Source organism: Brugia malayi (genome assembly GCF_000002995.4).
Source record: "Brugia malayi strain FR3 genome assembly, contig: Bm_v4_Chr2_contig_001, whole genome shotgun sequence".
In the NCBI taxonomy this organism is placed as follows: domain Eukaryota; kingdom Metazoa; phylum Nematoda; class Chromadorea; order Rhabditida; family Onchocercidae; genus Brugia; species Brugia malayi.
This window is the reverse complement of record NW_025062476.1, coordinates 4164257-4230477: the sequence shown is the minus strand read 5'-3', so window position 1 is coordinate 4230477 and position 66221 is coordinate 4164257. Positions and strand designations below refer to the sequence as shown.

Sequence of the window (66221 nt, the reverse complement as noted above, 5' to 3'; positions counted from 1 at the left end):
GTTCTCATCTAAATTAAATTTGAAGTAGGAAAAATTTCAAAAACCAAAAATCATTTGAACTAATGATCCATATGTTTATTTGATTGTTCAAATGGTTCATTTATTCACATATTTTGTTAAATTAGTTTTCAATTACGAATCTATTTATTTTAAACTGACTGAATTTTTAATTGCACAAATTAATAACTGACTGATAATTCATGTCGTAACATAAATTTTTGTCGAAATAACCAGGAAGTTACTAAATACTATCATCATGTTTTATTTGCAAAGCTGTACAAATTTTTCTACAAGTTAGCATTATTGAAATTATGGTGGCAAAATTTTAATTATATTGAAAAAAAGAAAATGTGATATGAAATTCACACAAAAAAATGTGATACTAAATTGATACCAAATTCATACAAAAATTGAAACCAAATTCATAAAAAAATGTGATACCAAGCATTTTAAATCAAATGAAATAAACTTTGAGCAGCTGCATGATTCATAAATAAGTTCATTTTATTTTTGGTCATTTCGTTTATTGACCATCTCTCGAAATTCATGTCTATTTGTTTAATTTAGCATATAGGTACGATGCAGTTGTCATAATAATAGCAGCAGAAGAAATAATGTCGAGAAAGTCAAACATTACAGTCAATCAATCACTCAGATCATTCATTCAATAATAATGAATTAGTAAAAGAGGAAGGAAGGAGGTGGAGACTTCTCGATTTTCTCGATTAAATTTTGTCGAATGATCGATCCTACGATCTCTTCAATCAACATTACCTGAGTTATAAAGTTTGCATCACAAACAAGGTGACGCTTTCACATCTTTTAGTAAACTGTGTATCACAATTCATCAACATCACTCTGAAATTTGATTTTAATCTCACTCTTTTCTCGACTGTTCCTACTATTACTATCACATTGCTTTTTGTTTTTGTTTAATTAATTTCTTCCCCTTAATATTATATCCATTTCTAAAGCTATCCTTATGTATCAATACAAAAATTTCAATAAAAGCAGACAGCATTTTAGACTTCAAACCATTAATTTTTATTTTTGCAGGAAATTTACGAAATTTCATAGACAGTTTCACAGATTATTAATATTGCAAAAAATGTCTTTCCCACACTCACGAGCACATTCTGAACTCTTTTCGGCATCTCAGTACGATGGACCAATCATTAAGCGATCACGCATACAACTTAATTACTTTATCATTCCAACTTTTATATTATCAATTGTTGGCTTGGCATGTTTATGGACATTATGGTACTACATGAGGTAATTTTCTATAATTTTTATCAATCATTTTTTATAATCATAAAAATGAGTATGCCTTTGTTACCTGTTGTATTAATATGTATATTTTTTATTATTTTTGAAAATAGCTCAATTAATGTAAACATCTCTTATCATTTGCGCATTTTCACTACATAACGACAATTCAGTCAAAAAAAAAAAAAGTATTATTTATGATAGAATTTAGTAATAATTAATTTTACTCTTAGAGAATTTCAGTTTTACGACAGTTTTCCCCTATCATCATCGAGTATTCCAGTGTCGTGACATCCTTTTATACAGACCAAATTTTCATTCAGAGGATTTCAATCTGTATGTGTCATATGCGCTCCTTCATGCATTTGGTTTTACATTACCTCCACTTGTTGTATGTTTTGCATTTCAACTTTATATCATTTTATTTATTTTTTCCTAACAGTGGCGCAATTGTTAGCTTAGTAAACACTTACCAGTCAATCACCTTGTTAACTAAATTCTAGATGAACTATTTACTTCTTCACCTCATGTATGTAAATTGTTTTGTTATTCTTGGATCGTTATCATTTTTTAATGATTTAGGCCACAAATCAATTGCTGATTTTTTTGAGTTACTTTTGGCTTGCTATTTTTATTTTACTCTTATCTAAGTTTATATTTTTTTGTATTATAGATATTCATCGGTGAAATAATGTTTTGGCTATTCTCCACTAAACCAAGAAAGACAGTTTACGCTAGTTGTGGCGAATGTAAAATCCATTTATTAACTCGACGTCTTACACGATTTATTGGTCAGTTCATCGCAATAATTCAAATTAACTTTATAAACAAGCTTTTTATTAACTTAATAAAGTTAGAAAAAATTTCTGTGAAATTTCATTACTCTAACTGTTACTGAATTAGAACAATGAAAGATGCTGTAAGATATGATAAAAAGCATTGGCAACTTATTGCAAGAATTTCTTTAAATCAGTCATGATTATTACATTTAAAAATCAATAAAAATTAGAATTTGAAGATTGTTTCAATCATAGATTTATTTTATAATTATTTTGAATTCTAAACATGTCCAAAAAATTAATTATAAATCCAATTCGTATTAATTTTTTTTAATATTATAACATTTTTTTTTTTTTTAATTCTAAACATGTCCATTTTTTATAATTATTTTTAATTCTAAACATGTCCAAAAATCGTAATTATAGAATAACCAATTCGTATTAAAAATTTGAAACTTACAAACATTTGAAAAATTAGCTTTATATTGAAATAATTTGATTGTTGAATTGAAAAGAAGGACTATAATTTGAAATTTTTTGATGACCTTACTTGCAGGTGTGTTCATGTTTGGTGCACTTATAACACAAATATTTGTTTATACGATCAAATTTATGACTGGTTATCAACGGCCATATTTTTTGTCTCTTTGTAGACCAAACATAAGGTTTTCTCAATTGTCGCATTTTCTTCAGATGTAGACTATTTCCTTGCTTTAGTTTGTTTACCTTTGTGAAAGTTTGTGTTTAAGAGGAAAACGAATATATAAAGTCCTTCAGTAATGGAATCTCTTGTAAACATTTCGTTATTCAATCAGAATGGAATTTTTATAATATTATTTTTAAGTGATTATTGCTATAGAATGAAATCTGTAATATTAAGATAGCTACTTCATAATCTTTTTAACATTTAATGAATATAAAATCAAAAGATTTGTCAGAAGAAATAATTAAATCAACTTTCTTAGCTAATAAAAGAAAAAAAAGAATAGAATATATCTGAATATAAACTTTAATGTTATCTAAAAGGCTTTATTTTATCACTTATGATAAAAAGAATGCTTCACATCTCAAATTTTAATGATATACTTTTCTTTGAGTTAAACTAATGCGAGAAGTAAAGTCGCTAAATCCTATAAAATTAAAATTACCGCATGTTTACCGAAATAATCCTTAAGATAGGTTATAAATATTTAAAAAAAAAAAGCAAGACGAGAAACTATTGATCAATAAATATAGAATTCTTATCAGTTTTGTAATACTTATTCCTTAAAATCTAAAACTGCTTTATCTATATAACTTCAAAATACTTTTTTTTTTTCTTTTCTAACTTGTTAGTTTTTATTAAACTTTTTATTGAACAATTTTAGCTTTTATTCACTTTTTTTTTTTTTCAATACAAAAACGCCAGATGAAATTACAGTGCATGTACTGGACCGCTTGAGCAATCACCATCACCATCTCCCTTCTTAGCATGCTTATACCGGAATTCTAACGATTTGCGTTACGCTTCACTTTCCTTTCCGTCACTCCATGCGGCATTCTCATCCTTTTCATGTACATTTGCTTCGGTAAGTCTACTACTACTAATTCCTTTCAGTGCAAAAAAGAAACAAACATTTTAAAATTCAACTATTAACATTAATACATAGTGAAAAAAGTCTCATATATAGTAGAAATCTCGAGTACTACTCTCGAATACTACTGTCATCTGGTCATGACATTTGCTTGTACAGTTGTTTTTTTTTTTTTCATAATTCTATACAAGCAAGCGCTTACATTATTAAAGTAATTGAATTTAAAAATTGAATTTGAGTATTTTCGCTCAATTATCTTTGTTAAATCCAATTAGTTTAATAATGAAAATAAGAAATGTAATATTAAAAGAGAAGAGAAGAGAGGAATAAAGTTAAATTTACAGTGTTATATTTATTGTATGATCAATCTACGTAGTGCACCTTTATTGCGACCATTTCTGATATTTGGTTTCATGGGTCTTACGCTAATTGATTCATTTTCACGAATCAATGGTTATAAGAATCATTGGAGAGATATTTGGGTCGGATGGTTGATCGGTTTTTTTATTGCTTTTTTCCTGGTAACTATTGAATTGACTCGTTTAAAATAAATTAAAAATTTTTCACCCTAACAAAATATTGAAATTTCATTTAAATTTCTTACAGATCATTTTTCATGTTACGACAAAATATTTTAATAGTTTTATTTGTAAAAATACAATTTCACGCAGTAAATTATTCATTCTTCAACACTTTTAAAATTTGTTTATTAAAGAAGGATTAGAATGAAGTTAATAGCAATATATTATTGTATCATTTTCAGTGTCATTCTGTTCTATGTTTCCAAGAACATTATTATTATGTAGTAGAAAAACCGATGACACTGGAGGAGCGCATTAGTCCATTCTTCCAATGGTTCAGGTTACCACGTATAAGAGCGCCTTCTTTAAAGGAGGAATACACGTAAGTTTGATATCATTTCTTACAGAATAATATAGAAAAAAAAACATTTACTTGTTTATTTCAAAAAAAAAAAAACTCAAAAATCTATTTCAAAATCAATTATTTAGCACTATTGATTATCACAATGCAATTATCTTTAAGTAATAGAGAAAATAATAGAAGGAAATAATTTTAAATTAATTTTCAATGACAGGGTCTACGAAGAGGACATTCCACAACCAACAGTTTCAACAAATACTGCAGCACGTCATCGACGAAGTCATGATCGTACTTATGAAATTACAACAACAACTGAAAGTTTTCATCGTACTGTTTCTCCATCACAACAACAACAACAAAATGGTTACGGTGGTTATTGAATTTTCTGAAGTCCATTGAAAAGACCATTGTACATTTTTTTGTATCACTATAAAATATTGCTCAATTTTTGTGAACAGAAAAGAAAGGTTAAGCAGATTTTTCATTCAGAAATTCTACTACATTTTTGAGATTAAGATAGTTAATTAGAAGTGAATTTCATGTTATCATACTTTATAGAAATTTATAAAACATTTAAAGATTTTTTTAAATAGTGGCAGATCAGTGATATTCATTTGAAATAAAACAAAATGACTCAACCAGTAAGTAAAAAAAAAAAGTGAAGTATTTTATAAAGTATGATAACATGAATAGAAATGTATAGATAGATAATTTTATCACTGTAACTCGTAGTGATTAAATGATCACCTGGAATAATCATAGAATACAAAATTTTCTCGACATTTACCACCCTAGTGCAAATGATGATAATATCAGCATTGATATCACTATTTTAAGATGAAATAAATTTTTTTTATAGCACTTTGATCACAATTATTAAGAGCGATCATTATATAATTCATTTTTATTTCTTCATAAATGAAAAGATAAAAGTGACCTAACAGAACTGAACTAATTATTGTGAATAAAAATTAGAAAATATTGAAAGATATACCGTTGTTGTTAGCTAAGTTTGTAGATTTGTAGATTATGCCATAAATCTAACTAACAGATAACTTAGAAATTTTCTCTAATAATCTTAATGAAATTCCTTACTTTAACAATATAAGTAGCTATGAGACTTTTAAAATGATGCTATCAGTGTTATAAATATTAATTTTCAACAGATAACATCTCATGCAACAATATTCGAAATGATTTAGCTGAGATAATTACATGTGAGTGTAAAATTATTCACATAATAAATAGATGCTAAAAAAAAAATAAGAAAATAAACGCAAAATTGCAACTCGAAACATACTAAGAGCATTTCTTTTAAATGTAGTTATCTGAATAAAGATGACAACATCTTTACCTGCAATTATTAGAAATTTAGCATTTGTCACTTTTTGTTGTCACCTGTTTATGATAAAATCAAGTATCTTTACAGTAATATTTGTTCATGAAAATAACAAAATTAAATAATATATCAGTATCTTTTAATAATATATATTCCTATAAAAATATAATCAAGTTGACTAAAAAGATCTTTAATCCAAAAAAGTTTTCAATCAAAAAAAAGGAAAGAAAAAATTATTTTTTTTTGATTTGGTGAAAATATTGTTCATTAATATGTTTCATTTTATCATCCTAATATTAAAAAGATACCGCAAGCTAACTTTTTTTAATATATGCAACAAAAATATAATCGTTATTATTAAATTAGCATCTTTAGGGATTATTTTTTACCTGAATTACCTATACTTTAGGCCATAATTAGTCGAATTGCTATCTTTAAGTGCCAGTGAAACATGGCTTATCCTAAGCAATTATAATAATATATGTTAAATTTCACATGCATATTTTTATAAAGGTAATCCGTTTGAAAAATGAAAACTTTCTGAGACATTGTATTCTTTTTTTTTTCACTACATTATTTTTTGAAAACAAATAATTCTTTAAACAAATATTCAGAATAAATTTGGACCCAAAAGTAAACAATGATATTTGCATCACAATTATAAAAGTTCGATGCTTATCTTACTAAGCAAGATAAAGAAAAAGTGCTTTCTGCAACTCTTGAAATAGCTATTTAAAAAGATTTCAAGTAAATAGGAATGATATTATCATTTCTTTCAATTGTATTTTCCAAATATAATTTTGATAACAATAAATGTATTCACTCACAATATAAGGCGAATAAATCTTTTGAAAAGATAATCAGTGTTTTTCTCAAATTTGTAAACTAAAATAACAAAAAAAAAAGAAGGAAAAAAAGCAAACAAACCTATGAATAATTTGTTGGAAAAATTTGTGACTAAATGGAAAAAATCCTCGAGCAAATGCATGTCGTATACGACTACTCATAGAACAAAAAAGACCAAATGTAACGCAAGAATTGAGCAATGAAAGGATGTCAAATAAATCTCCCAGTAATTCAGATCCTGCGAAACTTGCATACTGCATCGATGATAAAACCAAAATAATACCTTGTGGTACTTCCACAATCACAAAATTTACCATAATTATCTAAAAAAAAAAAGTATTCCTTCAATTGATAATCTTTAATTAACGATAATTCATTTAATTGCTTAGCTACTTTCATCTAATTTTTCAATATTCCTCTGGTCTTCTCTTCTTTAGCTAAAAGATATTTGCGACAATCTCAAAAATTATTCAACATAAAGAATTGCGCATTTCGTAGAGAATTCATTTGAAAAGCCAAATTAATCAGTCTAGATCGTCATCAGTATGTCTCCCTCATTTGCTTTTTACTTTTTTATTTTTTAATAATTTTGATACTGTATTTCGAATGATCGATTGATATGAATTTATAAATATTGAAAAAAATTGGTTAGCTTTTCACAAATTTCATCTTTTAACCAAATTCAATTTCTTTATTATTTCTTATTTGTTCCACCTAGTCATCGTCGCCAGACACTTTCACACTTTCTTTTTTGAAAAAAAAAAAATGCTTATTCTTCTTTACCTACAAATAGCAAAACTTCATTTTGAAAATTGAGAAATTTCATGGATGTAATGAATTCAGTCATCAATTCTGGATAACTACTTATTATTTTTATTTTTCAAATATTTTTAGCTGTTTAGATTTGTAAAATATGAAGTACTAGAAAATTTTTCATGAAATTTCCACAAATTTTGAATCGCAACATTACTGTGCTTAAACAAAATTTAGAACTTTTCATTAAAAAAAAAAGAAAAAGTGGCATAATTTATTTCTTTTAAATTTAAAATGTAAGTTTGGATATTTTACACATAATAATAATATAAAGATTTTTGCATACCATAATGATATATGTTATACATCGACGTCTTTTTTCACGTATCGGTGATGTAAACCTGATTGATAATAACTGGATCTGACGTAATTTTTGCACCAATAGCACAGTCATTACAATCATGACAATACATGGGATAAATTTGCATATAATGCCTAGAAGCCAGAAGTTTATTCGTCCAAGAGCAGTACTACTGGCCAAATTAGTGAAGCTAATCTCATGTACCGAAAGATTGCTCTTAGACGAAGACTGCACTGAACATTTCCAATGCGATGCCACCTTACGAACTTCGGAATTGAAAAAAAATGGAATACACAGCAAAACAGCACCGATGTTAATTAGCATTATGATACGTAAACATTTCTGCAAATTTCTTCTTATTTTTCAAAAAATTATTTGTCACTCTTTTAAGCTAAAAATGCTTCCTCCCCCCTCCCCTGCCTCCAAAAAAAGGATTACTCTTTATTTATGAAAGAAAAGAAGCAATGCTTTTAATGTTGATTCTCGAGAATAGATCCTGTTTAAAAATAAAATTTCCAAAAATTCTTTTGAGAAACTAACAGTGTAACTAAACCAAAGTTTAGTGATTTTTGTTTTGAAGAGTTGATTCAATGATATAAAACGAATAACTGATAATGTAATGATATGAAAAACACCGCTCATATAAACCACTACCGATGCATTCACCGATACCTAAAATTGTTAATGGAAAGACATTAAGAAATTTATATCAAATTTCTCAATTTCAAATCTTTGCACTTATCACCAGGAAGAAAATACGTTTCTAAAGGCTGTAATTATTATCAGATTTTATAAATTTTTCAGGAAATTTTGTAAATAGTTTTGTAATATGATAACGTCATATAACACTATATACTACTTTCAAGCTTGATTTGAACTTCAATTGCACTTAAAAGATATTCTAAAAAGCGAATTCTTTAAAAAAAAAAGCATTTCCTTTTTCATGAAATATATCCAATTCAATAACCCAAATTTAAATTTGGTTCAGTTCATTTAATTTCTCAATTTGTTATGATTATTTTGCATAATATGAAGTTGTTTATTTAGTATCATTCGAATACTAAATGAAATTTGATGCTAAATTTCTACTTGAAATTTATTAGATCAACTTTTTTGGTTTGAAAAAAATTCTCTTCATTCCTGGCTCATTGACGATGAAGCAAAAAAATTTTTTGAATTTAATTTTTAAAATTTCCTTGCATCAACCAACATAAAAAAAAAAAAACATACCAACAACGTAGAAACCCATGCATAAGACCAAAGTTGTGATATGCAACATACATCACTAAGATATTTGAATAAACTGGAGTAGAAGAAATTCGCACATAATGCAACTTGAGTACTTAAAAAAAGAAAATCTTAAATCTAAATTCAAAATCAAAAATCAAAATATAAAATTAATTTTTTTCAGCTACAATAAAACTTTGCTTAAGCTTTTTCTATCTTTTAAAGGTGGAAAAAAATATTTTTCAACAAATAACAATTGTCTTTAAAAAATTATAGTTCATATAGTCAGATTTCAAAACTTTCATAAAACCAACATTACTTGAATATTATAAAACTTATAGAATAAGTACTTCAATTCTAACTTATATCCATTAATTTACAGGGTTAATTAAAATTTGAAAACATACTGATATTATACAAATAACTATATATAGACAGAAACTTCTAATATTAAAAATTTGGATGAAATCTTAAAAAGTGACATAATGTTAAATAGTAATGTGAGAAATGTGTTTCCATCAATTTTATTTGTCGGAAATAATCAATTTATATATTAAAAGTAATCATTAATTAGTGATTTATCAGTTAAAAGTTTTCATTTTCAATTATAGAAATGTGAATAATCATATTGGAAGTAACTGTTTGCTTCCAAATTCTAAAATATTTCAATAACTCAAAGTTTATTCAAAAAAAAAAAAAAAAAAATGAGGTAATTAATAAATTATAATAAGGAAGTATATAAATAAGATTGTAAGAGATAATAGGTCAATTATATTTTATTATTTTTAATCTAAAAAAAAAGATTTTATTCTAATTCTATTAAAAAAATCAAAATTTAAATGCAAAATTTAAAAAAAGAAATAAAGCAACTAGGTAGAATATTAATTTAAAATAATAATTAAACATTAATTTGTAATATTAATTTGCAATTTAGTTGTGATTAAAATAATAATATATTATTTATTTACATTCTGTTAAAGAAGAATTCATATTTTCATTTCAACTATAAAAGAATTTAATTTATCACAAGGATAAATGCATTCCAGAAAGACAGAGTGTAAATTATTTTCACTCATAGATCATATCTGATTGATAAAAATTTTTTTGCACAATTTTTTGATTTTTCTAACTGTACAATCTTTTGACATAATCATTTCAATGTGATTATATGACCTTTCTAAAGCAGTCTTTCAAGAATAAATGAGGTCATTTAATGCACTTTATTTATTAGTTAAATAATTGATAGATTGAAAAGAATGTTGAATATTGTTTTTTTTTTTTTACTGTATGTATAAAGCTGAGCTAAAACTCAAAACTTTTTGTTAGGTTTGATAATTGGAATGGTTGAAAAAAGATTTAAAAAATTTCCATCTTAGTCTTCTAAAATAAGACTTCATCTTTGATAAGTCTATGTTACATTTTAGTTTACTTACTCCTAATTATCAAGGGGAATTAAAATTCCATGTTATTAAATTTCTTATATTAGTAAATTTATGTTGATATTAATTAATGAACAATAAAAATACTATTCATATGATTAATAAAGCAATCATTAACAAATCTAACTTATACTTCGAATTTTAATTCATGAAGTTTTTCAGTACTTTTCATTGATATTATGTATTTCTTTTATGTATACCAAAGGGAAAATAGGAATTTTTTTTTTTTTTAAGTCAATTTTAGAAAAACAAAATTTTCTGTTTCACTGCATTCTTTCTATTTCCTTTCTTTTCGTTTCCTTTATGGATAAAGTTGACAATCTAATTAAAAATTAATCCTTCAAGTCACCTAAGTATAAAAAAAAAGAAAAAAAAATACTGAAAATAAGCTAAAATAAAATGATCGGTGTTAACATCAGTGGTATCTGAAATCAAACGATTATTTAACCTAAAACTACTTTTCATAAAAGGTTTCTTGTTTTTTTTTATTTTTTCTTTTTTAAAAATGAAAATATTAAGGAAACCAAACCAAGACATGCTAATCATGAATAAATTATTTGGATTAATCATTGAATAAAGTATATATATTGAAATGACATGTCCAGTAATGCCTGCAGTACAAAGTACCAAAATAATTGCTGTTTTAATGTGTACTGCTAATAATACTTCATCTTCTTCGGATGACATTTGATAAAATAAAGAGCGTAAGCGTAGTCAAATAACCAATCAAAGTTCTAAAACAAAAAAGAAAATAGTAGACTAAAAAAAAAAAAAAAAAAAAAAAAAAAAACAAAACAATTAATGTAATTTAAAGTTTTATTTTAAATTAAGAATTACCATAATAAAAAAGGATTAAAATGATCTTCTAAAGATGTAACATTAAAATTATTCGATGGATTAATAATGATTGTTTCAATTTTATAAATAACTAATAAAACTGAACAAAAATTTAAAGTAAAAGGTGAAATATTTATAGAGAGAGGGAGAGAGAGACAGAGAGAGAAAAAAAGTGCAATCGAGAAATAAAATATTTACTTAAGCCATAATATTTATTATACAATGTCTTCGAAGCAATGGAGTTAAATCTAACTTTGAGTATTAAAGCTCCAAAATTATAAATATCTTTTATACATTTTAAATATTTTATCCAAAGAAATAGACTATGAAGCAGTGCATCAAAGAACAAATCTTTAAATCGAATTACAGCCAAAAAATCATATGATGAGAGGAAAAGGTTCTAGTAATGACGAAAAAAGGGAAAAGTGAAGAGAAATAAAGTTTCAAATTAGATAAGAAAACAAAATTTTAAAAAAATTCGAGAATATAATCGAAGTTTGAAAGAACTGATGAAATTACAAAGTTTTGGATATAAACTTTATTTCGAAACTTATACAAAGTAATTCAAATAATGCAAATAATTCAATTCAAAGCAAAATCAGTTTCATTCCGAATAACTCGACGCATAAAAATTACACATTTCCAGAAAGGCTTCTCATGAAATGATCCGGTCGAGCTGAGCAATATAATCCAGAATGTCATACATAGATAAGATGAAAAAAATAAAATGCTCATCGAAAAGAATTTGTTACCCAATTTCATCCAATCAGAAATATCGAATAATCAAAAAAAAAAAAAATGAAAAAATAAATTTTGTGAAATATTAACAACTGAATCGAAAATTATTAATAAAGTTATCTTTACCTCAAGTACCGATTGCATTCATTCAGATATTTGCTAAAATCAATCATTCTAATATGATTTTATTAGAAAAATTTCAAATTATTTTGAAAAAATCTCCCCCAAAAATTAAAATATTTAAAAAATCCACATAAATTTTCTGAAAAAATTTATTAAAATGTATTGGAGTCATCTATAAAGTTATATCTTATTGAAGCACATAATGGGATGACAAATACGAGTAAAATCAACAAAAGCGAGCAAAATAATTGGTGAAATTAGTAGTAGTAAAGTTAACCTAAAATTAATCAACAATTTTATTAACTAGATCAAACAGAAAATTAAAACTAATCCGAATATCAAATAGAAAATTAAAACTAATCCAAATTTATATTTTAAACAAAAGAATCTTGCATAAATTTTACAAATTCAGAATTTATTCTGTTTTGGAAAAGAGAAAAGCAGCAAATTACAATTTACCTAACAAATAGAAACTATCTAAAAATTTTTTTTATCAACCAAAAATTTTGCAGCACATTTGAATTATTCAGGAATAGCAAAGGTTTGAAATAAATTAGCTAATTAGAATTGCAAGACTAAACAAGAATGAATGGAATGAAAAAATGAGGTGAATGGGTTAATGGTCATTATCTAGGCTTTCTTCATTTCTACACTATCTATCATATAAGCATGTTTATTTGTCAATATTATCCTTCAGGCGTTATAAAATTAAATAAAAATGTTAAGCTTCAATCTATCCAATTCTGTTTGCTCCATGTTTATGTGATGACTTTTTCTTCATTCAACTGGAAACAAAACCATTGCTGAAAATAGAGTTTCTTTTTTTTTTTTTTTTAAATAATTTTTCAACGATCATCTGCATTCTTCACAAATAATCACTCTATAAATTCTCGAATTCTTATCCGATAAAAATAAAATTGCTGGCTTTATCATATGTTCGAATAATTCCTTCAACAATGAAATAAATAATTGGTAAACCTTTCAGAAATGACTCTTCATCACTCTTACTTTGGCTATGAGATAATACAAATTTGTTCCATAACAAATAATCGTAAAGTGAGAGAACAATAAGTGAGAGAAGACAAAAATCAAAAACAAAAAAGTAGTTTATGTCCTCAGAATGATTTATTTTTAATGAGTAAAAAAGAAGCAAATAAGTGAATGACACTACTACTACTACCATCATTATGTGACTGAAAGTATTTCTTGGCTAATAGCTTCTAATTTTTTGAGGTTTCTCATAGATTCTTCTTCTCATAGATTACTATTTGTATGTAAGTTCTTATCAGTAATCAAAACACTGCATTGATAACTCATCCATCTTATCTCCAGTTTTAATGATCTATCTGTCATTGTTTTTGTTAATATCTGCACAAAATTATGGATGTTTAGGATGACGAAGTTTCATTGGAAATAATTTAAAAATGTTTGTTTTAATCGTAGCAAAACAGTGCTTTCTAGGATAAAAAAAAAGAGAAAATAAAAAATAAAATTTTTTCATTTTTCATATACTTTTAAAATGTTTTATTTAACTTAGTTCATCGTTTCTCTAAATTAAAAAAATTTCGTTGAAATATAAACAGAAGGAATTTTATTGTTTGAAATTTAATTAAGAAATTAAATTTTCACATAAAGATGTGCTAATTTAAAACCTCTTAAAAAATTTGAACTTACAGATCATAGTCTCGAATTATATAGTTCTTAAAGCAAATTTGACTTGAGAAGGAATCAATTTTTTCAAGCATAAAAATAAATGTGTCTGAAGCTATTGCTTTGGGAGAAATTCATAAAGCACTACTTTCTTTTTAATTTAATCCAAACATGAACGCAAATCCAAGTCTCAAAAAAAAAGGATTATAATTTTTTTTCTTCCACATAGCACAAAATTTTTCAATTTGATTTTTTTTTTTTTTTTAAAGTATTCATTATCCAAGTCAGAAAAAAGTATATCAATTTCACTTGCGAGAATAGTCTTCGAGAAGTTCATTAATGCTCACTTGGATATGGAATCGTAGTGGTTGCTATGGTGTCACTGCTATTTTGAGAAAAATTAAAGTAAATTGGAGAGAATGATCAGAATGGATTAGCAAAAAAGTAACAATAGTTTTAATTTCATTTGAAAAAAACAGAAAAAAAAAAAGTAAATTTTTCTATTTCATAAATCAACTTTTGCTTTGCATATTCAACAATCAGATTTAAATATTCTTTTAAAAATATCGTATAATTAAATCGCAAATCTATGTTACATCTTTTAAAGTTAATGAATTGATGATTTTTGATTTTTCCTTTAGTTTTTTTTTTTTTTTTTTTTTTTTATTTGCTATCGCTTCTTTACTTAATTCTTCGTCAAACAAATGTTTTGGAATAAATATTCGAAATAGATCACTCACACAAATTGAAAAAAAGCAAAAAAAAAAAAAAAATGAAGGAAAGTGGTTAATATTAATAAACTATTACAGATTAACATATGAATCTATTTGTTCCAAGTCTAAAAAATCTTTAAAAAATGTTAGAAGAATTAATGAAAGAATAAAGTAATTCATTTCCATTGCACAAAAAGACTTATTCCCATACTGCAAATGAAATAATTCAACTGGTAGTGCAGAATGATTTTAAATTTCAGCTATTAAAATAGAATTCTTGAATGGCAAATTCTGCTTTATTAAAATTATCTAGCATCACTATCGCATAACTAAGATTAGTTGTTAGCATACCATATTTCCAGTATGCTTTTTTCGTCTAAGTTAACCAAACAGCAGCAGAATTTCAGACAATGTTAATTTGATAGGTTTTTTTTTTTTAAAAATGAAAAAAATTTAAAAATAAATAGCTATTGTCAATTTAATTTTATATTGAAATCAATTTTATAAATTAAATTAAGATTGGTTCATTATGAAAATCTTACAATTAGCATCATTTTTTTTTGTAATTTGAAAAGCGAAATAAATTTTATTCAGTTAAAACTGTATTCTTCCAGCTTAAAAATTTAAATCCCTCAAAAAAAAAAGTTGTTTTTTACATGCCACTTTCATTAACAAAAAAGAAAGTATAAATTGCATTACATCTGCTTGCTTTCATGATACTTTACAAAAAAAAAAAAACTTTGTAAATACAAATTAATAACATTATACAAAAAATTTCATTTGCATGTCATGTATTAATGAAAATTTTCAAAAATATTGCATTTAAGGTGGATAGAAAATGAAACAAAATTAAAATAATTAATGATTTATGATACTAAATTTTGAATATTCCATAAGCAAAGTATATGGGAGGAATTGTATGCTATCATTTATAATTTTATTATATTATTAGAATACAAAATTGAAATTTCATTATGAATGCTAAACCATAAATGTACACAATTGATTTATATATCAGTTTTTGAATAAATTTTATAACATTTATATCATTATTCCAAAACATTTGTTTGATGAAGAATTAAGTAAAGAAGCGATAGCAATTAAAAAAAAAAAAAAAACTAAAGGAAAAATCAAAAATCATCAATTCATTAACTTATACCACTAATAAATTAATGTAATAAATATAAATTATTGAAATTAGTTATTATCCTGTTCGATAAACGATAATATAATATTAAATATAAATAATGATAAAATTCGAATATAACGATAAAATAAAATTTCACTAAATGAAAAATTTTATTTAAAATTCACATTGAGAACAATTTGATCGATGAAGAAAAAAATGAAATTGAGGATCAGATTTAATTAACAGTAATACCATTTAAACTTCATAAAGTTGTTTGATGTTTGATTGCTACATATTTTGAAATATTTTAATGATAAATAAAATTTATTGTAGAAGCAAAAAAATCAATTAAATTTTGTAATCGAATTATTCGACAGACATAATAATAATTTTTCTATTTTTTTTACACATTATGCATTAACACTAAAAACTGCTAAAAATATTTTTTTTATTATAGCAATTTTTTATATTATATTGCATTTATAATAATAATATAATTTTATGAAATTTGAACAAAAAATCATTAATTGAAATGATCATGGCAATAAATGGGTTGAAATTGGATAATTTAAGAAATTTTAGAAAATAATTCGAGGAATTCTAATAAGAGAAACTACGATAAACTGTCATTAATTGATTCATAATCTTAAAATTTGTTCTTTCACTCAAATATACAAACTTTCATAAATCTGTTGCCTATGAATCTGTTGTAAATCAATGCCCAAATGTACAAAGTACATAGAAATTTTGGTCTAAAAGGCCTAAAATCAGAAATTATTTTAAAGGGTCACATGAACCAGTGTTATCACAATTTTAGAAGCCCAAATATAATATCGATAGTGAAATTAATTGAAAACAGTAGAATATAATGAGATGTTGCAGCATCGAAAGATTATTATAAAAGGACTGAATAGCGATTAATATTATTGGCCTTAAGGCTTACTTGAAATTTGCTGGAGGAGATATTGAGGCCACTGTTTGCAAAGAAGTGGCCATTAATGGATGAACTTATTGAGTAATTATGGTTAGATGTCACTTACTCATAAGCTAATGACCCATGGTTAACTTACCATCAATTTTTGGCAGATTGACTGGTCTGATCAAAATTATAATAATTGGAAATTATAAATTAGAACGAGAAAGAGAGCTGACTGAAAGAACGACAAAAGATTAACTGTAAGTTTAATTTGCGATTAAAACTGAGAATAAAAATGTTGAATTTAGTAAATTATTGTAATTTATTCAACCGAGCGATATTATAATTATCAATTGGTTGTGCAAAAATTGATAAACAAACGAATTGATTGTATTATAATTTGCATTTTATTAGAAACAAATAAGGCTTTCAATGCTTTTTCTTATTGAATGAAAATGTGTCAGAAAGGCTGGTATCAATTATAAATTTTAATATTTTTGCTTCACTTCAACACACACACTTGATCAAGGCATTACTCAATATTTCAAAATATTAATGGTCCAAAAGTTTGATGAGAGATCATCTATGATTATTTTATTTATACTTTATTTTCAAATTATTGCATTTTGAAAGAATGTTTTGCTATCACTGCAATGATACATAATTTCAATTAGTTGTAATCAGATTAAATCTTCCACAGAACTTAAAATGCAAAAAAGTAATAAGCGTTCTTATTTTGACCTTATTAAAGTAAAATCTAAAAATTACTCAATTTCTTATAAAAAGTTACAATGAGAAGTTCATTTGTTTTAGCTAAATAAATGAGTAAACGATTACTTTTGCATTACAGTGCAGTGTTTCACACAACAAGAGAATTGAATTTAAACTTCAATTGAAATTAATTAAATGAAAACAAATGAATGTTGGATTTTTAAAAATTCCTAAAGCACTATTTTCCTCCAAATAAGCGTCACTGATCAGATTTCAAAAATTAGTCAGATTCCTGCAAATTAACAAGTATTTTTGATTCTCGAAGATCCAAAACCAGTTTTTTCTATCCATTTCTCGGATTTTCGATGAATCGTTGATCTTCTATCACTCCATCCAATCTTTCTTTCCTTTCTTTTCCCTCATAACATGAAAAGGTTTGATAAATGCATCAGTAATCGCTTGTTTCTTTGTTTTATGAATTCCGGAAAAATCATATTAGACATCCTTGTTTTCAATATAAATAAAAGTTTTCTCAACCAAAAATCACTCTATTTATTTTGTAATTAAAACCTTTTCTCATAGGGCTATAAATAAACAGAAGGTCGCAACGATGTTATAACTTTTCAGAAAGATTTTTTTTTAAATTTACAAACTTGTCATTTACAATTTTCCCAAAAAAGCTGTAATTTCTTTTGGAGAATGATCTCTGGAAGTAAACTAAATACCTCATTTCAGATTATCGGTACCAATGCATCTTATTAGTTCTTTCCTATTGGTTATCTGTGCTGTTTTCATGATCCAAGTGAGTTCCTTGATGGATTGTTCTAAATTAGACGGAAATGACTTATGGCGACAGCACCACTTTTGTTTTCAGGCTTGTCCATCACAACAAGGAACACAAGGGCCAGACGGAAATGATGGCGAAAAAGGAGATAAGGGAGATCCAGGAGATCAAGGACCTAGAGGGAGGACAGGAGAGATGGGTGATCCAGGACCTCCAGGACCAATTGGTGTTCCAGGACCACGAGGACGGATGGGGCCGCAAGGTGAACAAGGAGAACGAGGATCAGTTGGACCAACTGGAGCACCAGCGCCAGGACGATAAAAGCATGTGTCCTTCTCGTTATGTCACCAAAATGAAATCTAACTGATTTTATGATTGAATGAAAAAAGAAATAAAATAATTCTCTTCCTTCACTGAGCAAAATTGCTTGTTTTATCTATTAAATAGCAGTCTTCGCCTTGAGATATTATTCAATTTTAAGTTAAAAATTCTCATTAATTTCCTAATTTCCGTTCTCAGATTGATAAAAAGCTGAATGAAGCTGAATGATATATTTACATCCCTGCATCAAATGTCAATCATGGGTAATTAGAGGTAGAAATTAATAAAATAAAAGGTGAAACATGGAATACTGAAATAAAATGAAAGGATCAGTTTGAAGTGAAACAAAGATATTAAAAGTTCATATTTGATTACTATCCTTCCGACATATTTTCTTCATTTATCTATCCAATAAGAAAAGCATTGAAGGCTTTATTTATTATTAATAAAATGCAGATTATAATACAATTAATTCGTTTGCTTACTTATTGAAATATGATTATAATATCAAATTATAATAACAAATTTACAATCGCAAAAACAGTCAAATTCAATTTATCATTAATTCATATAAGCTAAATCTTGCTTACCGCTTTATTTAGCTTGAGATATTATAAATTTCGGATGAAAATCGACAAAAGTAAAATGAATAATTTAAAATTTTGACAGAAATTGTCAAAAATATACATAAAAGATGGCTTTACAGATGATAGTTATCAAAAAAAAGTTTTGGTGAGAATGATTCGTGCGTCATTTCTTTGGTAGTGAAGCAAACAAGCAGTAAATTTTAATAAAGTTCTTTAATAATTTCAAATCTAATACATTCTTATGTCTTATCTTTATTGCTTAATTAATGCTTTAACTCTGAATGTTTATCAAGCAAAACAATTAGTGTAAAAGCAAAACAATTAGTGTAAAAGTTCAAAATTTTCAAAATTTGAATTTCAATTTAAATTTCAGATGAATAACAGAATATTCTATTTTTGAGTAAATTCCAATGAAAAAAAACTTTGCAAAATGATCTTTTCGTTTGAAATTCTGTTCAGAAACGACCAACATATCAGGTTTATGGATTTGGTGAGATGATGCGAAGAATACAAGCAAAATTTGCTGTTGCAAGCATGAAGTGCTCAAATTAGAAACGAAGGAGGACCAATTGACAATTTCCGTCCCTGAAAAATTTTTTTTTACCTTATTAAAGTGTTCTGCAGATGTTGTACTGATATCAGTCAGCACCATATTACTAAGATTGATTTCATTACCCACTATAATTTATCCTTTCAGTAAGATCACACTTTCTTCTTATTGACAACGAGTAATTTGATTTTTCACTATTATAGTCCCTTATACTACAATATCATTAATAAAGTTAAATTGATACAAGTAACAGATCAAAGTTATACAATTCGGAAAAGTCCTGAAATTCCTGAAGAACATCTACCTAATCTATAAATAACCAGTGTGAATCATAAAGTGAGTTTCCAAGTTATTCCGAAATCTCCGTTGATTTCCTATCATCCGATCTAATCTTCTTTCCGTTTCTTTTTTCCTTATCACATGAAAGGTTTCATTTAACTTTCATAAATGCGTCAATAATCATTTTGCCACATTTGATATGATCATTTCAGAGAGAAATGTTTCTTTGTTTTATGGATTCCGGAAAGATTCCTATCAGACATCCTTCTTCCCCGTATAAAAGAAGATTTCTCTTCGAATTTCGCTTCATTAAATTTCAATTAAATTTATAAAAACTTTTCCTGCATTGTAATTGTTCACATAGATTTGCCATATTCTAATTATTTGTTAAATAATTAAATCATTTAAATAAGTTAAAAATTCCCTCCATATATGATTTTTTTTTTTTTTTTTGAAGAATAATTTTCTGAAAGAATTAAAAATTGACAAATTGAAAAAAAAAAAAAAAAAAGAAATTTTCAGATTGTCAACACCAATGCATCTTTTCACTTCTTTATTACTGATTTTCTGCGCTATTTTCATGATTCAAGTAAGTTTTGTAATGGATTGTTCTTGAATTAGAAGCGCAATGATTTAATGTGACCCGCAAAAATAAAATTTTATTTTCAGGCTTGTCCACCTAAGGGAGAGAGAGGAGTTGCAGGAGAGAAGGGACCCCCAGGAGTGAAAGGAGTGAGAGGGCCTCAAGGAGAAATGGGACCACCTGGAAGAGAAGGCGATGTAGGATTGCCAGGTATGCCTGGACCGAGAGGACCGATGGGACCGCAGGGTGAGCGAGGAGTTGAAGGAGATCCAGGACCACCAGGGAGAGCTGCTGCTGGACGATGAAAGCACGAGACAATGGATTTTATTGGTGATAATAAAACAATTACTCAGTGTATCTTTTCTCGTATTTTTGGTTGTTTTTCCTTGCACAATCGTATCGTAAATATATTCCTCTGCCGTAGACCTTTTATCACATTCTATGCCTTAGTGGAATTTGTTTAAGAACAATGAAATCTAAAATTTGAATTTCATTAATATACCATTATAAATATCACCAAAAGTCGCATAGCGTTGCATTTTGTTCGACATAATCATTTCATAATGAATAGTAAATAATAAATAATGATGAATCCATTCTAACCATCTTTTCCGTATAAATGCGTGTAACAATTGATGTTCCGAATGATTTTATGTTGCAAAATTATGCAAGCAAAGTTGTTTTGCAGTTATCAACGCATTAAGTGTTTTGCTCTTCCTTTCCTCTCAATGCAGAAATAATATCGGCAAGTATTCAAAGTGATCTAGAATTGATTCAAGGTCGGACGTAGCTCAGAAATGACCACAGGATAACAATTCAGAAACCCCAAATATGATATCGATGATGAAATTAATTGAAAATAATGCAATAATACCTAAAACTTAAAAATTAAACAAATTAATGTTGCAGCATCAAAAGGTTATTGCAGAAGGGCTGAACAGCAATTGATATTATTAGCCTTAAGGCTTTAAGTGAAGAAGTTTGTTGAGGAGCAATTGAGATTATAGTTCAAGTCGAAAATGAATGCTGAATAAAGAAGGAAGGAAGTTTGTTAAAACTATAATAATTTTGACGATAATAATTCAACATGATATGAACTATGTAAGAGTGAAATATTGAATAGTTGTTTGGTTGTTTACAAGAATGATAAGACTATTGATTCTTTTATGGACAGACAAATTTTATTCAAGCTAAATTTAAATTTTCACTTTAAATGAATTGAGGTTCACTGTAAATTAGATCATTTAGCAAATTTATATTGCAATTGTACCAATAATCAATTTCAGATTTATTTGAAATATAATTTTTTTTTCTGTTCTCAGATAATTTTTTGTCGAAAATTAAACTTTTCTTAAACTATAATTTAATAATTATTGAATTGTCGCATACAGTTGAATCTTTTTTTTTTTTAATTTCAAATGAAAGTTAATTAAATTACTACAGTTAATTAGTAGAAAATGCATCGATAGATTAAGAGATAAAGATTACTGTGATTTTAAGCAGGAAATGATGAACAATGATAATGAAAAGATTATTTAGAATATAATGAATGACTGTAACGGTCAATTAAAGTTTAATGACGAAGTATGAAAATGAATGAAAGTAGGATACAGTAAAGTGAGATTTTTTAAAATAAAAATCGTTTAACCTCTTTTAATTAGAATTGATACTTCAAAAGTTTCTTATACGTTCATCCTCTGTTACTTGCTACTGTTGCTTATCGGTGAGGCGGAAATATGTTGTTTTCTTCTTCGTTAAATTTCAAAATCGTTTCAGAAAGTTTTTTTATTTCTTTACAATGGTAGCGAATATAATAAAGCATTTGTTTTTCAAAATTTAAATATCAAGTTCAAATCTTCATAAGCAGTTTCCGTTATGGCATGAATGAATGAGGTGATTAGAAACTAGCAATTTAGTGGCATAATGGGAAGAATATACTGACGATATATTGGTGCAAACAAAAACAACCAAAATAAGAGAACAGATATCACTGTGAGAGATAGCTTTATTGTCATCGCTAAATCCTTTTATCTTCCTGCTGCATCTAGTCCCCTCTGACCTTGTGGTCCTTCATCACCGGGTGGGCCTGTTGGCCCTTCCTCACCTTCCATTCCTGGCCGACCTCGAACTCCGGGATCTCCAATCAAGCCTTTCAATCCACTTTCTCCTTGAGCTCCTCGTGGTCCTTTCGGTCCTTTTGGTCCCTTATTTCCATCTCGTCCTGGAGGCCCTTGCTGTCCTTGCTGTCCTTGCGATGGGATACAGGCCTAAAAATAAAATTTACATCCTTTTTTAATGCAGTCTTTAAATGTGTCTTTTTGCACTAAGGGACAGTCTATTGAGAAAGCTTACTTGAATCACAAAAGCAGTGCAAATAATCAATAGGAAAGTACCGAAAAGATGCATTAGTACTGATAACCTGAAAATGTTTATATGAAAAACAGATGAAAATTTAAAATTTTTCTCATTCATAAATTTTTGATTCTTTCAAATTTGTAATAAGAGGAACACAGTGGAATGCGAACTGAAGTATTTAGATTTCTTCAAAACATTCTGCAATAGAAATATTGCGAGGATAAAAGCTTTCTATTGACTAATTATAATCAAAAAACGGAAAATAAAAATTTGCAATATTTTTGGAAATGTCGCATTAATTAAAAAATTTAAAGATTCTTGCTGAAAAATTACAATATCTGAGGAAAGATTTTAAGATACAACCTGAAATTTAATGGAGCAAAATTCAAAGAGAGATGCCTTATTTATACTAGGAAGAAGGATGTCTGATAGGAATCTTTCCGGAATTCATTTCACAAAGAAACATTTCTTTGTGAAATGAAAAGATCATATCGAAGGCAGCAAAATGCAACATTTAACGTATTTGTGAGTTAGACGGAAGTTTTTATATAATAAAGAAAAAAGAAGCAAAAGAAAGATTACATCAAATGGTAGAGGTTACCCAAAGATAGTTTATAGAAAATCCGAGAGTTTGGTGAGAAAGCAGATTTTGAGCCTTCAAGAAAGAGAAGTGATTTCGGATCTAGCCAATGCTAACTATATGCTGGTTAATTATCCTTCAGGAATTTCTGAAATTCCTTGAGTTCCAAACTTTGATCTGTATTCATTGTGGCACTTCAGCTAAAGTTCATATTCAATTTTCTGGCTAGGCGGAATAGTGCATTGCGAAGAAGGTTATCATGCAAAAATTTCTTCAATACTGAACAAAAACCAGCAAATCGAAGATACTTAGAATCTCCGAATTTTCGAAATGAACCTAAATTGAAAAAGAAAATTAACATTACTGAGAAGACTGTTTTTGACAATTTCTGTTACTGAAAAATTTTCTGTACTATATTAAAATGTTAGATATTGTCCTTTATCGGCCATCATTAAAATTAATTTCATTACTTAATACATTTAATTTTACCATCTGTTATGATTTGACCTTCTAGCAGGGTCGCACTTCCTTCTAACCGACAAAGGATAATTTGATTTTTCAATATTATGGTCCTTCACACTGCACTAATCGTTCTGCAAAGTTCAGCTTTCGATAAAAGTACCCAGATCAGAGAATTAGAGTTGAAACTAATTTATTACTAATCAAAATCAGTCTGATTTCCAAATCATCCCAGAATCTCAATAAACGTTAGTCTCCTATCATATTTGTCATATTAACCTTCCGTTTGTTTTCTCTTTATCACATAAAAGTTTCCGTTTAACTTTCATAGATAAGTCAATAATCGCATTTTTTACATCTAATATAATCATCTCACAATGAAATGTTTCTTTGTTATATGAATTCCGGAAGGATTCATATTAGCCATTCTTCTTCCTAGCATAAAGGAAGATTTCTCTCCAAATTTTTGCTTCATTAAATTTCAATTTGATTCATGAAATCTTTTCTTACATACCAGATTCTGGCTAGAATATCTATAATCCGATCAGTTGATCACAGTTTGCTGCTTACATTCAAATAAACTTTCCAAGCGGAATTTTTCAATTCTGATCTATCAATTATGATTTGCTATCAGGAATTAAATGCTGTAAATAATGATAATAATTTGTGTAACATTTTTATTAAAAGTAATCTTCTAAACCGAATAGTTTCTTCGGCATTTTCTCCCTTTTGTATTTTGCGAAGTATTAAAGAAATTTTTGGGAAATTTCTTTTTTCCTAAAAAAATCCTAAAAAATTTCATTTATGAAAGCAGTTAATTTTAGATTGATTATCTTTTCAGTAGAGATACAATTTTATAGGACATTCTTGTTGATTTTCAGCTCTCTTTTTGCGATCCAACTAGAGAGTTAATCCAAAATTACCTAATTATAAATCATTTCTAAACGAAAAGTTATATTTTAAGAAAACATCAAACTACCATATGTAAAGCATAAAGCATATGTAAATTTCTTCAGATGTGCAATTTATCTTAAATGAAAAAACATTCGAGTAAAGACACCAGGAGAAAATGGAATTGGTAGGAAAGAAGAATATCCTGGGCCAAGAATAATACGAAGGTCTTGAGGAATACCGGGACCTGTTAAAGAGTCAAGATGAAATGAAAATCAATGTGCTACCGCAAGGAGAACAAAGTTTCGAAGAACCGAAGGGAAAGCACAACTAACTTTTAGCAATAAAATATGGAATTTGTCACAGACAGTCAAAGAATTTTATCATCCATTCATAATATATATGTTTTCTTTTTTGGTTTTTTTCTGTTTTTTTGCATCAATCTATCGGCGGTGTGTTTTCATTATGCTATGAAATCGGTTAACCTGAAATATTAATCAGTACCGTAAGGAATTTGCTTGTGGAGGTTTTACATTTTATGCATCAAATGGTTTATTCAATCGTAACTTATCAACTTCAATGAAATTCCATGAATCAATCTTATAAATTGTTTCTTCAAGCAAATCAAAAACAAAAACACTTCAAAAATTTACTTTAACGCGTTCAATAGCTGATGCTTTGAACACTTTTAAGTAGCAAGCAAAGCTGTTTTGCAATTATCAACGCATTAAGTGTTTTGCTCTTCCTTTCCTCTCAATGCAGAAATAATATCGGCAAGTATTCAAAGTGATCTAGAATTGATTCAAGGTCGGACGTAGCTCAGAAATGACCACAGGATAACAATTCAGAAACCCCAAATATGATATCGATGATGAAATTAATTGAAAATAGTGTAATAATATCTGCAATAATATACAAAACTTAAAAATTAAACAAATTAATGAGATGTTGCAACATCGGAGATTATTATAAAAGGACTGAATAGCAATTAATATTATTGGCCTTAAGGCTTACTTGAAATTTGCTGGAGGAGATATTGAGGCCACTGTTTGCAAAGAAGTGGCCATTAATGGATGAACTTATTGAGTAATTATGGTTAGATGTCACTTACTCATAAGCTAATGACCCATGGTTAACTTACCATCAATTTTTGGCAGATTGACTGGTCTGATCAAAATTATAATAATTGGAAATTATAAATTAGAACGAGAAAGAGAGCTGACTGAAAGAACGACAAAAGATTAACTGTAAGTTTAATTTGCGATTAAAACTGAGAATAAAAATGTTGAATTTAGTAAATTATTGTAATTTATTCAACCGAGCGATATTATAATTATCAATTGGTTGTGCAAAAATTGATAAACAAACGAATTGATTGTATTATAATTTGCATTTTATTAGAAACAAATAAGGCTTTCAATGCTTTTTCTTATTGAATGAAAATGTATCAGAAAGACTGCAATCAAATATAAATTTTAATATTTCTCCATTTCGAACTGATTCTCTCAGTTTAGTCCACTATTTTATGTTCTCTTTTCACTTCATTAATTTCTACCTATAATTGACGTAGGTATTTTAATTTATGCTCCAAGTGGGAATGTGAATACGTCTCTTTTGTTTTACTCAGTTTTCCGTTCGCTGAGGGACGGAGATTTTAACCAAATTTTCGATTCCTCCGAATATGCAATTTCCACAATATGTTTCCATTTTTCTACTTTACTAGAATAGCACTGTGTACAGCGCAGGATGTGAAATATTTATTTCATCTTTTGCTCAGTTTAAAAATTGACCAAATTTCAGGAAGTTTTCACTAAACAGTGACAGCGATAAAGTTACAAAGCATTTGTTCCATGCCAATTTCAGATTCCAACTCGAATAAGTAAATTCCGTTAAGGTGCGGATTATAGTTTTAGGTTTAAGAATTTTGTTAAATAATAAGAGGGGCACATTTACGATAGTTGGTGCAAACAAAAATAACCAAAATACAACAGATTATCACTGAAAGAAACTCTCCATTTGTGGTCTGCTACCTTTATCTCCCTCCTGCTGCTCCTTCTGCCCCTTGTGGTCCTAAAGAACCTTTCATTCCTGGCGGCCCCACAATTCCTTTTGGACCTGGAGGACCCTCTTGCCCTCGCGGCCCCTGCATCCCGCGATTTCCTTTCGGACCAGGATCACCTTTAGGTCCTGGGTCTCCTGGACTTCCATCAATTCCATCTTCTCCTTGCTCTCCTACCAGTGATCCCACCGCTCCCGTCCCCGGGGTTGGTGATGGACCGCACGCCTGAAACAAAATTCGATAAATCGCAATTTGCGTTAAAATATAATCTTTTATTAAAAACATTACAAAACTCACTTGAATCATGAAAATAGCGCAGAAAATCAGTAATAAAGAAGTGAAAAGATGCATTGGTGTTGACAATCTGAAAATTTCTTTTTTTTTTTTTTTTTTCAATTTGTCAATTTTTAATTCTTTCAGAAAATTATTCTTCAAAAAAAAAAAAAAAAAATCATATATGGAGGGAATTTTTAACTTATTTAAATGATTTAATTATTTAACAAATAATTAGAATATGGCAAATCTATGTGAACAATTACAATGCAGGAAAAGTTTTTATAAATTTAATTGAAATTTAATGAAGCGAAATTCGAAGAGAAATCTTCTTTTATACGGGGAAGAAGGATGTCTGATAGGAATCTTTCCGGAATCCATAAAACAAAGAAACATTTCTCTCTGAAATGATCATATCAAATGTGGCAAAATGATTATTGACGCATTTATGAAAGTTAAATGAAACCTTTCATGTGATAAGGAAAAAAGAAACGGAAAGAAGATTAGATCGGATGATAGGAAATCAACGGAGATTTCGGAATAACTTGGAAACTCACTTTATGATTCACACTGGTTATTTATAGATTAGGTAGATGTTCTTCAGGAATTTCAGGACTTTTCCGAATTGTATAACTTTGATCTGTTACTTGTATCAATTTAACTTTATTAATGATATTGTAGTATAAGGGACTATAATAGTGAAAAATCAAATTACTCGTTGTCAATAAGAAGAAAGTGTGATCTTACTGAAAGGATAAATTATAGTGGGTAATGAAATCAATCTTAGTAATATGGTGCTGACTGATATCAGTACAACATCTGCAGAACACTTTAATAAGGTAAAAAAAAATTTTTCAGGGACGGAAATTGTCAATTGGTCCTCCTTCGTTTCTAATTTGAGCACTTCATGCTTGCAACAGCAAATTTTGCTTGTATTCTTCGCATCATCTCACCAAATCCATAAACCTGATATGTTGGTCGTTTCTGAACAGAATTTCAAACGAAAAGATCATTTTGCAAAGTTTTTTTTCATTGGAATTTACTCAAAAATAGAATATTCTGTTATTCATCTGAAATTTAAATTGAAATTCAAATTTTGAAAATTTTGAACTTTTACACTAATTGTTTTGCTTTTACACTAATTGTTTTGCTTGATAAACATTCAGAGTTAAAGCATTAATTAAGCAATAAAGATAAGACATAAGAATGTATTAGATTTGAAATTATTAAAGAACTTTATTAAAATTTACTGCTTGTTTGCTTCACTACCAAAGAAATGACGCACGAATCATTCTCACCAAAACTTTTTTTTGATAACTATCATCTGTAAAGCCATCTTTTATGTATATTTTTGACAATTTCTGTCAAAATTTTAAATTATTCATTTTACTTTTGTCGATTTTCATCCGAAATTTATAATATCTCAAGCTAAATAAAGCGGTAAGCAAGATTTAGCTTATATGAATTAATGATAAATTGAATTTGACTGTTTTTGCGATTGTAAATTTGTTATTATAATTTGATATTATAATCATATTTCAATAAGTAAGCAAACGAATTAATTGTATTATAATCTGCATTTTATTAATAATAAATAAAGCCTTCAATGCTTTTCTTATTGGATAGATAAATGAAGAAAATATGTCGGAAGGATAGTAATCAAATATGAACTTTTAATATCTTTGTTTCACTTCAAACTGATCCTTTCATTTTATTTCAGTATTCCATGTTTCACCTTTTATTTTATTAATTTCTACCTCTAATTACCCATGATTGACATTTGATGCAGGGATGTAAATATATCATTCAGCTTCATTCAGCTTTTTATCAATCTGAGAACGGAAATTAGGAAATTAATGAGAATTTTTAACTTAAAATTGAATAATATCTCAAGGCGAAGACTGCTATTTAATAGATAAAACAAGCAATTTTGCTCAGTGAAGGAAGAGAATTATTTTATTTCTTTTTTCATTCAATCATAAAATCAGTTAGATTTCATTTTGGTGACATAACGAGAAGGACACATGCTTTTATCGTCCTGGCGCTGGTGCTCCAGTTGGTCCAACTGATCCTCGTTCTCCTTGTTCACCTTGCGGCCCCATCCGTCCTCGTGGTCCTGGAACACCAATTGGTCCTGGAGGTCCTGGATCACCCATCTCTCCTGTCCTCCCTCTAGGTCCTTGATCTCCTGGATCTCCCTTATCTCCTTTTTCGCCATCATTTCCGTCTGGCCCTTGTGTTCCTTGTTGTGATGGACAAGCCTGAAAACAAAAGTGGTGCTGTCGCCATAAGTCATTTCCGTCTAATTTAGAACAATCCATCAAGGAACTCACTTGGATCATGAAAACAGCACAGATAACCAATAGGAAAGAACTAATAAGATGCATTGGTACCGATAATCTGAAATGAGGTATTTAGTTTACTTCCAGAGATCATTCTCCAAAAGAAATTACAGCTTTTTTGGGAAAATTGTAAATGACAAGTTTGTAAATTTAAAAAAAAATCTTTCTGAAAAGTTATAACATCGTTGCGACCTTCTGTTTATTTATAGCCCTATGAGAAAAGGTTTTAATTACAAAATAAATAGAGTGATTTTTGGTTGAGAAAACTTTTATTTATATTGAAAACAAGGATGTCTAATATGATTTTTCCGGAATTCATAAAACAAAGAAACAAGCGATTACTGATGCATTTATCAAACCTTTTCATGTTATGAGGGAAAAGAAAGGAAAGAAAGATTGGATGGAGTGATAGAAGATCAACGATTCATCGAAAATCCGAGAAATGGATAGAAAAAACTGGTTTTGGATCTTCGAGAATCAAAAATACTTGTTAATTTGCAGGAATCTGACTAATTTTTGAAATCTGATCAGTGACGCTTATTTGGAGGAAAATAGTGCTTTAGGAATTTTTAAAAATCCAACATTCATTTGTTTTCATTTAATTAATTTCAATTGAAGTTTAAATTCAATTCTCTTGTTGTGTGAAACACTGCACTGTAATGCAAAAGTAATCGTTTACTCATTTATTTAGCTAAAACAAATGAACTTCTCATTGTAACTTTTTATAAGAAATTGAGTAATTTTTAGATTTTACTTTAATAAGGTCAAAATAAGAACGCTTATTACTTTTTTGCATTTTAAGTTCTGTGGAAGATTTAATCTGATTACAACTAATTGAAATTATGTATCATTGCAGTGATAGCAAAACATTCTTTCAAAATGCAATAATTTGAAACTTTTAAATTAAGTATAAATAAAATAATCGATTCTTAATTAATTGATTCTCAATTAATGTTTTAAGTAAGGTTTAGTAATGATATGAAAATGAGTTTTCAATAGCTACTAAGTAATGTACCAACAATCAATTTAAAAAAAAAAAAAACTCCTTAGTTCATAAAATTAATTTTTTTTCTCGCACATCTGATGATGTCATATTTCTCCAATTTCTTCAAAATTTTCTCTATAATTATTCAATTATGATTTTTTTTAGAAAGAAGGGATATTAAGGTTGAAGGTTTTACTTGTATAGAATTTTGTTGGAAATCATCTTCTAAAGAATCTTAAACATTTTTCTTTGTTTCTTCCATTTCTCTTGCATCTTACAGAATATGAAGTGATTGAAATTTTCAGAGTTTGAAAAGAAATTTAAAAAATTTCAACCATTTTGTTCATAGCCAATTTCAGGTTGTAGTATCAATACATCTTTGAAACACCAGCGCCAGGACGATAAAAGCATGTGTCCTTCTCGTTATGTCACCAAAATGAAATCTAACTGATTTTGTGATTGAATGAAAGAAGAAATAAAATAATTCTCTTTCTTACTGAGCAGAGCAGTATTACAGTCAGGCAGAAAAATGAATTGGCTGTATTAAATTTTGCATTTTATTAAAAACAAATAAGGTTTTCAATGCATTTCCGTTAGATAGGTATAAAGAAAAGATGCCGGAAAGTCTGTAATCAAATATAAACTTTTAATATTTGTCTTTCACTTCAAACTTACTCTCTCATTTTATTCCACTATTTCATGTCCTCTTTTCACTTCACTATTTTGCGTATAATTGACGTAGACTGTTTTAATTTACGTTCCACGAGAGAATATAGACAATATCCTTCTAATGATTATAGTATAGAGAAAATATTTTATTTAATCATCCACTCAGTTTCAATATCTGTGAAGTTGTCAAAATTTTTTATTACATGGTGATGATGGGGGCATAATAAAGCATTTGCTTCATGGAATTTAAATTTTAAACATTAAATGTTTACAATCAAATTCTGGCAATGGTATTGGTCAGATTTGAAGCCTAAAAGTTTCGTAGCGTAATGGGAAGATCACGTGTTCTACACATGGCTGTAAACAAAAACAAGAAAAATAAGCGAACAGGGATTCATAGTTTGCTACTTCATTTCTTGCTAATGTTTCTTTCATACCTTTGTTCCACGTTTTTATAGTCCTTTACCTGTCGCATTCTCTTCCATTCTTGAATGCCTCCAGTCTGAGGCACACCAGTTGCATTTTGCTTTCCTTTTTTGTTTATTATTTATTGCCACTCTGGCTGTCTTGGATTTACCTTCAATTTAACTTATCGTGTTAAATCTGAAGGTCTTGGGCTCCTCTACTGCCATCTGCCACAGAGTGTAAATAAAATATAAATGCAGTTAGAAGTATCGTTCAGCCATTTTTCTTTTCATTTAGAAACAATCCACTGAAACTTACTTGAATCAGAGAAAATGGTAAGCATCCAAAAAGAAAGTATTAAAAAGATGCATTGGTACTGATAATCTAAGTTTGCTCAATTTTTTTTCAGCTATTTAACTTTTCGTTCTTTCAAATGATCATTCATCAAAAATGCAAGAAGTATCTGATTCCAACTTATTTATATTCCTTAATCATTTAAAATAAATGATAATTATTTATTAGAGTATAACAATCCAACTTGAACAATAAATAATATGTGAGGTAAAGTTTTATCCAGAAAGTAAGGATTGCAGATAAGAATGAAACACAGAAATCTTTTTTTGTCTTAGACGAAGGAATATCTGCAGGAATGTTTCCGGAATTCATAAAATTAAAAAACGTTTCTTTGTAGATTAATCGCATCGAATGCAGCAAAATGCAACATTAAGCGATTATTGACACATTTAAGAAAGTTAAATGGAACTTTCTACTCAATGTTGGATCGAATGGTGGAAGATCAACGATTGATTGAGAATTTGATAGATGGATGGAAGAATAGGTTCTTGAATCAGAACTGATTTGTTGATCTGGCAAATGCCAGCTATATGCCTCCTTCAGGAATTTCTGAAATTCCTCGAGTTGTCCAAATTTTAATCTGTAATCATTGTAGCACTTTAACTAAAATTCGTGTTCAATCTTTTGGATATATGGAAGGTGTACTGCAGAGAATGTTATCATAGTTTCTCGAAATTTTTAAAATAAACTTAAATTAAAAAAAAAAAAATCAACATTACTCAAAAAGATTTCGTCTTTGACAGTTCTGTCTTTGACAATTTCTGTTACTGAAAAAACTTTTTTTATTATTGATATGAAAAAACTTTTATATCAAAATGCTTTGTAGATTTTGCATTGACATCGATCATATCACCAAGACTGATTTCATTACCTCCAATTGATCTTATAATTTGACCTTCTAGCAGGATCACACTTCCTTGTAATCGACAAAAGATAATTCAGTTTTCACTATTATGGTTGAACTTTCGATGAAGGTAAACAGATTAGAGCTGAATAATTCGAAGATTTCAGAAACCCTCCAAGAACTTCTAATCTATAAGTAACTAAATTCCAAATCACTTCTGTTTCTCAAATGCTCAAAACCTGCTTTTCATTCTTCTCCTGGATTCATTGTCAATGAGTTATCTTTTATCACTCGATCTAATCTTCTCTCCTTTTCTTTTCTCTTTATCACATAAAAATTCCGTTTAACTTTCACAGGTACGGCAATAATCGCCTAATGTTTCATTTTCAGCATCTCATATAATCATCACACTAATAAATGTTTCTTTGTTTTGCGAATTCCGGAAAGATTCCTATCAGTCATCCTTCTTCTCAGTATAAATAAAAGATTTTGTTTTATTAAATTTCAATTTTTCGGCAAGAATCATTATATCCAAATCAATATTTTTTTCTTGTTTTTTCACATTTCTAAAAATATTATAAGTTCTGACTTCAAGCTTTTCGGCTATATTGAATTGTATTTTTCTTAAAAAAAGAGTATGAAAAAGTTAAGATTCCATCTGTGCAGAATTTTGTTGGAAATTTTTTTCTATAGGATCACAAATATTTTCCTTTGTTTCGTTTTATTCTCCTGCATCTTACAGAAAATGAAGTGATTGAAATTTTCAGAACTTAAAGGAAATTTAAAAACTTCAATCAAGCCAATTTCAGGTCGTGGTGCTAATGCATCCTTGCAGTATTATCCTCTTCATCGCCGTAGCTGTATTCGTAGTTCAAGTAAGTTCCTTAACTTAACACTGATCACAAATAAGAACGATTAGAACAAACCGGAACAGCATTAGGTAAGCATAATTTTTTATTTTTAGGCTTGCAACCCAACAGCAGGACCACCAGGACGACCTGGACGCAATGGACCTAGAGGAGAACCAGGACCTGAGGGAGATCAAGGAGAACCTGGAGATGAAGGTCCGCAGGGATTACCTGGGCATATTGGTCCGCCAGGAGAGGAAGGTGATAGAGGACCGCAAGGAGAAGTTGGTGACCAAGGACCGCTAGGTCTGAGAGGAATGAATAATAACGGATAAAGCAGAATATGGAATTTGTTAGTGATAACAAAAAAAATCATCCTCACGTATATCTTTTCTCTCATTTTATGCGTTTTTCTTTGCGTCACCATATGGTAACTATGCCTTTCCTACTATATCGCGAAATTCTTAAGTCAGAAATCACAATCGGTGCCTTAATGGAATTTATTTATGGAATTTGAAATTGAGATATCATGGAACAGATGCTTTTTAACTTTATCACTGTCATTGTTAATTAGTAAAAACTTCCTGAAATTTGGTCAATTTTTAAACTGAGCAAAAGATGAAAATAATATTTCACTTCATGCGCTGTACACAGTGCTATTAAAACAAAGGAACGTATTCACATTCCCACTTGGAGCATAAATTAAAATACCTACGTCAATTATAGGTAGAAATTAATGAAGTGAAAAGAGAACATAAAATAGTGGACTAAACTGAGAGAATCAGTTCGAAATGGAGAAATATTAAAATTTATATTTGATTGCAGTCTTTCTGATACATTTTCATTCAATAAGAAAAAGCATTGAAAGCCTTATTTGTTTCTAATAAAATGCAAATTATAATACAATCAATTCGTTTGTTTATCAATTTTTGCACAACCAATTGATAATTATAATATCGCTCGGTTGAATAAATTACAATAATTTACTAAATTCAACATTTTTATTCTCAGTTTTAATCGCAAATTAAACTTACAGTTAATCTTTTGTCGTTCTTTCAGTCAGCTCTCTTTCTCGTTCTAATTTATAATTTCCAATTATTATAATTTTGATCAGACCAGTCAATCTGCCAAAAATTGATGGTAAGTTAACCATGGGTCATTAGCTTATGAGTAAGTGACATCTAACCATAATTACTCAATAAGTTCATCCATTAATGGCCACTTCTTTGCAAACAGTGGCCTCAATATCTCCTCCAGCAAATTTCAAGTAAGCCTTAAGGCCAATAATATTAATTGCTATTCAGTCCTTTTATAATAATCTCCGATGTTGCAACATCTCATTAATTTGTTTAATTTTTAAGTTTTGTATATTATTGCAGATATTATTACACTATTTTCAATTAATTTCATCATCGATATCATATTTGGGGTTTCTGAATTGTTATCCTGTGGTCATTTCTGAGCTACGTCCGACCTTGAATCAATTCTAGATCACTTTGAATACTTGCCGATATTATTTCTGCATTGAGAGGAAAGGAAGAGCAAAACACTTAATGCGTTGATAATTGCAAAACAGCTTTGCTTGCTACTTAAAAGTGTTCAAAGCATCAGCTATTGAACGCGTTAAAGTAAATTTTTGAAGTGTTTTTGTTTTTGATTTGCTTGAAGAAACAATTTATAAGATTGATTCATGGAATTTCATTGAAGTTGATAAGTTACGATTGAATAAACCATTTGATGCATAAAATGTAAAACCTCCACAAGCAAATTCCTTACGGTACTGATTAATATTTCAGGTTAACCGATTTCATAGCATAATGAAAACACACCGCCGATAGATTGATGCAAAAAAACAGAAAAAAACCAAAAAAGAAAACATATATATTATGAATGGATGATAAAATTCTTTGACTGTCTGTGACAAATTCCATATTTTATTGCTAAAAGTTAGTTGTGCTTTCCCTTCGGTTCTTCGAAACTTTGTTCTCCTTGCGGTAGCACATTGATTTTCATTTCATCTTGACTCTTTAACAGGTCCCGGTATTCCTCAAGACCTTCGTATTATTCTTGGCCCAGGATATTCTTCTTTCCTACCAATTCCATTTTCTCCTGGTGTCTTTACTCGAATGTTTTTTCATTTAAGATAAATTGCACATCTGAAGAAATTTACATATGCTTTATGCTTTACATATGGTAGTTTGATGTTTTCTTAAAATATAACTTTTCGTTTAGAAATGATTTATAATTAGGTAATTTTGGATTAACTCTCTAGTTGGATCGCAAAAAGAGAGCTGAAAATCAACAAGAATGTCCTATAAAATTGTATCTCTACTGAAAAGATAATCAATCTAAAATTAACTGCTTTCATAAATGAAATTTTTTAGGATTTTTTTAGGAAAAAAGAAATTTCCCAAAAATTTCTTTAATACTTCGCAAAATACAAAAGGAAGAAAATGCCGAAGAAACCATTGGGTTTAATTAATTTCACCATAAATCTTATATTTGAGTTCCTAAAGTTGTGATAGCACTGGTTCACATTAGCTGTTCCTAATCGATTTTTTAACTGCTTTGTACATTTCGGCATTAATTTTCGTGTCCATTTCGGATTGGTTTGTACATTTGTAATATAATTTTGCCTTATTAATAGGGAAAAACTTTATTTGTACAAAATGAAAATATTTAACATTCATATTAAGCGCATTTAGTGTTTGAAAACATCCACTAAATTTAAATTTGGAATATAAATTAAAATTTTAATTCATAAAATATTATTAATAATAGTTGAAAATCTTCACAATAAAAAGGACGTAATTCAAAAATATAACAAAGCATTTGCTTTATAAAGTTCAAATTTCGATAATCAAAGTTTGTAAGCAATTTTCGTTAGCGGATCGAATACAACTTCAAACCTATGATTTTTTTGACATCGTAAGAAGGACACATTTACGATATACGTTGGTACAAAACAAACATAAATAATCAAAATAAGAGAAAAGATATCATTGAGAGGGATCGTTTTGCTGACATCCACAAATTCCATTTCCTGTTGCTTTTATACTCCAGCTGCCCCAGTTACTCCAACAAGTCCTGGTAAACCTTTTGGTCCCGGGAATCCTCGAGGCCCTGGTGGACCTGGATCACCCTCTTGGCCTTGTCTTCCTGGCATTCCAATATCTCCTGGTGGACCAACGGGGCCCACATCTCCTGGATCACCCACAGGTCCATCTCGTCCATCCTTTCCTGGCAGTCCTTGCTGTGTACCCATTAATGATGGACCGCAAGCCTCAAAATAAAATTAGCAAATAATTAGACTTCAAGCATAATTTTTTGACTTAAAAATAATCAATCAATTGTGGGAACTTACTTGAGCCATAAAAGCAGCACAGATAATCAATAAGAAAGAATTTATAAGATGCATTGATGTTGACAATCTGAAAATTTCTCCAATTTCTTTTCAATTACCTAACTTTTAGCTCTTTCAAAAAAAGATTATTCGAGAAAAAAATCTCACATTCTTCATTATTACATTCCTTAATTATTTAAATTACTTTCACTTAACTATTTAAATATATGATAGCCAGAACTACCTGAAAGATTAAAAAGACAAAAAAGGTTTTAATTCAAATTGAAATTTAATAGAGTAAAATTTAAAGAGAAATCCTTTATTTATACTGAGAAGAAGGATGACTGATAGGAATCTTTCCGGAATTCACAAAACAAAGAAACATTTATTAGTGTGATGATTATATGAGATGCTGAAAATGAAACATTAGGCGATTATTGCCGTACCTGTGAAAGTTAAACGGAATTTTTATGTGATAAAGAGAAAAGAAAAGGAGAGAAGATTAGATCGAGTGATAAAAGATAACTCATTGACAATGAATCCAGGAGAAGAATGAAAAGCAGGTTTTGAGCATTTGAGAAACAGAAGTGATTTGGAATTTAGTTACTTATAGATTAGAAGTTCTTGGAGGGTTTCTGAAATCTTCGAATTATTCAGCTCTAATCTGTTTACCTTCATCGAAAGTTCAACCATAATAGTGAAAACTGAATTATCTTTTGTCGATTACAAGGAAGTGTGATCCTGCTAGAAGGTCAAATTATAAGATCAATTGGAGGTAATGAAATCAGTCTTGGTGATATGATCGATGTCAATGCAAAATCTACAAAGCATTTTGATATAAAAGTTTTTTCATATCAATAATAAAAAAAGTTTTTTCAGTAACAGAAATTGTCAAAGACAGAACTGTCAAAGACGAAATCTTTTTGAGTAATGTTGATTTTTTTTTTTTTAATTTAAGTTTATTTTAAAAATTTCGAGAAACTATGATAACATTCTCTGCAGTACACCTTCCATATATCCAAAAGATTGAACACGAATTTTAGTTAAAGTGCTACAATGATTACAGATTAAAATTTGGACAACTCGAGGAATTTCAGAAATTCCTGAAGGAGGCATATAGCTGGCATTTGCCAGATCAACAAATCAGTTCTGATTCAAGAACCTATTCTTCCATCCATCTATCAAATTCTCAATCAATCGTTGATCTTCCACCATTCGATCCAACATTGAGTAGAAAGTTCCATTTAACTTTCTTAAATGTGTCAATAATCGCTTAATGTTGCATTTTGCTGCATTCGATGCGATTAATCTACAAAGAAACGTTTTTTAATTTTATGAATTCCGGAAACATTCCTGCAGATATTCCTTCGTCTAAGACAAAAAAAGATTTCTGTGTTTCATTCTTATCTGCAATCCTTACTTTCTGGATAAAACTTTACCTCACATATTATTTATTGTTCAAGTTGGATTGTTATACTCTAATAAATAATTATCATTTATTTTAAATGATTAAGGAATATAAATAAGTTGGAATCAGATACTTCTTGCATTTTTGATGAATGATCATTTGAAAGAACGAAAAGTTAAATAGCTGAAAAAAAATTGAGCAAACTTAGATTATCAGTACCAATGCATCTTTTTAATACTTTCTTTTTGGATGCTTACCATTTTCTCTGATTCAAGTAAGTTTCAGTGGATTGTTTCTAAATGAAAAGAAAAATGGCTGAACGATACTTCTAACTGCATTTATATTTTATTTACACTCTGTGGCAGATGGCAGTAGAGGAGCCCAAGACCTTCAGATTTAACACGATAAGTTAAATTGAAGGTAAATCCAAGACAGCCAGAGTGGCAATAAATAATAAACAAAAAAGGAAAGCAAAATGCAACTGGTGTGCCTCAGACTGGAGGCATTCAAGAATGGAAGAGAATGCGACAGGTAAAGGACTATAAAAACGTGGAACAAAGGTATGAAAGAAACATTAGCAAGAAATGAAGTAGCAAACTATGAATCCCTGTTCGCTTATTTTTCTTGTTTTTGTTTACAGCCATGTGTAGAACACGTGATCTTCCCATTACGCTACGAAACTTTTAGGCTTCAAATCTGACCAATACCATTGCCAGAATTTGATTGTAAACATTTAATGTTTAAAATTTAAATTCCATGAAGCAAATGCTTTATTATGCCCCCATCATCACCATGTAATAAAAAATTTTGACAACTTCACAGATATTGAAACTGAGTGGATGATTAAATAAAATATTTTCTCTATACTATAATCATTAGAAGGATATTGTCTATATTCTCTCGTGGAACGTAAATTAAAACAGTCTACGTCAATTATACGCAAAATAGTGAAGTGAAAAGAGGACATGAAATAGTGGAATAAAATGAGAGAGTAAGTTTGAAGTGAAAGACAAATATTAAAAGTTTATATTTGATTACAGACTTTCCGGCATCTTTTCTTTATACCTATCTAACGGAAATGCATTGAAAACCTTATTTGTTTTTAATAAAATGCAAAATTTAATACAGCCAATTCATTTTTCTGCCTGACTGTAATACTGCTCTGCTCAGTAAGAAAGAGAATTATTTTATTTCTTCTTTCATTCAATCACAAAATCAGTTAGATTTCATTTTGGTGACATAACGAGAAGGACACATGCTTTTATTTTCCTGCTCCAGCTGGTCCAACTGGTCCTCGTTCTCCTTGTACACCTTGTGGTCCGTCTTCGTGGTCCTGGAACACCTTCTTCGTGGTCCTGGAACACCAATTGGTCCTAGTGGTCCTAAATCATTCACTTTTTTATTGTCCTTCATTTCATTTTTGCAAATGTAATGACGGCTGATTACTTACGCATCTCTTTGTATTGACCGATGTAGTAAAAATTGGAATAATTGAAAAAAAAAATTGGGATAATTGAATAATCATAGCGAAAATTTTGAAGCGAGACATTAAAAAAAAATAACATCGGTTGTGCGAGAAAAGATTTTAATAAAATGCAAATTATAATACAACCAAATTGTTTGCCCGTTCATTAAATATATTAATTATAATATATAACTATAATAGTGCAATTTTGGCCTCAATTCTTTTTCAACAAATTTCTTCACTTTACTTAAGCCTTAAGGCCAATAATACTGATCATTACGTAATTTCCTTTTGGTAATGCAACATCCTTGCATATAGCCCATCTTCAACTATTTGCTCATTCGGATTGCATTGTAACGCTATCACAGCAGAACTGAAAAGGAGAGCTACTGGGCCACATCGTTTATAGAAGAAATTTGGCTTAGTCGCGAAACTTAAAATAATAAAATAAATTTGTATAAAATTTAATCACCTAAATTGTAAATAATTGTTAGCAATGCTATGAATCATCTAAGGAATTTCAGATTCCTCAGCTATTTCATTTCCTTTTGTTATCTTGATCTCCCGCTTTGATCTTATTATGATCCTTTTGCAGCATGTATCTATCATGTATGCAAATGAACATCTGGTGTAATGTCTTTTGTAGTGTCTATTCTAAGCTCCTGCAATGTCTCTTGAAAACTGTATATTGTCTATTTAATTCATTGTAAGTCTGTCATAAACCACTCCCAACTCTTGACATATATAAACCTAATAGTAAATCAGGATCTTCATCTTCTTCTTAAGGAAGGACCTCTGTTATGATCTTCTTCTGAAGGAAGTATCCCTGTCATGATTATTTTCTTCTTCTTGGAGGACAGTTAACTTATGGGACAAATGGAGGTTTCACTGTTAATCTCTTCTTCGACAAAAATTCAACTACAACTATGTGAGATTATACTTTCTCTGTGTTAGTATTTTTTATCCTAAATTTGTATTGCACTAATAAAGATTTTATAATCTTACTGCGACTTCACACGACGAAGCGTATCCGACACCAACGATTTTGCTTCCACAGACAGAATACCATCATTATTACTACATCTGTTGAAATGCTTATTCTACATTCATGTAAGCCTTTCAATTCCCTGTTTATTCTTAACCATCGACAAATCTCTCTCAAAAGAAATCCACGACAAAGATTGTCGTTGAAGAGAGATTGATGGGTTACAAAGGAAATACTTAAATACTTCTTATATAGTTGGCATACTCTACAAATTAATCAGACATAATTGTGTGTTTAGAAACATTTCGATATTGTGCATAAGTTTGCTTACAATTTATTCATATCATGATTTTAAATGAAACGATCGTTGATCTTAGGAATATTTAAATGAGACTGTAATCTACAAACATTGATCATATGAATATTCAAATAAGACTATGATTAGTTTCCACATTTTTATTTTATTGATTTAAGAAAAAAGAAAGTGTTTTCTACATATAATAAAACCACTATGGTTTTTCCAAAATAAATAATACACGAAGACATTTGATGAAATATTAACAGAAAGGATGAAATTCATGAAATTTCTTTTGATTGCTAATGCTAAATGCATATTTTATATTTAGTAAAAATTACATTAATATCATATTCTTACACACATAAATATTGGAATTTTTAACATTTTTTTTTTTTTTTTCATTTTCCTTTTTCTTTTTCATTATAGGAAGAAACAGCAATAATTAATAAAATGGCTGCAGCAAATTTAAATCTAAAAGAAGCAACGCCTGGTCATATATTTTGTCAAGCTTTCTCAATTTATTTATCATATCATATCATGTCATTTCATGTCTTATCTGACGGCATTTCATTTATTTCAATTCATTATTTGAATTGCTCATGGATACCAGAAAAGCAAATTTTATTTTGTTCATAAATCAAAACCATTTTCAACAAATAAATGTGATCAGTGAAAAATTCTGGAAATTAAGTGTTTATAATAAAAAGCTGTAACTACTATAAAATATATCTTAATTAAGTTAGGATATTTACTGAAATTTTTAATTTCATTATTTATTTTCCTCATTAAAAATTTATTTTTAGAAAGTATTTAATTATCAAATTGCTACAATTGATAGTGAACAGATACTTCAATTCAGTGTGATATATATAAAATTATTTCTCAATGAATTATTCAAAGACTGTGGAAAATTTTTGCACTAACCTAAAATAAAATGAGATTACTTATTCCAACAGTCATACAATTCTATTCTGTAATTAAATTAAAATTGAAAGTGTCCATAGTTCAGGCAGTTTTTATTTTTTTTTCTTTTGATTTGGTGTGATTTTAATTAAATAGCATAAAATATTATGTTTCATTTTCATTCATTCATTCTAAAAATATAATCTGAATGATGAAAATTAAAGCAAATCTATTTTGTTGTCATTAACAATATTAGCTTATGATAAAGTAGAACGAAAAATCCATCTTATCAGAGAACTCAAAATTTAAAACTTTAGTTTGCTGTATAGTGTAAAAGTCACTTTAATTTTTAGTTTTTTTCTGTAATTCTTTTTATTGATCCAATCTTTAAGTTTGTTCCTTTCCTATGGCAAATATTTTTAGATTATCAATTTTATTGATAAGGAAATTGTTAATCAATTATATCAGATATTTTGAGAATAAATTTCATCCAAGTTTAAGCTCGATGAATTTTATATGAAAAAAATATTCAAGTACTAATAAATTACACTTTTTCGTTATTTTACTACCGATTGCTTAAATGGTGCAAATATATTTTCTAATAGTTTTTTTACAATACGCTTAATTTCATGTAGGCATAGAAATTTTCGAAATTTCAAACCTTTTTAATTTCCTGAGCAAATGTTGATTTTATTTTACAAAATTTTTTTGTTCTTTTGTAACAAGTGATGTCATTTTTTTTTTTTTTTATCACAGTTATCATAAAAAATAAAAAATGCTTAAAATTTCAGCATCATTAACTTTAGTATATTTTGGAAATAGCTAATACTTTTTGCATTTTTTCTTAAAAACATTATGAATTAAAACTAATTACTGCTCTCTAATTGATCTGAATTGGCTTTTTTGTGAGTCGCTTTAATAAATTTTACATTTTTTACTATTTTCTGTAACGATTTTCACAGTTATTTTTCCTTTGAAATTTTAGTTTTTTTTTTTTGTTAACATTAGCTAACATATGGTTATCTTTGTATGGAATAGAATAGAATTTTAATGAATGTTTATTGTAAATTTCTATTCTTTTGCATATGTATGTTTAAAGAATAGGATATGATATTACCAAATTTAATCATTACTTTGTATTCTATTTTATAATTATTAATAAAAATTATCTCCAGATATCAGCTATTTCAGTATTACTCTACACTATTATAAGTATATTCAAATAAATCAAAGTTAAGAAAAAAATTTTTCAAACATCAATTGTTATCAAAATATTTGATTGTGTTGAGCTAAAATTCTTCCAAATAAAGACAAAATTTGCAGCATTATTTACTTATTGTAATCTTTTTTTTTTTGATTTTGTTTTATTGGCGTAAATGGTTGTAAGCAATTTTTATTAAAATAAGTATTTTCAAAGAAAAAAATTCAAAATTATCAATTGAACAGTATTGAAAGTGATAATAGAAAAGCATTAAAAGTTAAATTGAGCATTTCGATAGTAATTAAAAATACGCAAGAAGATTTCTTTGTTTTTTTATTTTCATTTATACAATAGTTTGATGAGATCAACAATTTTCATCCTATTAGCTTCTCTTTCGCTGCTACATTCCTCAAATTGCCATCATTTTCATCGCTTTTAAAATCTTTAAAACAACAAAAAAAATTTTTTTTTTACTTCAATTTAATAAAATATTTAATATGTTCAATGAAAACTTTAATCAATTTAAGTTATTCTCTATGTAATACAACTTTATATTTGGAAAAGTTTCATTTTATTACTGATTATAATGGATTTATAGTTATTACTAACGATAAATACTGTGTTAAATTGGAGAATATAAGAATTTTATGGAAGAAAATATGATGTGATCATGTTGGCAAAAAATATTATCAATATTTTAAAATTAATTTAAAGTAACTTCTGTTAGTCTATAGAAGCATATCAAAAATATAAAGAAAGATTAAACTGAAAAACTAATGAAACTAAATCTTAAATTCAAATCTTAAATTGAATTGATCAGAAAATTTGAAGGTGATTTGATCTAATACTCAAATATTTTTATTTTCCGTCTTTTTTTTAAATCTGTATTTAAAAAAAAAAATACAAACCTTTATTAACGAATCCAAATAAAAACAATGCAATTACATGACCAACAATCCAAACAATCAACAACGGTTTTAGCCATTTCCGACTGATTACTGATCGATTGATAGTATTATCACATTCCTCAAATTTGTCTATGTTTGTTGTTTTTTATTTGAGGATAATAAGGAAAAGGGAAATTTTTTGACACTCAATTAAAATCTAATTAATTTTTTTTTTTTTGTACTTTAATTCAAAGTAATTGAATTAATTAGATTAGATATGATATTCATTTATTTCGAATCATTTGATAGACAATAGAATATGTTTAGTGAACTGGTTTTATTTCACATTGTTATTCGATGGTATAATTTTGAATTTCAATTTTCAAATAGCTCTTAAAAGACAAGGAAAGCTCAATATCTGCAACATTTTTTCATTTTGCTTAAATTGCAGTATGAATAAGAAAAAAGTTAACTTTTTAAAAAAAGTTTTTTTTTTTTCTTTTGTTTTTAACTTATAACTATTTATTGTTTTAATCATTTTCTTCTATCATTATAATAGTTATCCGTTGTATAAAAATTAGAAAATAATTTTAAATTTTAAGCTTTTTCTGTGTGTGATTTTTAAATAGGCTTAAAAAAAGCTAATTTTGAAGCATTTGAAAACTTTAAAATTTCAAATTAAGAAGAAAAAAATTGGAAAAAAAAACATATATAAGCTTACAACAGTTGGATCAAGTTCTTTATCATCATCTGAGATGCAATCAAGTCCTTTTTCAATTTGAGTTAAAAATATTTCCTCTTTAACCGATTTATCAAATAATTCATAAAATAATTTATTATCAGCTGGTGCCGTAATATAAAGCCATATCATTGCTATGCCATTTAATGATGCAATAATAATAAATAAAACTGCCAATGTATACATTATCAGCAAGCGAAATGTTCGCTAAAAAATTATAACTAATTAAAATTAAAATTCATTTTAAAAATTTTATAGTTAAATAATAAAAGAATTTTTTTTTGAAAATTTTTGTCGCAAAAAAAGATTATATTATTTCATATATGTCTATCATCCATATTAAAATATATTGATTTATTACGAAAAATTAATAATTCTTTTTTAACTTTTCGGAAAAAAATTTGTACAATGCAAAACATTTTCAACTACCTCTTCATTTGTTTTTGCTTTTTTAAATTTGAAAAAAAATGGTATAATTAATAACATTGCTATAAATATTGCTGCCGTTGATGTGCACCATAATAATAACAATTTTTGCTGATGCTGAAATTCCATCACTATCAAAACTAATAACACCAAAAATAATAATGATAATGGTAATAACTAATGATAATTAATGATGATAATAATAATAATGGAGTCGTAGAAAACGAAAAAATAAACTAACACTTTTAAAAATTGCTTCTTCAAAATTATACAAATCGTTGCAGAATGAATTTTAATGATTCATGAATGTTACATCTAATTATCATCTAACTTTTAATCACTACCATAACATTTTCAAAAAAACCAAGTTTCACTGTGCATGCATATATACATAACGAAAATGCAAATAAATTCAGAAAAAAATGGCTAACAAATATATAAATAAATAATCGTACAAATAAATAAAAAACATATAAGTAAAATCTAAAAAAAAATAATCTGTCTGTATACATTGATCTTTAAAGACTGCTGTGAATCAATTGATTGGAGAAATTTTATGCAATAAATTCAAATTTTTACATTTGAAAAATGTATTTGATGATCAGAGCAATTTTTGTATTAAAAAAAAAATAGTTGGAAATAACAATTATAAAGAATTAAAATTATTGAAATTATTTATAATTAGATTAATTATATCTTAATACTATTGTTGTTTTTGAAAAACAAATCAAAAAGAAAAAAACAAAAAAAACAAACGAATTGAAGAATTTGTCGTTCATGATTAGTCCAAACAAATCCTTCAATTTTTTTTCGCTTAGTATCATCGAACATATACATTGCTATTGGAAACAATATCGCGCATAAATCGTAATATTTTTGCGCCACAGCCATTGACATGGCGGAAATGACAAGCTCAAAACCACAAAGCAAGAAAACGGCGTGTTTATGAAATGGTGGCAAATAGCCATTCCATTGAAGCAAATATGTTTTCATTTAAATCCTTTAGAAAGTTATATTTTATCTGAAATTATTAATTATTTAAGATTAAAATTGAGAAATTAATTATAATTTATTTTGTTTAATTTATGCAAATATGAGCAAATAATTTACAGAAAATTAAAAAGAAAAATTCAATTACGGTAGTGAATGATAATTACATCAAGATTGAATTGTTGGACAAATTTTATGCAGCAATCAATAGATATCATTAATGCATAATATGAAGTTAAAACAAACTTTTATTTATAGCATTTTAATAATAATTTTAATGATGATTTAATTATAGCATTTTAAATAATTCATCATATCAAATTTTAATCAATTATTATATTTAAAATGTTAAACAAAAAATTTAGTAAGAACAACTAATTCCTTATTTTTAGATGATCTTTTAATTTTATTATTATATAATAGTAAAAATTACTTCAATTCATGCATTTTAATCTATTATAAATTTCAGTACTAAGTTATTTTAATATCAAACATGCAAAAAAATAATGAAAATTTTTCAAAAAATTAAACATTTCATAAACAAAAATCTAATTTCTTTTGAAATTACTTATTCATAACTTTTATCTAATTATTTCTTTTTATTATATCCAAAACTGTTTATTACTTTTCTAAATTATTTTTTCTTAATATTTCTAATTTCTTAATTAAAGATTTGAGAAGTTTTGAACAAAAAATAAGTAAGTTGAAGAAAAAATGTGTTGTCATTTGAAAAAAAAAAAAACAAAAGTTGAATATCATTTTCAACTGGTACTTATTTCAATTCGATTTCAATTTAAAATTTAAATTCATTCATTGTAAAATTGGGATTTATAAATGATCATAGCAAGATTATTTGTTCAATGATCTATTATAAATGATTATTTTTAGACGCACACAAGAAATTTTTCACAAAAGTTTCATCAAATTTCCCTGAAATTTCCATCAATATCTTTTTAAATTAAAAATTGTCAAGGATGAAAAATTAAAAAAAAAAAACATCGCTACCTTATGCCGTATGCAATTAAAATATTTTATTAGCATTAGGACTATATTTACTGATTTTGCTGATAAGATAAGAATAAAAATGCTGAATTTTTAATCAGTGCATTTTTAGCCAAATAGTAAGAGAAATTATACAAAAATTTCAGCTTCAAAATTTATAAAAAATAATTTTAAAAAAATATTTAATGGATAAAAAAATGAAAATAAATAAAAGGTTAAATTTTTTTTAAATGAAGTCCTTAACAATATCATATTTAGAATTTAATGCTTCCCTAAATAATTTTTATAACTTCGGAAATTATCAATGAAATGATATTTGCTAAGACTATTAATAATGTCTAATTATTTGATGGAATTTTTCATTTAATATTACTTAAAATATTTGAATTAGTAATTTTTAAAATTACCATATGAAAAAGGAATTTTGTATAGTAGTATTCATTAATTCTTTTTTCATCCTAATTTTTTTAACTTTGTTAGCTTTGAGAATGCATATAAACTTTACTCACAAATTTTTTTTTTTTTTTTTTTTTATAAAACTGACTTTATACAATTCATTTTTAAAAAAAAAATTATTTAAGCAATTTTAAAGAAAAGTAAAAAAAAGAAAACATACAAATTTATCCGACATATACCATCTTAGCCAATAATATATATTTATCAATCCGTAAAATTACGTATATTTTATTGTTTCGTCCTTTACATTTACCAAGGAAAAAGAGTGAAAGATAGATGAGAAGTAGAAAGTGAAAGAGGTGACAAATATTTTATGGAAGATGAAAATCAGTCATATGTAAACAAATCATAAACAAGTTTTCATTATTGATAAAATTCAAATAATTGTTATTGAATGCTAATGATGCAAATATTGTTTTATGATTTATGTATGATATTATTAAGGAAGAAAAAGTTTTTTTCTCATTAAATTGTTATTTCATTTCTAGTATTTCAGTTATTTCTGATTCACAGTTAATATTTTTGTTATAATAAATTATTTATGTAACTATTATAGATTTTTTTTTTAAAATGCATTGATTTTATTCCACGGTTTCATTTTTTTTCCTATATTTTTAATTTCTATATTTATGTTTATCAATTATGGTTGTGTTATACTAAAGTAAATCTTTTCTCTTTTCAATCAATTTTTATTGTTTGAGTAAAAAAGAAGTAGCATTAGCATTATTCTTAATTAAATTTTATTTAATTGAAGTTGTTTCAACATTGTAAAATTAGCAAATTAAATAAATTCGAAAGATAAATATTTTCAAATTTTGATGAAATCGATAAATTGTTATAGCAGCTTAATTGCTATAACGATTATAATTATTATAAATAACTGATATTTACTATCAATTAAAGTTGTCTCATTATTAGCATCTACAAACTCATATTACTTGCACAATAACAAGAAAGAAAAGTAGAAAATTGCAAAAAATTCCCAATTTCAAATGTAAAAATGAAAAAAAAAATCAGGATTACTAGTTTTGGAATAGAATAAATTTGAATTAAAATAATAGAATAATTGTTAAAATGAATCTACCACAATTTTTAAACTATTATATAGCCATTTGAATTATTCATGCACTTGGTAATATCCCAAAAAAAAAGGAAAAGCTTGCGGTAGTAATCTTTAAAGTATTTCATTCAATCTTACCAATAAATTTTTTCGCTAACAATAAATGAAAATCATAATTTAGTTTTCTAGGTATTCATACTTAAACTATACTAAAAATTTTTTGCGATTTTGATTAAAGCTTTTAAAATGTTCATTTTGAGTTTTACACTTTGTACTTTCCAATTTAAAACATTTAACTATCACAATAAATAATTATATACAACCTCATAATAACAAGTAGAACTTCATTATAGCAATTTTCCAGGTTTAAATGATAATTTCTTATCAATTTTTATTTTAAAACTAAATATTAGATCTTGAAAAAAAACTTAAGCAAAATTTTTGAAGAAATAAAATAGATTTTTTTAAACAAAAATTAATTAGGAGATGCTACTATAGTAATTTAATATATTAGAAGATGGGAAAAAATTAAAATTTGTGTGATTAAAAAGAAATAGTGTTGTATATTAAAAGCTTATTGATATTATTCATGAAAAATTTTTTTAAAATATCACAAAGATACTACTCATTTCATTTAAAATTATAATTGCTTTATTCATTATTTATTTTTCATTTATAGTAATAATAGTAATAAAATAAATTGGACTTCTTTTTTTTATTCATAAATATAATGTCTAAGTATATACAAATGAAAATTTTTAACATTTATTTTATTTTTTTATTTAAAAGAAAAAATGAAGAAAAAAGACTAATAATTTTGTTATGAATCCACAATTTGTTTTAATCGTATGTTATTAAGAAAAAGAAAGAGAAAATCCATTCTTTTGTTCAACTTTAATTTTCTAATTGTCATTATTTCATTGTTTATTTCAAAACAAAACAAAAAAAAATCGATTAATTCTGATAATGCTTTTTGCAAATATTAATCAAATTTTAATATGCATCATTTTTAATATTATGATAACATATATTGCTGATAATGATAGAATTGATGATAGTGATAATGGTGATAATGATAATAATGATGATAAATATTACTGAAGGGATAAAATGTAAGCGATTGTCAAATAATAGCAAACAAATAATTTATAAACACCAAAAAATGAGAATAACATTCAATCATTGATTGATTTCAATGTAATGAATTTATTCAATCAATAAATGATTTTAATGTGATAAAGTTATAGCGAAAAATGGAACAAAGATGAAAAAAAAGAACAATAACATGATAGCAACATGCAATTATTATTATTTATCGACAAAAAAAGAAGGGGGAAAAGCTCAAAGATCAGAATTTAAATCACAACTTGACCCGAAAAGGTCAAAGAGCAAAGTGGAAGCATAACATCATCATAAAAGCCAGAAAATGTATGCTATAAGGAGAAATTTTGTTCTTTGGTTTAATATTTGTTGTAGGAATGTAAACAAAATTGTGATTATTGATTAATTTTAGAGTATTTTGGATTAACAAATAATTACGATAATATTTTATGAAAATATCAAATTTGCAAGTGATGATATCTCTTGTATCATTTCTTTTTCTTTTTTTTTAAAAAAAAAATTAAAGACATTGTCATAATTTTAATGATCTATTATGATATGATCTAATCGTCTTTATAATAAGTTAAATTGATTAATTCTAGCTAAATCATTTCATAATAGCTTAAATATTTATTTTTAATGTTAAAATAAAGTTATAGATAGGAAAAAATAATTAAAATTAAATGAAATCGCTTTGGTGAGTGTAAAAATATTCATCATTAAGCATAAATCAGTAACTTAGCTCATTTGTTAAAATATAAAATAAATTCAATTAATTTTATAAATTGCAAGTGCGTGAAAATAAGTAAATGCATTTATAAATGATGAAAATACATAAACATATATATTTTCATGCCTTAAATATGAATTTTAAATATATAAAATAAGACAGAATTAATTTATTTAAAATGATTTCGTCGTCAAATAGCAATATCAAATGACATAATAATTAATTGTAAGATTTCAATTTAAAATAAAAGAAAATTAAACAAATAAAAAAAAAAAAGAAAATCGAAAATGAGCGTCTTTTAATTTCGATAAAATTAAACAAATTGATTTTGGGTTAAAATGAAAAAATTGAATTACAGCAATTTTGCAGGTTAAGAAAGAGCAACAAGTATTTTAATGATTGATTAACGAGAATAAATTACAACAACTTGAACTTTTCTTTTCTTTTATTTTTATTTTATTTTCATTTCATGTTCTTTGGACATTTTTTGGTTTCTTTTTTTTTTTTTTTCATTTCTACACAAAATTTTGCAAGAATAATTAAAATGTTTAAATAACCCAAATATCAATATATTATCTAATTTCAATATTATTCAAAAAAAGAAGAAATATAATATATTTTCAGAGGTAATTGTTGATATATTCGTGTATTTTCTCGAAAATATATTTTGCTAATCGAATATTTTATGTGTTTCTAATTTATTAATCTTTTCATCAATATATTAATGCTTATTTAATTTTTTTTTTCATATTTTATTTTTAATTTATTTTAAGGTCACAGAAAAAAAAAAAAAAGCAATTTTTGTTTAATAGGAATTATACATGGATTATGTAACAATAATGAATGTGATAATTAAGAATAGGAAAGCATATTAAAATAAAGTGGATAACGCAAAAGAGATAAATTAAAATTTCACTTTAAATTTTTTTTTTAAAAAAGAAACATTTAATTGTTTAAATCATAAAGTTAAAATTATGGATCCAAAATAAATTTAATTCTATCATCATTTAATAATTGAATTGGTAATGTAAATATGACATATCGATTTTCCAATGATTGTTGAATAGCAATTGCAAGTTCTTGTCGTTGTGATTGTGTCAATACATTTAGTATATCAATTGTAAGAGTTGCAATTTCATGAAATGATTTAAAATTATTCTGAAAATTATTAAAAATTAAATTTCAGTTTTTTTGAATTTTTATCAAAAAAAAGAGGAAAATGAACGTTTTTAAATTTATTAAATAAAATAAGAACAAATATTTATTTTGCAATTTTTTTATGCCAAAAAAAAAAAAAAAAAAAAAAAAAAACTTTGTAATTATAAAAAAGAATTGAAAAAAAAAAAATGTTAAAAGAAAAATACTTTATTAACACATGTTGCAATCTCTTTTGCTTCACATCGTAATGCTAATGTATTCTCTGCAAGTGTATAAAAATATTTTCCTTTAATATAAGTTGCTTTTGCAATATTAATATCATTGACAATAAATGCTGGATAAGGCCAAAAGCTGGTGGTTATAATAAGTCCCTCAGGTATAACACCGATCGAATGAAATGCTTCCATTACCTGTAATAGAACTTAATTTTGATTCAAAAGACAATCATTTACTTTGCTATAATTTACTAGTAATTTTATTTTTATTATTATTATTCTTATATCTTTGTCATTGTCATTATTATTATTGTTATTATTGATATCTTTTATAATAATAATAATAGTATGAAAAAATGCTTTGCATTAAAGTAATATTTAGTTTTATATTTTCATTTAATATTTCTATTGCATACAATAATTTCAATAATTCGTCATAGTTTAAATTTCTAAATTTCTATATATTTTGTATATTTCGTTTCTAATAAATTTTTTTTTCTTTTTGACCTAATTATTGCACTGAATTTATTAGTTTCCAAAAAATTAATAGAGAAAAATTTTGTTTATTAATTAATTAGTAAATTGAGAGGATTGCTTATAAAATATTTAATTTTATTAAAAAAAAAAAGTTAAATTTATATATGTATTAGAAAGAATACGAAAATTTTATTAGAATAGAAGAGTTGAGAGTTTTTAATCAAACTTTCTTACTGCTTCACGTAGTTGACGTTTGACGTATACATCAGCTTCAGTGAAATTTGCATGTTGTCCAGGGATACGTGGTACATAGGCAGTATTCCTGAAGAAAATGAAAAAAATTATAAATGAATTAAGCTCATTTAATAAAACTTTTTTTACAACAATCACTATGCTATTGTAATTTAGAAAAAGATATTAGTCGTAATTAAAATTTTTTATGTAATTAAAGAAAAAAAAATATTGCATTCATTGAAAAATTTTTGAAATTTTTGCTCATTTATTCAAAATTACATACATTTTTTTTTTAATTATTATTACTATACAGCAATTATTATGTGATAAATTATTTACAATTAAATAAATCACGATAAATTATTATAATTTGGAGTTGAAAGAAATCAGGAAAACATTCAGGAAATACTTTATACTAAAAGTGATAATGTTTTTTTTTTTTTTGAAATTTTATTAGAAAACAACAACAAACTCTTCACAATCACAAAAGCAATTATAAGTCCAAGTGAATGGTGGTCGAAATACCAAACGGTAGACCATTACTGAACCTCCCACTCCTTTAAAATTTAAATTTTTAAATTTTAAAGAATAAGAAAATATATGGTTTATTTCATATACTATTTCACTTCATTTCAAATTTAAGTTTATTTTAATTTAAAGCTAAATTTAATATTCTTCATGGTTTTTTGACATAATTTAAACTACTTTTATTTATTAATTAATATATATGTTTATAAAAGTTTTTTGTGATTAATTTTGTACAATAAACAATCTCACTTACTTTGTGATATTTGTTGATTGTATGGAAAATTTCCAATTTGTTGTTGTTGATTTAAACATGGTTGAGGGTACGGTAATGGATATAATGGAAATAAATTGTACGGTTGATTTGATTGAATTGAATATGGTTGTGAACATTGTTGAAAATAATTCACAAAAGATGATTGTTGATCATTTAATGGATTAAACTGATTAATATTTATGCATGTAGCATACGGTGGCATATGATTTAGTACATCGATGACAAAAATACAAATTAAAAGTTGAAATATTTGAAAAATTTCCATTGAAATACTACTGTTATCAGTGATTTGTATGTGATTGAATTTGTGCAATTAATGTTTTACCTAAAAAGAATGAAAAAATAAATATTGTAAAATTTACAAAATTTCATTATCAATTTTAATAGTTATTCGATTGTGAGTGAAATAATTTTCAATTTTAAGTTCAATCAAAATTTATTCTAAAAAAAAAGCAAAAAACAGAGCTATGATAGCATAAATTTGATTTTTAACCTTTTAAAACTTTAAAATTCTGAACACTGCAAGAAATTCTATTTTTCAAAATCTTTTTTTTAAAAAAAAAAATTAAATACATAAAATAAAAATTTATCACCAAATTTCTACTCACAGACATTTTCAGATAAAAATTTAAAATTAATGAAAAGATTAATAACTGATATAATCAAATTTTGATTAGAAAAAAAGTGGTTTAGTGTTAAAATCTATATTCATGAATACTTCGAGAGTGCAATATCGATTAGATGTAATGTCAAATTTTTAATTTCACTATAAATTTTTGAAGAAATAAAAACTGTTCAAAGAAAAAGTTATTTGAAACAAAATTTCGAATTAAAAAGGAAAATTTGAATATAACCTAGAGGAAACATTTCGTTCTAATCAAAATATTATATGAATATGATGTGCTCTGTTTTTTTTTTTTTTCAGAAATTTAATTTTTTTAATTTTTTTTTAATTTATTTTTTTTTTAATTTTTAGAAATAATTTCAAATATTTTCAGTTTTACCTATCTGCAAATGTATTTTTTTCTCTTACCAGATAAAAAAAAGAAACTGAAATTACTGATTAAAAAAAGCACAAACTGCGCAATAAATACAAGTGCGCCTGATTATTATTAAGCAAATTCAATTCTTTATCGAATAAATTTACTAAATATCACAATAAATTTTTAATTAAATTAGCTAAAATGATTAAATCAATCATAATAATTATGGGAAATAAAGAAAATAAAAGAAAAAAATTAAATGCAAATGTATCATATGTATTATAAATGGGAAAATTAATTTTTTAAGTTGATATAAAATGGAAAATTTGATACTAAAGTTTTGTAATTAGTATGAAAATTTAAATTTTAAGTATGATTTTGATTTAAATTTATAAAATCACCGAGATCATATGGATATCATTTTATGAAATGAGATGAGTAAACATCCAAATTTATACATACAATAGAAGTAGAAATTAAATAAATTTGATCATAAGGAAGTAATTATTCAAATGCATTATAATTGTTATGTATTTTTTCAATTGAATTTGAGAAAAATGTAATAACATTTTTATTAAATATTAGGGTAAGCTATTCATTGCTGAATCTATTATAGTTTATGCCTTAAATATAAATATATTTTTTAATTTATACTTATTTACCATCTAAAGCTTTATGACAAACAAAAAAAAAATTTGCAACAAATTTCACATTTTATATAAACTATTTTAGTAATTTGTTATAAAAAGCAAAAATAAATTATGTTTTAATTTTTTATATTTACAATTCAAAATGATTGCTAAATAATTTATACATTCAATTTATATTTATTACTTATTTACCTTATATTTAAAAATGTCTTGTTTTTTCTTTTTTCACGCTGTCACTGTTATCAATTAATTATTTCAATTGTAACAAACGAATTTTCCTTAGAGAATTAATTTTTAGTGAATTTTTTTATGAGCATAAGTTGATTTTTATTAGAAGTTGGATTAAAATTTGACGAAAACTCTTTCCACACTAAATAATTGAAATAATTAGTGATTATTTCTGATAATATTATCAGGAAAATTTATCAAACTTAACAAATGATAACAGATGTATTTAGTTTAGGTGTAGTAAAATAAAATAAAGTGCGGCATTTTTTTCCAAAATAAAAATAATAAATTGATTTTTTTTCCTTTTAAAATTGCAGAACAAATATTGAAAACATTTAAAAAACGACTGAAAATTTTCGAAAATAATTTATTATTTGCTGAAATTTACATAGTGATTGATGTATTTGCCTAGAAATTACCTTCTGGGAAGTTTTCTATTATTACTATTTAGTTAAACTTCCCTTTCTCCTTTCCGTCATTCTTTCAAATTTTATTTTTTAAAAATTTTCACTTATTTTGCCCACTCATTTAGACATTTAAACGTTTATTTTTTTTTTAAAATTTCATTCATCAATTCGATTATTTGTTGTTTTCATCAGATATTATTAAATATTATTGGTGAAAATTATTGATAAATTAAAGCTTAAATGATTGCGGAGCAGCTAACATTTCTGATCAAAGAAGATATGAGAATAGAAAATTTGAAATGCTTTACTGAATTAAACAAATATAAATTAGCACAAATCATAAATTATTCGATGCAAAACATTATCTTTTATCCAAAATGTTTCATTTTACCTTTAATTTTACATCAACAATTATGATAACAAATTTTCAATTCTAAATTTAATTTTCGATGTTTTTCACAAATATTTTTTCAACTAATTTTTTTTTTATTTTGTTATTTATTTTTAATTGTTTTATAAATGATTTAAATTTATTCAAATTTATTTGCAACAAATACATTAACAGAAATTTGAACGAACAATTGTTTAATATTTTAATTTTATACATTTCTTCAATTTAAATATTACAACAATTTTGCATTATTACTAGATGGAATGAATAAAAGAAATATGAAATATTTAATTATTAAATGGTATGAAATGAATTTGAGAAAGTAATGATAAATTATAATTTAAATGAAATGCATTTTGATGGATGGAATATATCAGTGATAGTGGAATAGTTGAAACTATATGCTACTGATAAATGATATTTTATCAATTACTCTCAAAATTTATGCAATTCATTTCATCTAAAATACACTCAATCAAAGTTAAATATCATTAATATACAAAATTGTAAACACAAATACATCTGTGCATATGATAAAATATATTCAATTTCAAATTTAAAAAATAAAATCAAAAAAGAAAACAAACAAACAAATATTATTTAACATAATTTATATTTTAATAAAATTGAAGTATTAACAAAAATTTATGCCTAAATTTTGGAGAATTCTAAACGAAAAATTTTATTATATAAATTCAAAACTGCAACACTTCAAATTTCTTACAAAACCCGTATTCTAATATTTGTTAATATCAACAAAAAAAAGAAAAAAAAATGATAAAAATTCAAACTTATAAAAAATTTTTATTTTAAAAAATTTTTGAAACTCGAAAATTTTTTAACACTTTTTTTCCTCGATTTCATTAATATTAATACAAATATGCAGATTTTAAATTTATTTAGTATTCAATAAGAAAAATTTACAAATCATATATTAGTTAGTATAGGTGGCGGTGGTGGCGGCATTTTTGATGAAATTCCGGAAATTGGTGATTCCGGTGGCGGTGTTAATGGTTCCGTTAATGATGTTGGTGAATTACTGAGATGTTGTGATAGTGTTAATGCTATCCTTGATTGTGATTGCTTTACATCTGTATATTTCTTCTGCAAACAATTTTCAAAATTATCATGAATAATAATTTTGAAAAAAAGAAAAAATAAAATTAAAAAAAATGAAATGAAAAAAAAAAAAGAAAAACAAAAAACAAAAATAAAATAAAACCTTTTGTCGTCGTTCCAACCGATTGTATGCAAACAAAATTAGCAAAGCAGTTGATAATGCAAAAATGATAAGAAACAAAAATAAAATTGCAATTTCCGAAAGTTGTGATAAGCCATAACGTGCACCAAATAAAAATGTGCAATCAGCAACATGATTAAGTCTGAAAAGTAAAAGTAAAACAAATTTTTTGAAAATTTTATTTAAAAATTTTTTAATAGAAAATAAAATTACAATAATTTGTAAATAAAAAAGTTGTGAAAATTTTTTTCAACTTTTATTACTATATAATTGAAATTTACGCAAAAAAAAAGTTAAAAATTAAAAGAATTATAAGTAAAATAATAAATTGAAAAAAACTACAATTTTTTTTAGATAAAATCACTTTTATTCTAATAAATATTTGTATAAAATTTCATAATTAATAAATCATTTTTACAAAGTATTAATTTGAAATAATTCTTTCTTTCCTCTAATTTAATATTACCTGTAAATAGGTATTCCATGAAAATGTTCAGGTGTTACGCAACTTGTCTGTTCATATCGTAACTCACGTCGATATGCGTAACGATCCAGCATATGACGCTTTAATTCTTCCACGTAACACGTACAGTCTAATGGATTACCGTGTAAGTCAACCTTAAATTTAGGACAGAAATAGAAAATAGAAGGATGAGAAAGGTAAAAAGATCAGTTCATAATTATTTATAATCATTAATTTATATAATCTCTTTTAAGACTTTAATTATTAGCAAGATAATTCATTAATAAATATTTACTCTTAAGAATTTAATTACCAGCAACGTTAATTAATCTTTATGCCTTAATTAATTGTTTTCTCAATACTTATTCCTTTCATATTTTCTTTTTTAATTAAATATCATTAATTACTATTTGCTGCCCAATAGTTGCTAAAGAAAAACAATTTATTTAAATTAATTTATTATCAAAATTATGCATATTATTAAACATAAGAATGTTTTGATCAATTAATCTTGTTGTTCTACTCAGAATTTACTATTTTGTGACTAAAAATTTTCATAAGATTTATCTAATGTGATATGAAATTTCGGAGAGAGAGAGAAAAAAATTGGAACAGAGTTAATTTTCTTAAAGTTTAGTTTTTTTTTTTTTTTTTCCTTTCTCCATTTAAGTATCTAAATTATTTGATAAGATATGTGTTTACGAAAATTTTTAATGAAATAAACAAATCCTAAACCTGCATTTTTCTGAAAATCAAATTTAATAATTATTAAAATTTCTAAATTGTAATTTTAATAAATTCTTATGTATCGAAAAATGAAGTGGATGAAAAAAAAAGAGTCATTTTAATCGTACTTTTTTCTATTGGCATTTATCATATCACATTTACTAAATAAGATATTAAATGCTATTGAAACAATAATAATTCGTTTTGTTATTTCAGAGAAAAAAATTTACTAAATTTTGTAGCTTTAATGAATTCAACAAATTTTTCAGTAAATTAATGTGTGAATTTGATGAAATAATAGCTAAATTTTGATTGATTATATCAAAGTATATTTCTAGATTGAAATCAGTTATATCAATTATTATCACTAATATATCAATGATTACCCTACTTTGATGCAAACAATTGCCTTCATTATAGCAATAACTTTGATTATATGAAAATTAAATTAAAAGTAATTTAAAATATTCACAATTACTTATGAGTAGAAGAATAATTATATAATCATATTATTATTATTATCGATAGTGATAAAGCATATTAACAATATTATTACTATAATTGCTATTAATATTACTGTTTTAACTGTTATTTATGAATAATATTTCATGAAATTATATGAAATGAAAAAAAAAGAACAAATTTTTTTTTTTAAATTAATAATAAAAGGAAAAAAAGCCTTTTTTCTAAACTAAAAATTTATTTTTAGTCTTCAATTATCTTTTACTTTTTTCATTTTTACTGAATAAGCAAAATATAATTAATCAAAAAAAGGAAGAAAAATATGACAATCGAAAAAAAGTGATTAATACAAAAAATAAAAATGAGGAAAAGAAGAAGAAAATAATAAAATAATTTGTTAATTTTTGAAGGAAAAAAAAATGAGCTAAACAGATTTAAATTATTTTGAATAAAAAAAGAAAAAAAAAAGAAATGAATTTAAATGAAAATTTCCTTTTTTTTTTCTTAAATATTACAAATGTTTTTCCTTTTGTTTTTTTTTTTTTTTTTTTTTTTCAAATAACATCAAATTAATCATTCAGTCCCTCAATTTTTTCGTTTCGTTTTATTTTTTTAAATTTCTTTTTTTTTTGCATCGTTAAATTGCAAAAGTATTTGAAATAGAAAAAAAAAAAAAAAAAAAGCAAAAGATGAAAAATTTGAGGAAAAAGCCGAAATTTAAATTTAGCTATACTTGGCCATTCACCTACTTGATGATCCCCTTGAGGCTCATTTAATATATCGTAAAAACGAAACATCTGTCATGCATTCTTCTTTCTTTTTCTTTCCTCTTTTTTTTTTTTGCTAATTTTTCGAAATTATACTCCGAATTATTTCTAACCTAAAAATTTATACCATTTTTTTTTTTTTTTATTCCTTTCTTTTCTTTATTCGAATTTTTTTTTTTTCATTTTTAAAGATTTTATTTGTTCAAATAATTATTTTTAATCATTAAAACAATTTTTTTTCGCCTTTTTTCTTTTTTTTTTTTAAAAAAAAGACATTTTTTATTTTAATATTTCTTTTTTTTTTTTTAATACAATTTATCAAAATTTATATTTACACTATTATAAAATATTTCTTTAAAAAATATGGCTATTTTGCTAGCATTCTTTTCCAATTTTAATGAAATTTGATCAATAATTTTATATAATTCTAAATTCAATTAATTTTAGATTTAAAAATCTACGATTTTAATATCATCCAATCACTTAAAATTTATTCACTTCTTTTCCCTGAATTTATGTCAATGAAAAATCAGAATTATATATATTTATCATAGTGTAAAAATTTTTTCCGTTTGATTGAATTGAATTAATACAAATTATTTATTTCTAATCCAATTAGTATTTTAGGTTTTCAGTAAAATTTAGATATGTTTGACATTCAGAAAATTTCTTGTAACATTATCTATTCACAACAGTACTATATATCCGGTTGTCATTAAAAGAAACATATCAACTACCGGAAACGTAGTATTTCTTTTTCTAATATTTCACTTATTTAATTGAATTGAATTAATACAAATTATTTATTTCTAATCCAATTAGTATTTTAGGTTTTCAGTAGAATTTATACATGTTTGCATTCAGGAAATTTCTTGTAATATTACCCGTCCATAATGATACTATATATCCGGTTATTATTAAAATAAGGCTTCCTACTACCGGAAACGTATTTCCTTTTCTAATATTTCCTTTTGATTTGTTCAATTCAATCAATAATTCTGCATGAAAGTGAAACCTTCAACTATCTGTGATCGATGAATTTTTTTTTTTTTCATTTCATTTTCAATCATTTGTGAATCGTTCATTTAATTTCACAAATAAAATGAATGGTTGTTAATGATGGATGGAAAAGAAGGAAAGGAAAAGAAAAGAATGAATGAAATTAAGAGGAATGAAAGAAATGAATAGAATTTTGATTAGGAAAGATTACATGAATAATGATGGGTAAACGATGAAAGTTATAAAGTAAAAGTAAAGAATGAGAAAATGTAACAAATTCGGAATGTGTCTAGACGGAGCTATGATAGATTAGTTATCAATTTATCAAGATTGCAAATTAAAAAAATTAAAAAGTTTAATCAAAGGTTTGTGTTCAAAAAAAAAAAGACTTTAGAATTTTAAAATTCAAAGTGAAGTTTCCAGAAATTTCAATTTTAATTTTCGAAACTTAAAAATTAATCGAAATTTCTTCTTAAAGAAAGAGAAAGAACTGTGAAATAAATATTCAAAAATAAGTAAATAGAAAAAATAAAAGCAAAGATTATAATTTTATAATTCATTTCTGAAACTAGAAATAAGCTAAAGTTATTTAATTATTTTGATATTAAGTAATTTATAATAATTTAAAAGTTATATTAATAATGATGTGCGTTCAAATAGAAATAATTTCATTATTGATTCTATTCTTCTTTTATTTTATTTCTCATTTGCTTTTTCACATGATAATTGTGACAAATTAACAAATTTAATTAAGCAAATTTGCATTTAAAATTTAATGAATCAATTTTTGTTGAAATTTAATTTTAGTATTTTATTAAAAATTTGTACTTGAAAAATTATTTTAATATAATCATTCTGATTCTCTTTATTTGTGTTGTATTTTTTGTATGCTAATTTTCATGCTAACAATTACCATTAAACAACAACAAAAAAAAAAAAAAATCTTTCTAAATGTGATGTAAAATTGATCGTTCAAAAAGAAAGAAAAAAAAAAAAAAAAAGAAAAAGGTGGAAGAAAGAAAATAAATAAATAATTGAAGCGTAAGCTTTTTATTGAGTTAAAAATTATCCAAAAACCAATGAAAAGCTTTTTATTACTAAATTTGAAGAGTTGTTAAGTATGAATGATAATATACGTTTGGCGGTAAATGACATGAAAAGAGGAAAATCGAAACAGATGACAAATGGGCATTCTCATTGAATGGGGACAATTGGATGATAAAAATTTGTAATGCTTAACCCATCGAATGAATGAATGTCTTTTAATTTTGTCCTATAGTATTTTCATTTTACAGATAGCTGAAACCAGTAAATATATTAGCAATAAATTTGTTAAATTTAAATTAAAAAGGAAAAAAAAAATGATTTAAAAAAAAAGGAAAATCAAAAAATATAAATAATAATCTTATCTTAGGAATTGTTGTATTTCACTATAAAATTAACGAACGAAAAGAATTATTACAATTTATTTTGTTGACATTTTTTTTTTAGAAGATTGGTGAGATTTTAGTGTAAAAAAAATGTAAGAAAGAAAAAAAAATAGATTTAAAATATAAAAAAAAAATTTAATATTTTAAAGAATCACAAAATTTCAGTATCTAATTTATTGCTAGTAAATTATTTTCAGTTAAATCAGCTGTTCTTTAAAAATTTATTTATAAAATTAATTGCTATAGCTATTTGTTTTTGTCATTACTATTTACTACTTACCATTAATGTCCATTTAATCTATCATTTTTATTTCATTTAAAAAATTTTACTTTTTACAAAAAAAAAAATGTTGAAATATAAAATAAAATTTTTACTTTAAAAGTTTTTAAATTTAAAAAATTCTCTTCTTATTTATTTTTCTTTAAAAAATAAACTTTCTCATCAATTATATTTGAATTATGTATACATTAATTTATTAATTTATTTGTTTATGAACTTATATGTTTGTTATCTATTGCATATATATGTGTACATTTATTGATTTATTATCTATATTTTTATGCATGATGCAAATTTAAGTAATGAATTACACAAATAATTTCATATTTATGTAAATCATTATAAGACATATATCTCTACAAGATATTATTAATAATTAAATTTACATTACAATAACATCAACACATTATATTTATATCATTTAATTATAAGAAATGATTTATTTATGTCTAAATAAACTATTTATAAAAGATTAGTTAATGCAGAGATAATGCTAAAATTTAATTACATGAAATGCTTATTTATATTTAAAATAAATTATATATATATGAAATTAGTTAAAATATCTTGCAATAATATTATACTTTCTCTTTTTCACTTTTTTTTTTTTTTACTTTTATCTGTATATTTTTAAGTAAACAATTGAAATAAACCAATAAATTAAACAAATAGATCACGCAAATAAATTTAGCAAATAAAATTTGCAAATTAAAAAAAAAAAAAAGACTGCCGTAGATATAATTAAAATAGAAGAAAAAAGATTTCTATTATAATAAATTTTTTTCTTTATCCAATAATTTTAATCATTTTTCACTATAAATGTAGAGGTATACTTGAAAAAAAAAAAATTATAATAATTAATGTTCCACTTCCATAAATATATAATAAATTATCAGTTAAGAATAATTATGAATCATTTAATTATAGTAGATCGTTTATGAAAGAATGAAAAATAAAAATGAAATTTAAATTTAAATATCCTTGAAAACCTGCAAAAATTTTCTTTCAACTCATTCAAATTAATGTCTTTTCTTCCTTTTTTTTTTCTTTACTTTTTCGAAAATTATTATCATTATGTTGAGGTCATCATTATATTGGCATTTAATTTTCTGCCATTTTTAGTTTTCAACATTGCTTTGTTAAAATTTCACGACTAAACAACGCAAAAAAAAAAATGATAATTGTTTTTTTTATTTATATTTAAACATGACATGTAAAATTTAAATTAAAATTTTAAATCTCAAATATTATACTTCCCCAGCAAATGTTATATTAAATTTTAAAGTAAATTAATATGGTCATAATTCTGTGAAATGTCTAACTTCAAAATTTATATCTTATTTACAAAAAAAAAAATGACCTTCAACTGAATTGAAGTGGGTCTACTGATCAACAGCTTACAGGATTATCTATAATTGACCTTCATCCAGTAGGCATCATCTGTCTATGCAACTAACAAATTTGGTTTGCCTTACCGAAATAGTAAACATATCAGTATGACAAATAAACAATGGCACAGCATTGTTACTTAGTTAACACAATTTTATAAACAAAAAATTTTCAAATTATCCAAATTTTATTTTTGGTGACAAGAAAGATAAATGAAAAAACGAAATTGTCTGCAAATTTTTAATTTTAATATTTCGTCACAAAATATGTTAATATTTGTATTTACGTAAGTATTATGTATATATGATTTTATAAAAAAAGAAATTATAAAAATTTATAGAAAAAAATTCAAATTAAACAAAGATAAATTCAAAAAAAAAACAAACTAACCTTATCCAAATTATTGAAAAAATTTTGAATCACTGTTACTGGAAATGTTGTGAAACGATTTTTTGAAATATCAATCATTCGAAGCATTGGTAAAATCTCTTTCGAATAATCCAGTAATGCTGTCAGTTGATTTCCAGTTAAATTTAAAATTAATAACTGCGCAAATTCATTGGGTAATTGTTGTGGTAAGTATTCAATAAAATTATATCCCAAATGAAGTATTTTAAGTTTTGTCATATTAGCTATTAGCGATTGTTCAATGCTTGTAATATGATTTTCATTAAGGTGTAAAATTTCCACAGTTTCTTGAGCTATTCCAAGATAGTTTGAATGAAAATGCTCAAAATTATTACGTGATAAGTCTAATTCACGTAATGCTATTCCAGTTTTAAATGAATTAATAGACAGTGCATTAGGATTAGTACCAAGATGATTACCAGCAAGTAATAATTGAGTAATATTTGTTTTAGCAAATATTTCTGATTCAATTTCAATCAGTTCATTATCACTAAGATCAAGCGTAATTAATGAGGTTAAATGATTACGTAATGCATTAATTGGTACTTTTCCAAGCATATTACGAGCAATGCCAAGTTGATACAATGAATGAAATTTATTTAATGCTAAATCATTTATAGCACCCATACTTAAGCCACATTCATTTAATTCTAATCGTTCCAATTGTGGTATATCAGTAAAAAGTGAATTTAATTGTGTTACTGATATATGATTACCATCTAGATGAAGTGATTTTAAATTTTTTAAATCACGTAATAGATTTACGGTAATTTCGGTAATATTATTATATGCTAATGAAAGAATTTGCAAATTTTTAAGATACGCAAAAGCACCAGTTGGTAGAACACTTAATAAATTTTTAGCTAAATTAAGTTCACGTATAAATGGTACACCAGAAAATATTGAAACTGGTAAATGTTGAATATGATTGCCACGGAGATCAAGAATTTCCAATGAGCGTAATTTTAATGCACGACTAATTGCTGGTATAGCACAATTAATAAGACGTAAAACACGTAAATGTTTTAATTGATTTAAATTGTCATCCCAGAGCAAATGATTTGGTTGTTCTAATGGTGCTTCAACATCAAGCACAGTTACTTCTTTTGGAATTTGCTTGAGAAGTTTAGAAAATGCAATTTGTTCTAAGCCACCTTCATGACAGTATACAGAAATTTCCATTTGACTACCATCGGTAATATCATTATTCCAAATGACATGTTCACATTCACAAAAATTTGGACATTGTGAATTTGAAATTTGTATATTCTCTGTACTGTGATCTAGTGATCGATCAGTTCTCTTCTGATAATCATTAACTTCCGGAATATATTGAATTCCATAATTTTGAATATTTTTTGTAGCATTGGAAGAAATAGCACCAATAGCATTAGCAGTGATGTTAATTATTGGCCAAAAATTGATTGAAATGAAGGAAGTGAGAATAAAAATAGCTGTAATTGGTTGAACAGATGGATAATAATTTGCAGAAGAGAATCGGTTCATCCGGAAATTGTTATTATTGCAATATGATTTGTCAATATTAGTTCCTGAAAAACGAAAAAATGCTAAATTATCGTTTTTTTTTTTCTTTTTATAAACATTAAGCATAAATAAAGACAAGGGAATATGATGAAAGCATTGAATATTATAATTGTCATAATTGTAATTCTTAAATTATCACAATTTGTAATCTTAAAGTAAACATCTGATGTCAATTATTAATGACTGTTATTATTATTATTATTACTATTACCGTTATTTTTATAATTAACATCCTTACTACTATTATCTCTATTACTATCATTATTATCAACAAACAACAAACATATTGTTATTATTAACAATACACTGTATACAAAAAAAAAAAACACATTTAAACAAAAAGGGAAGAAAAAGGTACACCAAAAAGTAAAAATGTCATAATAGAGTTGTTGACAGAAAAGATATAAGCGTTAGCTATTTCATTTATTTTTATTTTTTTTTTGATAAAAATAAAAATTCAATTTAACTAAACAAAATTTAAATTTGCATCCTTTCATTCTTCATTTCATCCATCTGTCA

The 66221-nt window shown here is 25.8% G+C and overlaps 14 protein-coding genes across 15 annotated transcripts; 4 read left to right on the top strand and 10 right to left on the bottom strand.

Annotated features, from left to right (window-relative positions):
- Nucleotides 1–1108: 1108 nt before the first annotated feature.
- On the top strand, nucleotides 1109–4884 carry Bma-plpr-1 (PAP2 superfamily protein; the record flags this gene model as incomplete). The annotated part of the gene is made up of 8 exons (XM_001895502.1): nucleotides 1109–1275; nucleotides 1513–1660; nucleotides 1943–2060; nucleotides 2605–2713; nucleotides 3469–3616; nucleotides 3967–4143; nucleotides 4386–4525; nucleotides 4719–4884. 8 exons carry the CDS (start codon nucleotides 1109–1111, stop codon nucleotides 4882–4884), a joined length of 1173 nt encoding a protein of 390 aa, XP_001895537.1.
- Nucleotides 4885–6715: 1831 nt separating this feature from the next.
- On the bottom strand, nucleotides 6716–7006 carry Bm2792 (Uncharacterized protein; the record flags this gene model as incomplete). The annotated part of the gene is made up of 1 exon (XM_043078353.1): nucleotides 6716–7006. The coding sequence occupies one exon, from the start codon at nucleotides 7004–7006 to the stop codon at nucleotides 6716–6718; it is 291 nt and encodes a 96-aa protein (XP_042934287.1).
- An 816-nt stretch (nucleotides 7007–7822) lies between these two features.
- Nucleotides 7823–11156, bottom strand: Bm6648 (Uncharacterized protein; the record flags this gene model as incomplete). The annotated part of the gene is made up of 2 exons (XM_043078352.1): nucleotides 7823–7937; nucleotides 10999–11156. The coding sequence occupies 2 exons, from the start codon at nucleotides 11154–11156 to the stop codon at nucleotides 7823–7825; spliced, it is 273 nt and encodes a 90-aa protein (XP_042934286.1).
- Nucleotides 11157–18034: 6878 nt separating this feature from the next.
- Nucleotides 18035–18391, top strand: Bm9361 (collagen, putative; the record flags this gene model as incomplete). Its single annotated transcript, XM_001891641.2, has 2 exons — nucleotides 18035–18088; nucleotides 18161–18391. 2 exons carry the CDS (start codon nucleotides 18035–18037, stop codon nucleotides 18389–18391), a joined length of 285 nt encoding a protein of 94 aa, XP_001891676.1.
- Nucleotides 18392–20387: 1996 nt separating this feature from the next.
- Bm9360 (collagen, putative) lies at nucleotides 20388–20695 on the top strand (the record flags this gene model as incomplete). The annotated part of the gene is made up of 2 exons (XM_043078351.1): nucleotides 20388–20396; nucleotides 20477–20695. 2 exons carry the CDS (start codon nucleotides 20388–20390, stop codon nucleotides 20693–20695), a joined length of 228 nt encoding a protein of 75 aa, XP_042934285.1.
- Nucleotides 20696–22417: 1722 nt separating this feature from the next.
- Nucleotides 22418–22796, bottom strand: Bm10493 (collagen, putative; the record flags this gene model as incomplete). The annotated part of the gene is made up of 2 exons (XM_001894918.2): nucleotides 22418–22657; nucleotides 22743–22796. 2 exons carry the CDS (start codon nucleotides 22794–22796, stop codon nucleotides 22418–22420), a joined length of 294 nt encoding a protein of 97 aa, XP_001894953.1.
- Nucleotides 22797–26707: 3911 nt separating this feature from the next.
- On the bottom strand, nucleotides 26708–27040 carry Bm10496 (collagen, putative; the record flags this gene model as incomplete). The annotated part of the gene is made up of 2 exons (XM_001892001.2): nucleotides 26708–26959; nucleotides 27032–27040. 2 exons carry the CDS (start codon nucleotides 27038–27040, stop codon nucleotides 26708–26710), a joined length of 261 nt encoding a protein of 86 aa, XP_001892036.2.
- A 1997-nt stretch (nucleotides 27041–29037) lies between these two features.
- Nucleotides 29038–29394, bottom strand: Bm9358 (collagen, putative; the record flags this gene model as incomplete). Its single annotated transcript, XM_001902091.2, has 2 exons — nucleotides 29038–29268; nucleotides 29341–29394. 2 exons carry the CDS (start codon nucleotides 29392–29394, stop codon nucleotides 29038–29040), a joined length of 285 nt encoding a protein of 94 aa, XP_001902126.2.
- Nucleotides 29395–33427: 4033 nt separating this feature from the next.
- Nucleotides 33428–33789, top strand: Bm10491 (alpha-1 collagen type IX, putative; the record flags this gene model as incomplete). The annotated part of the gene is made up of 2 exons (XM_001902692.2): nucleotides 33428–33481; nucleotides 33571–33789. 2 exons carry the CDS (start codon nucleotides 33428–33430, stop codon nucleotides 33787–33789), a joined length of 273 nt encoding a protein of 90 aa, XP_001902727.1.
- Nucleotides 33790–36506: 2717 nt separating this feature from the next.
- Nucleotides 36507–36872, bottom strand: Bm9359 (collagen, putative; the record flags this gene model as incomplete). The annotated part of the gene is made up of 2 exons (XM_001894917.2): nucleotides 36507–36737; nucleotides 36819–36872. The coding sequence occupies 2 exons, from the start codon at nucleotides 36870–36872 to the stop codon at nucleotides 36507–36509; spliced, it is 285 nt and encodes a 94-aa protein (XP_001894952.2).
- A 2594-nt stretch (nucleotides 36873–39466) lies between these two features.
- Bm10492 (Uncharacterized protein) lies at nucleotides 39467–39659 on the bottom strand (the record flags this gene model as incomplete). The annotated part of the gene is made up of 2 exons (XM_043078350.1): nucleotides 39467–39560; nucleotides 39652–39659. 2 exons carry the CDS (start codon nucleotides 39657–39659, stop codon nucleotides 39467–39469), a joined length of 102 nt encoding a protein of 33 aa, XP_042934284.1.
- Nucleotides 39660–43431: 3772 nt separating this feature from the next.
- Bm5366 (Uncharacterized protein) lies at nucleotides 43432–46102 on the bottom strand (the record flags this gene model as incomplete). The annotated part of the gene is made up of 5 exons (XM_043078349.1): nucleotides 43432–43499; nucleotides 43966–44083; nucleotides 44666–44890; nucleotides 45113–45226; nucleotides 45866–46102. The coding sequence occupies 5 exons, from the start codon at nucleotides 46100–46102 to the stop codon at nucleotides 43432–43434; spliced, it is 762 nt and encodes a 253-aa protein (XP_042934283.1).
- A 5695-nt stretch (nucleotides 46103–51797) lies between these two features.
- Bm7962 (Uncharacterized protein) lies at nucleotides 51798–53536 on the bottom strand (the record flags this gene model as incomplete). 2 transcript variants are annotated; one of them, XM_043078347.1, is made up of 4 exons in its annotated part: nucleotides 51798–52016; nucleotides 52533–52620; nucleotides 53005–53089; nucleotides 53314–53536. In XM_043078347.1, 4 exons carry the CDS (start codon nucleotides 53534–53536, stop codon nucleotides 51798–51800), a joined length of 615 nt encoding a protein of 204 aa, XP_042934281.1. The 2 variants fall into 2 exon arrangements, with proteins under 2 accessions (XP_042934281.1, XP_042934282.1); XM_043078348.1 differs by lacking the exon at nucleotides 53005–53089 and having other exon boundaries at nucleotides 53314–53450.
- Nucleotides 53537–56920: 3384 nt separating this feature from the next.
- Bma-dma-1 (Uncharacterized protein) lies at nucleotides 56921–65663 on the bottom strand (the record flags this gene model as incomplete). Its single annotated transcript, XM_043078346.1, has 4 exons — nucleotides 56921–57097; nucleotides 57216–57375; nucleotides 57700–57851; nucleotides 64140–65663. 4 exons carry the CDS (start codon nucleotides 65661–65663, stop codon nucleotides 56921–56923), a joined length of 2013 nt encoding a protein of 670 aa, XP_042934280.1.
- Between the last annotated feature and the right edge of the window lie 558 nt (nucleotides 65664–66221).